This window comes from Pelophylax lessonae (genome assembly GCF_965119305.1).
Source record: "Pelophylax lessonae genome assembly, chromosome: 3".
NCBI classification, from domain to species: domain Eukaryota; kingdom Metazoa; phylum Chordata; class Amphibia; order Anura; family Ranidae; genus Pelophylax; species Pelophylax lessonae.
This window is the reverse complement of record NC_138770.1, coordinates 480,869,102-480,941,190: the sequence shown is the minus strand read 5'-3', so window position 1 is coordinate 480,941,190 and position 72,089 is coordinate 480,869,102.

The following is a 72,089-nucleotide window of genomic DNA, read 5'->3' as shown; positions in this document are numbered from 1 at the left end:
GACCAAAATAGAGTAATTTTGACCGAAAATATCTTTTCAGGCCATTGGAGCCCAAATGGCCAGTTTTAGACAAATCTTGTCTAAACCCAGCTTTTTAAGGCTCTAAAAGACAAAAATACAGTCATTTTGACAAAAAAAATATGTTCAGACCTTTGGTGACCAAATGCCGTTATTTTGACTAAAAAAGGATTTTTAGACACTTGGAGCCCAAAATAGTCATTTTGACCAAAAAAATTTTCAGGCCATTGGAGAGCAAAATGCCGTTATCTTGTCTAAAACTGGCTTTTTAAGACTCTAAAAGACAAAAATACAGTCATTTTGACTAAAAAAGTTTTTCAAACCTTTGGTGACCAAATGCAGTTATTTTGACTAAAAAAGGCTTTTTAGACACTTGGAGACCAAAATAGAGTAATTTTGACCGAAAATTTCTTTTCAGGCCATTGGAGCCCAAATGGCCGGTTTTAGACAAATCTTGTCTTAAACCGGCTTTTTAAAGCTCTAAAAGACAAAAATACATTCATTTTGACTTAATTTTTTTCAGACCTTTGGTGACCAAATGCAGTTATTTTGACTTAAAAAGGCTTTTTAGACACTTGGAGACCAAAATAGAGTCATTTTGACCAAAAACTTTTTTCAGGCCATTGGAGCCCAAATGGCCTGTTTTAGACAAATCAAGTCTAAAAACAGCTTTTTAAGGCTCTAAAAGACAAAAATACAGTCATTTTGACAAAAATAATTTCCAGACCTTTGGTGACCAAATGCCGTTATTTTGACTAACAAAAGGTTTTTAGACACTTGGAGACCAAAATAGAGTCATTTTGACCAAAACATTTTTTGCAGGCCATTGGAGCCAAATGTCTAAAATCTTGTCTAAAACCGGCTTTTTAAGGCTCTAAAAGACAAAAATATAGTCATTTTAACTAAATTTTTTTTCTGACCTTTGGTGACCAAATGCAGTTATTTTGACTAAAAAAGGATTTTAAGACACTTGGAGACCAAAATAGAGTAATTTTGACCGAAAATATCTTTTCAGGCCATTGGAGCCCAAATGGCCAGTTTTAGACAAATCTTGTCTAAACCCAGCTTTTTAAGGCTCTAAAAGACAAAAATACAGTCATTTTGACAAAAAAAATATGTTCAGACCTTTGGTGACCAAATGCCGTTATTTTGACTAAAAAAGGATTTTTAGACACTTGGAGCCCAAAATAGTCATTTTGACCAAAAAAATTTTCAGGCCATTGGAGAGCAAAATGCCGTTATCTTGTCTAAAACTGGCTTTTTAAGACTCTAAAAGACAAAAATACAGTCATTTTGACTAAAAAAGTTTTTCAAACCTTTGGTGACCAAATGCAGTTATTTTGACTAAAAAAGGCTTTTTAGACACTTGGAGACCAAAATAGAGTAATTTTGACCGAAAATTTCTTTTCAGGCCATTGGAGCCCAAATGGCCGGTTTTAGACAAATCTTGTCTTAAACCGGCTTTTTAAAGCTCTAAAAGACAAAAATACATTCATTTTGACTTAATTTTTTTCAGACCTTTGGTGACCAAATGCAGTTATTTTGACTAAAAAAGGCTTTTTAGACACTTGGAGAGCAAAATAGAGCTCCAATAGCCTGAAAAAAAGTTTTTTTGGTCAAAATACTCTATTTTGGTCTCCAAGTGTTTAAAAAGCCTTTTTCTAGTCAAAATGCATTTGGTCACCAAAGGTCTGAAAAAAAATGTATTCAAATTGACTGTATTTTTGTCTTTTAGTGCTTTAAAAAGCCGGTTTTAGACAAGATTTTAGACATTTTGGCTCCAATGGCCTGAAATTTTTTTTGGTCAAAATGACTCTATTTTGGTCTCCAAGTGTCTAAAGTGCCTTTTTTATCATAAATAACTGCATTTGGTCACCAAAGGTCTGAAAAATAGATTTAGTCAAAATGAATGTATTTTTGTCTTTTAGAGCCTTAGAGATTTGTCTAAAACTGGCCATTTGGGCTCCAATCGCCTGAAATTTTTTTTTGGTCAAAATGGTCTGGAAAAAAAATGGCCTGAAAAAAAATGGCCTGAAAAAAAATTTTGGCCTGAAAAATTTTTTGGTCAAAATGACTCTGTTTTGGTCTCCTTTTGTAGTCAAAATAACTGCATTTGGTCACCAATAGTCTGAATTTTTTTTAGTCCAAATGACTATATTTTTGTCTTTTAGAGCATTAAAAAGCTGGTTTTAGACAAGATTTTAGACATTTGGCTCCAATGGCCTGAAAAACATTTTTTGGTCAAAATGACTCTATTCTGGTCTCCAAGTGTCTTAAAAGCCTTTTTTAGTCAAAATAACTGCATTTGGTCACCAAAGGTCTGAAAAAAATTAAGTCAAAATGAATGTATTTTTGTCTTTTAGAGCTTTAAAAAGCCGGTTTAAGACAAGATTTGTCTAAAACCGGCCATTTGGGCTCCAATGGCCTGAAAATAAATTTTCGGTCAAAATGACTCTATTTTGGTCTCCAAGTGTCTAAAAAGCCTTTTATAGTCAAAATAACTGCATTTGGTCACCAAAGGTCTGAAATTGTTTTTTTAGTCTAAATGACTATATTTTTTGTCTTTTAGAGCCTTAAAAGCCGGTTTTAGACAAGATTTTAGACATTTGGCTCCAATGGCATAAAACAAGTTTTTTGGTCAAAATGACTCTATATTGGTCTCCAAGTGTCTAAAAAGCCTTTTTCTAGTCAAAATAACTGCATTTGGTCACCAAAGGTCTGAAAAAAATTAGTCAAAATGAATGTATTTTTGTCTTTTAGTGTCTTAAAAAGCCAGTTTTAGACCAGATTTGTCTAAAACCGGCCATTTGGGCACCAATGGCCTGAAAAAAATGTTTTGGTCAAAATGACTCTATTTTTGTCTCCAAGTGTCTTAAAATCCTTTTTTAGTCAAAATAACTGCATTTGGTCACCAAAGGTCAGAAAAAAAATTTAGTCAAAAAGACTATATATTTGTCTTTTAGAGCCTTAAAAAGCCGGTTTTAGACAAGATTTTAGACATTTGGCTCCAATGGCCTGAAAAAATGTTTTGGTCAAAATGACTCTATTTTGGTCTCCAAGTGTCTAAAAACCTTTTGTTAGTCAAAATAACGGCATTTGGTCACCAAAGGTCTGAAATTTTTTTTGTCAAAATGACTGTATTTTTGACTTTTAGAGCCTTAAAAAGCCGTTTTTAGACTTGATTTGTCTAAAACAGGCCATTTGGACTCCAATGGCCTGAAAAAAGTTTTTGGTCAAAATGACTCTATTTTGGTCTCCAAGTGTCTAAAAAGCCTTTTTAAGTCAGAGTCTGCAGAGTCGGCGAAACATGTTGGACCTGGGGGGTGACCCCACTACTCTAGGATATGGTTCATAATTTTATTTATCACATATTTTCTATATTGACTGTCTTTTGATGCCTTTGCATCTGTGTCTTTTTTAACAATTTTGTACACATGTATTAATAAAATCATTATATATTAAATTGGTCTTCTATTTATCTATTCATGCCAAGTAACTCCTGCCTAGTGCCTACAAAGTCCCAGGTTGGGTGTTTCCTCAGAATACACAGTTCCCTGTGGGGCTCATTTAGGCTCTGGTGTATTGGAACACCAATACCACTTGATACACTTTTTTCTCATATGTCCTTAGGGATGTGGCAGGACCTTTCTTGGCTTACTGGCATTTAGGGTCGGCACCTAACATTTTCTACTTGCTTCTGCATCCTGTGAATGCCTAATGTACCTTTAGCCACAGAATACTACGTTCTTAGCAGTCAGGTAAACCCATGTGAGCTAATTTTTGGGGCCTATACAGGCCGACACTTACTTCTGTATCCTGTGAATGCCTAATGTACTTCCATCCTTTAAATACTACGTTCCTTGCTGTCAGTTAAACCTATGTGAGCTAATTTTTGTGGTCTACAAAGGCCGACACTTACTTCTGTATACTGGAAATGCCTAATGTACCGCCAGCAATCAAATACACTACGTTCTTTGGTGTCAGTTAAACCCATGTGAGCTAATTTTGGGGCCTATACAGGCCGACACTTCTGTATACTGTGAATTCCTAATGTACCTCCAGCCATCAAATACAGTACGTTCTTTGCTGTCAGTTAAACCCATGTGAGCTAATTTTTGGGGCCTATACAGGCTGACACTTACTTCTGTATCCTGTGAATGCCTAATGTACCTTCAGCCACAGAATACTACGTTATTAGCTGTCAGTTAAACCCATGTGGGCTAATATTTGGGGACTATACAGGCCGACACTTACTTCTGTATCCTGTGAATGCCTAATGTACCTCTAAACAAAATGATTCAGGATGCTCATAATTGTCCGTTATGTTCCGCGGAAAGACCTTCTCTTTGCCACAAGTTCTGGTCCTCTCCCTATATCACGACATTCTGGGACCAGGTACTGACCTTCATCGGGGAAGTGACGAAGTGGCACATACCCAAAGACCCTACACTGTGCTAGGGGTTAGGCGGGGCTATCTTATATACTGTGGGGCGTATTCACTTCTGATTGGAACCTGGTCTCCGTAGTCACTCCAATCACGTTCCCAGAAGACTCCTGCCCCCTCATTGGCTTTTGCTGATGTTTCTGGGCCAATCACGGGCTTTTAAAGCCCAGTTCCTGTACCCAGGGGCGTACTGAGCGGTCGGGCACTTCGGGCGTGGTCCGAGGGCCCGGCCGGGAAGGAGGGCCCGGCCGAGAGGGGGACCCGCCGCCCAGGTCAGCATTAATTCACCCGAAGTTTGTCCCAGTAACCGAACAGGAGCAATATATTTGGGTATGTGCCACTTCGTCACTTCCCCGATGAAGGTCAGTACCTGGTCCCAGAATGTCGTGATATAGGGACAGGACCAAAACTTGTGGCAAAGAGAAGGTCTTTCCGCGGAACATAACGGACAATTATGATCATCCTGAATCGTTTTGTTTAGAGGTACATTAGGCATTCACACAGTATACAGAAGTAAGTGTCGGCATGTATAGGCCCCAAAAATTAGCGCACATGGGTTTACCTGACAGCTAAGTATGTAGTATTTGGAGGCTGAAGGTACATTAGGCATTCACAGGATACAGAAGTAAGTGTCAGCCTGTATAGTCCCCAAAAATTAGCCCACATGGGTTTAACTGACAGCTAATAACGTAGTATTCTGTGGCTGAAGGTACATTAGGAATTCACAGGATACAGAAGTAAGTGTCAGCCTGTATAGGCCCCAAAAATTAGCTCACATGGGTTTAACTGACAGCAAAGAACGTACTGTATTTGATGGCTGGATGTACATTAGGCATTCACAGTATACAGAAGTGTCGGCCTGTATAGGCCCCAAAAATTAGCTCACATGGGTTTAACTGACACCAAAGAATGTAGTGTATTTGATGGCTGGAGGTACATCAGGCATTGACAGTATATAGAAGTAAGTGTCGGCCTGTTTAGGCCCCAAAACGTAGCTCACATGGGTTTAACTGACAGCAAAGAACGTATTATTGGATGGCTAGAGGTACATCAGGCATTCACACAGTATACAGAAGTAAGTGTCGGCCTGTATAGGCCCCAAAAATTAGCTCACATGGGTTTACCTGACTGCTAAGAACATAGTTTTCTGTGCCTAAAGGTACATTAGGCATTCACAGGATGCAGAAGCAAGTAGAAAATGATAGGTGCCGACCCTAAATGCCAGTAAGCCAAGAAAGGTCCTGCCACATCCCTAAGGACATATGAGAAAAAAGTGTATCAAGTAGTATTGGTGTTCCAATACACCAGAGCCTAAATGAGCCCCACAGGGAACTGTGTATTCTGAGGAAACACCCAACCTGGGACTTTGTAGGCAGGAGTTACTTGGCATGATAAATAGATAAATAGAAGACCAATTTAATATATAATGATTTTATTAATACATGTGTACAAAATTGTTAAAAAAGACACAGATGCAAAGGCATCAAAAGACAGTCAATATATAAAATATGTGATAAATAAAATAATGAACCATATCCTAGAGTAGTGGGGTCACCCAGGTCCAACATGTTTCGCCGACTCTGCAGACTCTGACCTAAAATCTTGTCTAAAACCGGCTTTTTAAGGCTCTAAAAGACAAAAATATAGTCATTTTGACTAAATTTTTTTTCTGACCTTTGGTGACCAAATGCAGTTATTTTGACTAAAAAAGGATTTTAAGACACTTGGAGACCAAAATAGAGTAATTTTGACCGAAAATATCTTTTCAGGCCATTGGAGCCCAAATGGCCAGTTTTAGACAAATCTTGTCTAAACCCAGCTTTTTAAGGCTCTAAAAGACAAAAATACAGTCATTTTGACAAAAAAAATATGTTCAGACCTTTGGTGACCAAATGCCGTTATTTTGACTAAAAAAGGATTTTTAGACACTTGGAGACCAAAATAGTCATTTTGACCAAAAAAATTTCAGGCCATTGGAGAGCAAAATGCCGTTATCTTGTCTAAAACTGGCTTTTTAAGACTCTAAAAGACAAAAATACAGTCATTTTGACTAAAAAAGTTTTTCAAACCTTTGGTGACCAAATGCAGTTATTTTGACTAGAAAAGGCTTTTTAGACACTTGGAGACCAAAATAGAGTAATTTTGACCGAAAATTTCTTTTCATTGGAGCCCAAATGGCCGGTTGTAGACAAATCTTGTCTTTAACTGGCTTTTTAAAGCTCTAAAAGACAAAAATACATTCATTTTGACTTAATTCTTTTCAGACCTTTGGTGACCAAATGCAGTTATTTTGACTAAAAAAGGCTTTTTAGACACTTGGAGACCAAAATAGAGCTCCAATAGAATGAAAAAAAGTTTTTTTGGTCAAAATTACTCTATTTTGGTCTCCAAGTGTTTAAAAAGCCTTTTTCTAGTCAAAATGCATTTGGTCACCAAAGGTCTGAAAAAAAATGTATTCAAATTGACTGTATTTTTGTCTTTTAGTGCTTTAAAAAGCCGGTTTTAGACAAGATTTTAGACATTTTGGCTCCAATGGCCTGAAATTTTTTTGGTCAAAATGACTCTATTTTGGTCTCCAAGTGTCTAAAGTGACTTTTTTATTATAAATAACTGCATTTGGTCACCAAAGGCCTGAAAAATAGATTTAGTCAAAATGAATGTATTTTTGTCTTTTAGAGCCTTAGAGATTTGTCTAAAACTGGCCATTTGGGCTCCAATCGCCTGAAAAATTTTTTTGGTCAAAATGGTCTGGAAAAAATATGGCCTGAAAAAAAATGGCCTGAAAAAAAATTTTGGCCTGAAAAATTTTTTGGTCAAAATTACTCTGTTTTGGTCTCCTTTTGTAGTCAAAATAACTGCATTTGGTCACCAAAGATCTGAAATATTTTTTAGTCCAAATGACTATATTTTTGTCTTTTAGAGCATTAAAAAGCTGGTTTTAGACAAGATTTTAGACATTTGGCTCCAATGGCCTGAAAACCATTTTTTGGTCAAAATGACTCTATTCTGGTCTCCAAGTGTCTTAAAAGCCTTTTTAGTCAAAATAACTGCATTTGGTCACCAAAGGTCTGAAAAAAATTAAGTCAAAATGAATGTATTTTTGTCTTTTAGAGCTTTAAAAAGCAGGTTTAAGACAAGATTTGTCTAAAACCGGCCATTTGGGCTCCAATGGCCTGAAAATAAATTTTCGGTCAAAATGACTCTATTTTGGTCTCCAAGTGTCTAAAAAGCCTTTTATAGTCAAAATAACTGCATTTGGTCACCAAAGGTCTGAAATTGTTTTTTTAGTCTAAATGACTATATTTTTTGTCTTTTAGAGCCTTAAAAAGCCGGTTTTAGACAAGATTTTAGACATTTGGCTCCAATGGCCTAAAAAAAGTTTTTTGGTCAAAATGACTCTATATTGGTCTCCAAGAGTCTAAAAAGACTTTTTCTAGTCAAAATAACTGCATTTGGTCACCAAAGGTCTGAAAAAAAATTAGTCAAAATGAATGTATTTTTGTCTTTTAGTGTCTTAAAAAGCCAGTTTTAGACCAGATTTGTCTAAAACCGGCCATTTGGGCACCAATGGCCTGAAAAAAATGTTTTGGTCAAAATGACTCTATTTTTGTCTCCAAGTGTCTTAAAATCATTTTTTTGTCAAAATAACTGCATTTGGTCACCAAAGGTCAGAAAAAAAATTTAGTCAAAAAGTCTATATATTTGTCTTTTAGAGCCTTAAAAAGCCGGTTTTAGACAAGATTTTAGACATTTGGCTCCAATGGCCTGAAAAAATGTTTTGGTCAAAATGACTCTATTTTGGTCTCCAAGTGTCTAAAAACCTTTTGTTAGTCAAAATAACGGCATTTGGTCACCAAAGGTCTGAAATTTTTTTGTCAAAATGACTGTATTTTTGTCATTTAGAGCCTTAAAAAGCTGTTTTTAGACTTGATTTGTCTAAAACAGGCCATTTGGACTCCAATGGCCTGAAAAAAGTTTTTGGTCAAAATGACTCTATTTTGGTCTCCAAGTGTCTAAAAAGCCTTTTTAAGTCAGAGTCTGCAGAGTCGGCGAAACATGTTGGACCTGGGTGACCCCACTACTCTAGGATATGGTTCATAATTTTATTTATCACATATTTTCTATATTGACTGTCTTTTGATGCCTTTGCATCTGTGTCTTTTTTAACAATTTTGTACACATGTATTAATAAAATCATTATATATTAAATTGGTCTTCTATTTATCTATTCATGCCAAGTAACTCCTGCCTAGTGCCTACAAAGTCCCAGGTTGGGTGTTTCCTCAGAATACACAGTTCCCTGTGGGGCTCATTTAGGCTCTGGTGTATTGGAACACCAATACCACTTGATACACTTTTTTCTCATATGTCCTTAGGGATGTGGCAGGACCTTTCTTGGCTTACTGGCATTTAGGGTCGGCACCTAACATTTTCTACTTGCTTCTGCATCCTGTGAATGCCTAATGTACCTTTAGCCACAGAATACTACGTTCCTAGCAGTCAGGTAAACCCATGTGAGCTAATTTTTGGGGCCTATACAGGCCGACACTTACTTCTGTATCCTGTGAATGCCTAATGTACTTCCATCCTTTAAATACTACATTCCTTGCTGTCAGTTAAACCTATGTGAGCTAATTTTTGTGGTCTACAAAGGCCGACACTTACTTCTGTATACTGGAAATGCCTAATGTACCTCCAGCCATCAAATACACTACGTTCTTTGCTGTCAGTTAAACCCATGTGAGCTAATTTTGGGGCCTATACAGGCCGACACTTCTGTATACTGTGAATTCCTAATGTACCTCCAGCCATCAAATACAGTACGTTCTTTGCTGTCAGTTAAACCCATGTGAGCTAATTTTTGGGGCTTATACAGGCTGACACTTACTTCTGTATCCTGTGAATGCCTAATGTACCTTCAGCCACAGAATACTATGTTATTAGATGTCAGTTAAACCCATGTGGGCTAATATTTGGGGACTATACAGGCCGACACTTACTTCTGTATCCTGTGAATGCCTAATGTACCTCTAAACAAAACGATTCAGGATGCTCATAATTGTCCGTTATGTTCCGCGGAAAGACCTTCTCTTTGCCACAAGTTCTGGTCCTCTCCCTATATCACGACATTCTGGGACCAGGTACTGACCTTCATCGGGGAAGTGACGAAGTGGCACATACCCAAAGACCCTACACTGTGCTAGGGGTTAGGCGGGGCTATCTTATATACTGTGGGGCGTATTCACTTCTGATTGGAACCTGGTCTCCGTAGTCACTCCAATCACGTTCCCAGAAGACTCCTGCCCCCTCATTGGCTTTTGCTGATGTTTCTGGGCCAATCACGGGCTTTTAAAGCCCAGTTCCTGTACCCAGGGGCGGACTGAGCGGTCGGGCACTTCGGGCGTGGTCCGAGGGCCCGGCCGGGAAGGAGGGGGGACCCGCCGCCCAGGTCAGCATTAATTCACCCGAAGTTTGTCCCAGTAACTGAACAGGAGCAATATATTTGGGTATGTGCCACTTCGTCACTTCCCCGATGAAGGTCAGTACCTGGTCCCAGAATGTCGTGATATAGGGACAGGACCAGAACTTGTGGCAAAGAGAAGGTCTTTCCGCGGAACATAACGGACAATTATGATCATCCTGAATCGTTTTGTTTAGAGGTACATTAGGCATTCACACAGTATACAGAAGTAAGTGTCGGCATGTATAGGCCCCAAAAATTAGCTCACATGGGTTTACCTGACAGCTAAGTATGTAGTATTTGGAGGCTGAAGGTACATTAGGCATTCACAGGATACAGAAGTAAGTGTCAGCCTGTATAGTCCCCAAAAATTAGCCCACATGGGTTTAACTGACAGCTAATAACGTAGTATTCTGTGGCTGAAGGTACATTAGGAATTCACAGGATACAGAAGTAAGTGTCAGCCTGTATAGGCCCCAAAAATTAGCTCACATGGGTTTAACTGACAGCAAAGAATGTACTGTATTTGATGGCTGGATGTACATTAGGCATTCACAGTATACAGAAGTGTCGGCCTGTATAGGCCCAAAAAATTAGCTCACATGGGTTTAACTGACACCAAAGAACGTAGTGTATTTGATGGCTGGAGGTACATCAGGCATTGACAGTATACAGAAGTAAGTGTCGGCCTGTTTAGGCCCCAAAACGTAGCTCACATGGGTTTAACTGACAGCAAAGAACGTATTATTGGATGGCTAGAGGTACATCAGGCATTCACACAGTATACAGAAGTAAGTGTCGGCCTGTATAGGCCCCAAAAATTAGCTCACATGGGTTTACCTGACTGCTAAGAACGTAGTATTCTGTGCCTAAAGGTACATTAGGCATTCACAGGATGCAGAAGCAAGTAGAAAATGATAGGTGCCGACCCTAAATGCCAGTAAGCCAAGAAAGGTCCTGCCACATCCCTAAGGACATATGAGAAAAAAGTGTATCAAGTAGTATTGGTGTTCCAATACACCAGAGCCTAAATGAGCCCCACAGGGAACTGTGTATTCTGAGGAAACACCCAACCTGGGACTTTGTAGGCAGGAGTTACTTGGCATGATAAATAGATAAATAGAAGACCAATTTAATATATAATGATTTTATTAATACATGTGTACAAAATTGTTAAAAAAGACACAGATGCAAAGGCATCAAAAGACAGTCAATATATAAAATATGTGATAAATAAAATAATGAACCATATCCTAGAGTAGTGGGGTCACCCAGGTCCAACATGTTTCGCCGACTCTGCAGACTCTGACTTAAAAAGGCTTTTTAGACACTTGGAGACCAAAATAGAGTCATTTTGACCAAAAACTTTTTTCAGGCCATTGGAGCCCAAATGGCCTGTTTTAGACAAATCAAGTCTAAAAACAGCTTTTTAAGGCTCTAAAAGACAAAAATACAGTCATTTTGACAAAAATAATTTTCAGACCTTTGGTGACCAAATGCCGTTATTTTGACTAACAAAAGGTTTTTAGACACTTGGAGACCAAAATAGAGTCATTTTGACCAAAACATTTTTTGCAGGCCATTGGAGCCAAATGTCTAAAATCTTGTCTAAAACCGGCTTTTTAAGGCTCTAAAAGACAAAAATATAGTCATTTTAACTAAATTTTTTTTCTGACCTTTGGTGACCAAATGCAGTTATTTTGACTAAAAAAGGATTTTAAGACACTTGGAGACCAAAATAGAGTAATTTTGACCGAAAATATCTTTTCAGGCCATTGGAGCCCAAATGGCCAGTTTTAGACAAATCTTGTCTAAACCCAGCTTTTTAAGGCTCTAAAAGACAAAAATACAGTCATTTTGACAAAAAAAATATGTTCAGACCTTTGGTGACCAAATGCCGTTATTTTGACTAAAAAAGGATTTTTAGACACTTGGAGACCAAAATAGTCATTTTGACCAAAAAAATTTTCAGGCCATTGGAGAGCAAAATGCCGTTATCTTGTCTAAAACTGGATTTTTAAGACTCTAATAGACAAAAATACAGTCATTTTGACTAAAAAAGTTTTTCAAACCTTTGGTGACCAAATGCAGTTATTTCGACTAAAAAAGGCTTTTTAGACACTTGGAGACCAAAATAGAGTAATTTTGACCGAAAATTTCTTTTCATTGGAGCCCAAATGGCCGGTTGTAGACAAATCTTGTCTTTAACCGGCTTTGTAAAGCTCTAAAAGACAAAAATACATTCATTTTGACTTAATTTTTTTCAGACCTTTGGTGACCAAATGCAGTTATTTTGACTAAAAAAGGCTTTTTAGACACTTGGAGACCAAAATAGAGCTCCAATAGAATGAAAAAAAGTTTTTTTGGTCAAAATTACTCTATTTTGGTCTCCAAGTGTTTAAAAAGCCTTTTTCTAGTCAAAATGCATTTGGTCACCAAAGGTCTGAAAAAAAAATGTATTCAAATTGACTGTATTTTTGTCTTTTAGTGCTTTAAAAAGCCGGTTTTAGACAAGATTTTAGACATTTTGGCTCCAATGGCCTGAAATTTTTTTGGTCAAAATGACTCTATTTTGGTCTCCAAGTGTCTAAAGTGACTTTTTTATTATAAATAACTGCATTTGGTCACCAAAGGCCTGAAAAATAGATTTAGTCAAAATGAATGTATTTTTGTCTTTTAGAGCCTTAGAGATTTGTCTAAAACTGGCCATTTGGGCTCCAATCGCCTGAAAAATTTTTTTGGTCAAAATGGTCTGGAAAAAATATGGCCTGAAAAAAAATGGCCTGAAAAAAAATTTTGGCCTGAAAAATTTTTTGGTCAAAATTACTCTGTTTTGGTCTCCTTTTGTAGTCAAAATAACTGCATTTGGTCACCAAAGATCTGAAATATTTTTTAGTCCAAATGACTATATTTTTGTCTTTTAGAGCATTAAAAAGCTGGTTTTAGACAAGATTTTAGACATTTGGCTCCAATGGCCTGAAAACCATTTTTTGGTCAAAATGACTCTATTCTGGTCTCCAAGTGTCTTAAAAGCCTTTTTAGTCAAAATAACTGCATTTGGTCACCAAGGGTCTGAAAAAAATTAAGTCAAAATGAATGTATTTTTGTCTTTTAGAGCTTTAAAAAGCAGGTTTAAGACAAGATTTGTCTAAAACCGGCCATTTGGGCTCCAATGGCCTGAAAATAAATTTTCGGTCAAAATGACTCTATTTTGGTCTCCAAGTGTCTAAAAAGCCTTTTATAGTCAAAATAACTGCATTTGGTCACCAAAGGTCTGAAATTGTTTTTTTAGTCTAAATGACTATATTTTTTGTCTTTTAGAGCCTTAAAAGCCGGTTTTAGACAAGATTTTAGACATTTGGCTCCAATGGCCTAAAAAAAGTTTTTTGGTCAAAATGACTCTATATTGGTCTCCAAGAGTCTAAAAAGCCTTTTTCTAGTCAAAATAACTGCATTTGGTCACCAAAGGTCTGAAAAAAAATTAGTCAAAATGAATGTATTTTTGTCTTTTAGTGTCTTAAAAAGCCAGTTTTAGACCAGATTTGTCTAAAACCGGCCATTTGGGCACCAATGGCCTGAAAAAAATGTTTTGGTCAAAATGACTCTATTTTTGTCTCCAAGTGTCTTAAAATCCTTTTTTAGTCAAAATAACTGCATTTGGTCACCAAAGGTCAGAAAAAAAATTTAGTCAAAAAGACTATATATTTGTCTTTTAGAGCCTTAAAAAGCCGGTTTTAGACAAGATTTTAGACATTTGGCTCCAATGGCCTGAAAAAATGTTTTGGTCAAAATGACTCTATTTTGGTCTCCAAGTGTCTAAAAACCTTTTGTTAGTCAAAATAACGGCATTTGGTCACCAAAGGTCTGAAATTTTTTTTGTCAAAATGACTGTATTTTTGTCTTTTAGAGCCTTAAAAAGCCGTTTTTAGACTTGATTTGTCTAAAACAGGCCATTTGGACTCCAATGGCCTGAAAAAAGTTTTTGGTCAAAATGACTCTATTTTGGTCTCCAAGTGTCTAAAAAGCCTTTTTAAGTCAGAGTCTGCAGAGTCGGCGAAACATGTTGGACCTGGGGGGTGACCCCACTACTCTAGGATATGGTTCATAATTTTATTTATCACATATTTTCTATATTGACTGTCTTTTGATGCCTTTGCATCTGTGTCTTTTTTAACAATTTTGTACACATGTATTAATAAAATCATTATATATTAAATTGGTCTTCTATTTATCTATTCATGCCAAGTAACTCCTGCCTAGTGCCTACAAAGTCCCAGGTTGGGTGTTTCCTCAGAATACACAGTTCCCTGTGGGGCTCATTTAGGCTCTGGTGTATTGGAACACCAATACCACTTGATACACTTTTTTCTCATATGTCCTTAGGGATGTGGCAGGACCTTTCTTGGCTTACTGGCATTTAGGGTCGGCACCTAACATTTTCTACTTGCTTCTGCATCCTGTGAATGCCTAATGTACCTTTAGCCACAGAATACTACGTTCTTAGCAGTCAGGTAAACCCATGTGAGCTAATTTTTGGGGCCTATACAGGCCGACACTTACTTCTGTATCCTGTGAATGCCTAATGTACTTCCATCCTTTAAATACTACGTTCCTTGCTGTCAGTTAAACCTATGTGAGCTAATTTTTGTGGTCTACAAAGGCCGACACTTACTTCTGTATACTGGAAATGCCTAATGTACCTCCAGCCATCAAATACACTACGTTCTTTGGTGTCAGTTAAACCCATGTGAGCTAATTTTGGGGCCTATACAGGCCGACACTTCTGTATACTGTGAATTCCTAATGTACCTCCAGCCATCAAATACAGTACGTTCTTTGCTGTCAGTTAAACCCATGTGAGCTAATTTTTGGGGCCTATACAGGCTGACACTTACTTCTGTATCCTGTGAATGCCTAATGTACCTTCAGCCACAGAATACTACGTTATTAGCTGTCAGTTAAACCCATGTGGGCTAATATTTGGGGACTATACAGGCCGACACTTACTTCTGTATCCTGTGAATGCCTAATGTACCTCTAAACAAAACGATTCAGGATGCTCATAATTGTCCGTTATGTTCCGCGGAAAGACCTTCTCTTTGCCACAAGTTCTGGTCCTCTCCCTATATCACGACATTCTGGGACCAGGTACTGACCTTCATCGGGGAAGTGACGAAGTGGCACATACCCAAAGACCCTACACTGTGCTAGGGGTTAGGCGGGGCTATCTTATATACTGTGGGGCGTATTCACTTCTGATTGGAACCTGGTCTCCGTAGTCACTCCAATCATGTTCCCAGAAGACTCCTGCCCCCTCATTGGCTTTTGCTGATGTTTCTGGGCCAATCACGGGCTTTTAAAGCCCAGTTCCTGTACCCAGGGGCGTACTGAGCGGTCGGGCACTTCGGGCGTGGTCCGAGGGCCCGGCCGGGAAGGAGGGCCCGGCCGAGAGGGGGACCCGCCGCCCAGGTCAGCATTAATTCACCCGAAGTTTGTCCCAGTAACCGAACAGGAGCAATATATTTGGGTATGTGCCACTTCGTCACTTCCCCGATGAAGGTCAGTACCTGGTCCCAGAATGTCGTGATATAGGGACAGGACCAGAACTTGTGGCAAAGAGAAGGTCTTTCCGCGGAACATAACGGACAATTATGATCATCCTGAATCGTTTTGTTTAGAGGTACATTAGGCATTCACACAGTATACAGAAGTAAGTGTCGGCATGTATAGGCCCCAAAAATTAGCTCACATGGGTTTACCTGACAGCTAAGTATGTAGTATTTGGAGGCTGAAGGTACATTAGGCATTCACAGGATACAGAAGTAAGTGTCAGCCTGTATAGTCCCCAAAAATTAGCCCACATGGGTTTAACTGACAGCTAATAACGTAGTATTCTGTGGCTGAAGGTACATTAGGAATTCACAGGATACAGAAGTAAGTGTCAGCCTGTATAGGCCCCAAAAATTAGCTCACATGGGTTTAACTGACAGCAAAGAAAGTACTGTATTTGATGGCTGGATGTACATTAGGCATTCACAGTATACAGAAGTGTCGGCCTGTATAGGCCCCAAAAATTAGCTCACATGGGTTTAACTGACACCAAAGAATGTAGTGTATTTGATGGCTGGAGGTACATCAGGCATTGACAGTATACAGAAGTAAGTGTCGGCCTGTTTAGGCCCCAAAACGTAGCTCACATGGGTTTAACTGACAGCAAAGAACGTATTATTGGATGGCTAGAGGTACATCAGGCATTCACACAGTATACAGAAGTAAGTGTCGGCCTGTATAGGCCCCAAAAATTAGCTCACATGGGTTTACCTGACTGCTAAGAACGTAGTATTCTGTGGCTAAAGGTACATTAGGCATTCACAGGATGCAGAAGCAAGTAGAAAATGATAGGTGCCGACCCTAAATGCCAGTAAGCCAAGAAAGGTCCTGCCACATCCCTAAGGACATATGAGAAAAAAAGTGTATCAAGTAGTATTGGTGTTCCAATACACCAGAGCCTAAATGAGCCCCACAGGGAACTGTGTATTCTGAGGAAACACCCAACCTGGGACTTTGTAGGCAGGAGTTACTTGGCATGATAAATAGATAAATAGAAGACCAATTTAATATATAATGATTTTATTAATACATGTGTACAAAATTGTTAAAAAAGACACAGATGCAAAGGCATCAAAAGACAGTCAATATATAAAATATGTGATAAATAAAATAATGAACCATATCCTAGAGTAGTGGGGTCACCCAGGTCCAACATGTTTCGCCGACTCTGCAGACTCTGACTTAAAAAGGCTTTTTAGACACTTGGAGACCAAAATAGAGTCATTTTGACCAAAAACTTTTTTCAGGCCATTGGAGCCCAAATGGCCTGTTTTAGACAAATCAAGTCTAAAAACAGCTTTTTAAGGCTCTAAAAGACAAAAATACAGTCATTTTGACAAAAATAATTTTCAGACCTTTGGTGACCAAATGCCGTTATTTTGACTAACAAAAGGTTTTTAGACACTTGGAGACCAAAATAGAGTCATTTTGACCAAAACATTTTTTGCAGGCCATTGGAGCCAAATGTCTAAAATCTTGTCTAAAACCGGCTTTTTAAGGATCTAAAAGACAAAAATATAGTCATTTTGACTAAATTTTTTTTCTGACCTTTGGTGACCAAATGCAGTTATTTTGACTAAAAAAGGATTTTAAGACACTTGGAGACCAAAATAGAGTAATTTTGACTGAAAATATCTTTTCAGGCCATTGGAGCCCAAATGGCCAGTTTTAGACAAATCTTGTCTAAACCCAGCTTTTTAAGGCTCTAAAAGACAAAAATACAGTCATTTTGACAAAAAAAATATGTTCAGACCTTTGTTACCAAATGCCGTTATCTTGACTAAAAAGGATTTTTAGACACTTGGAGACCAAAATAGTCATTTTGACCCAAAAAATTTTCAGGCCATTGGAGAGCAAAATGCCGTTATCTTGTCTAAAACTGGCTTTTTAAGACTCTAAAAGACAAAAATACAGTCATTTTGACTAAAAAGTTTTTCAAACCTTTGGTGACCAAATGCAGTTATTTTGACTAAAAAAGGCTTTTTAGACACTTGGAGACCAAAATAGAGTAATTTTGACCGAAAATTTCTTTTCAGGCCATTGGAGCCCAAATGGCCGGTTTTAGACAAATCTTGTCTTAAACCGGCTTTTTAAAGCTCTAAAAGACAAAAATACATTCATTTTGACTTGATTTTTTTCAGACCTTTGGTGACCAAATGCAGTTATTTTGACTAAAAAAGGTTTTTAGACACTTGGAGACCAAAATAGAGCTCCAATAGCCTGAAAAAAAGTTTTTTTTGGTCAAAATACTCTATTTTGGTCTCCAAGTGTTTAAAAAGCCTTTTTCTAGTCAAAATGCATTTGGTCACCAAAGGTCTGAAAAAAAATGTATTCAAATTGACTGTATTTTTGTCTTTTAGTGCTTTAAAAAGCCGGTTTTAGACAAGATTTTAGACATTTTGGCTCCAATAGCCTGAAATTTTTTTTGGTCAAAATGACTCTATTTTGGTCTCCAAGTGTCTAAAGTGCCTTTTTTATCATAAATAACTGCATTTGGTCACCAAAGGTCTGAAAAATAGATTTAGTCAAAATTAATGTATTTTTGTCTTTTAGAGCCTTAGAGATTTGTCTAAAACTGGCCATTTGGGCTCCAATCGCCTGAAAATGTTTTTTGGTCAAAATGGTCTGGAAAAAAATGGCCTGAAAAAAATGGCCTGAAAAAAAATTTTGGCCTGAAAATTTTTTTGGTCAAAATGACTCTGTTTTGGTCTCCTTTTGTAGTCAAAATAACTGCATTTGGTCACCAAAGGTCTGAAATTTTTTTTAGTCCAAATGACTATATTTTTGTCTTTTAGAGCATTAAAAAGCTGGTTTTAGACAAGATTTTAGACATTTGGCTCCAATGGCCTGAAAAACATTTTTTGGTCAAAATGACTCTATTCTGGTCTCCAAGTGTCTAAAAAGCCTTTTATAGTCAAAATAACTGCATTTGGTCACCAAAGGTCTGAAATTGTTTTTTTAGTCTAAATGACTATATTTTTTGTCTTTTAGAGCCTTAAAAGCCGTTTTAGACAAGATTTTAGACATTTGGCTCCAATGGCCTAAAAAAAGTTTTTTGGTCAAAATGACTCTATATTGGTCTCCAGGTGTCTAAAAAGCCTTTTTCTAGTCAAAATAACTGCATTTGGTCACCAAAGGTCTGAAAAAAAATTAGTCAAAATGAATGTATTTTTGTCTTTTAGTGTCTTAAAAAGCCAGTTTTAGACCAGATTTGTCTAAAACCGGCCATTTGGGCACCAATGGCCTGAAAAAAATGTTTTGGTCAAAATGACTCTATTTTTGTCTCCAAGTGTCTTAAAATCCTTTCTTAGTCAAAATAACTGCATTTGGTCACCAAAGGTCAGAAAAAAAATTTAGTCAAAAAGACTATATATTTGTCTTTTAGAGCCTTAAAAAGCCGGTTTTAGACAAGATTTTAGACATTTGGCTCCAATGGCCTGAAAAAATGTTTTGGTCAAAATGACTCTATTTTGGTCTCCAAGTGTCTAAAAACCTTTTGTTAGTCAAAATAACGGCATTTGGTCACCAAAGGTCTGAAATTTTTTTTGTCAAAATGACTGTATTTTTGTCTTTTAGAGCCTTAAAAAGCCGTTTTTAGACTTGATTTGTCTAAAACAGGCCATTTGGACTCCAATGGCCTGAAAAAAGTTTTTGGTCAAAATGACTCTATTTTGGTCTCCAAGTGTCTAAAAAGCCTTTTTAAGTCAGAGTCTGCAGAGTCGGCGAAACATGTTGGACCTGGGGGGTGACCCCACTACTCTAGGATATGGTTCATAATTTTATTTATCACATATTTTCTATATTGACTGTCTTTTGATGCCTTTGCATCTGTGTCTTTTTTAACAATTTTGTACACATGTATTAATAAAATCATTATATATTAAATTGGTCTTCTATTTATCTATTCATGCCAAGTAACTCCTGCCTAGTGCCTACAAAGTCCCAGGTTGGGTGTTTCCTCAGAATACACAGTTCCCTGTGGGGCTCATTTAGGCTCTGGTGTATTGGAACACCAATACCACTTGATACACTTTTTTCTCATATGTCCTTAGGGATGTGGCAGGACCTTTCTTGGCTTACTGGCATTTAGGGTCGGCACCTAACATTTTCTACTTGCTTCTGCATCCTGTGAATGCCTAATGTACCTTTAGCCACAGAATACTACGTTCTTAGCAGTCAGGTAAACCCATGTGAGCTAATTTTTGGGGCCTATACAGGCCGACACTTACTTCTGTATCCTGTGAATGCCTAATGTACTTCCATCCTTTAAATACTACGTTCCTTGCTGTCAGTTAAACCTATGTGAGCTAATTTTTGTGGTCTACAAAGGCCGACACTTACTTCTGTATACTGGAAATGCCTAACGTACCTCCAGCCATCAAATACACTACGTTCTTTGGTGTCAGTTAAACCCATGTGAGCTAATTTTGGGGCCTATACAGGCCGACACTTCTGTATACTGTGAATTCCTAATGTACCTCCAGCCATCAAATACAGTACGTTCTTTGCTGTCAGTTAAACCCATGTGAGCTAATTTTTGGGGCCTATACAGGCTGACACTTACTTCTGTATCCTGTGAATGCCTAATGTACCTTCAGCCACAGAATACTACGTTATTAGCTGTCAGTTAAACCCATGTGGGCTAATATTTGGGGACTATACAGGCCGACACTTACTTCTGTATCCTGTGAATGCCTAATGTACCTCTAAACAAAACGATTCAGGATGCTCATAATTGTCCGTTATGTTCCGCGGAAAGACCTTCTCTTTGCCACAAGTTCTGGTCCTCTCCCTATATCACGACATTCTGGGACCAGGTACTGACCTTCATCGGGGAAGTGACGAAGTGGCACATACCCAAAGACCCTACACTGTGCTAGGGGTTAGGCGGGGCTATCTTATATACTGTGGGGCGTATTCACTTCTTATTGGAACCTGGTCTCCGTAGTCACTCCAATCACGTTCCCAGAAGACTCCTGCCCCCTCATTGGCTTTTGCTGATGTTTCTGGGCCAATCACGGGCTTTTAAAGCCCAGTTCCTGTACCCAGGGGCGTACTGAGCGGTCGGGCACTTCGGGCGTGGTCCGAGGGCCCGGCCGGGAAGGAGGGCCCGGCCGAGAGGGGGACCCGCCGCCCAGGTCAGCATTAATTCACCCGAAGTTTGTCCCAGTAACCGAACAGGAGCAATATATTTGGGTATGTGCCACTTCGTCACTTCCCCGATGAAGGTCAGTACCTGGTCCCAGAATGTCGTGATATAGGGACAGGACCAGAACTTGTGGCAAAGAGAAGGTCTTTCCGCGGAACATAACGGACAATTATGATCATCCTGAATCGTTTTGTTTAGAGGTACATTAGGCATTCACACAGTATACAGAAGTAAGTGTCAGCCTGTATAGTCCCCAAAAATTAGCCCACATGGGTTTAACTGACAGCTAATAACGTAGTATTCTGTGGCTGAAGGTACATTAGGAATTCACAGGATACAGAAGTAAGTGTCAGCCTGTATAGGCCCCAAAAATTAGCTCACATGGGTTTAACTGACAGCAAAGAACGTACTGTATTTGATGGCTGGATGTACATTAGGCATTCACAGTATACAGAAGTGTCGGCCTGTATAGGCCCCAAAAATTAGCTCACATGGGTTTAACTGACACCAAAGAATGTAGTGTATTTGATGGCTGGAGGTACATCAGGCATTGACAGTATACATAAGTAAGTGTCGGCCTGTTTAGGCCCCAAAACGTAGCTCACATGGGTTTAACTGACAGCAAAGAACGTATTATTGGATGGCTAGAGGTACATCAGGCATTCACACAGTATACAGAAGTAAGTGTCGGCCTGTATAGGCCCCAAAAATTAGCTCACATGGGTTTACCTGACTGCTAAGAACGTAGTATTCTGTGGCTAAAGGTACATTAGGCATTCACAGGATGCAGAAGCAAGTAGAAAATGATAGGTGCCGACCCTAAATGCCAGTAAGCCAAGAAAGGTCCTGCCACATCCCTAAGGACATATCAGAAAAAAGTGTATCAAGTAGTATTGGTGTTCCAATACACCAGAGCCTAAATGAGCCCCACAGGGAACTGTGTATTCTGAGGAAACACCCAACCTGGGACTTTGTAGGCAGGAGTTACTTGGCATGATAAATAGATAAATAGAAGACCAATTTAATATATAATGATTTTATTAATACATGTGTACAAAATTGTTAAAAAAGACACAGATGCAAAGGCATCAAAAGACAGTCAATATATAAAATATGTGATAAATAAAATAATGAACCATATCCTAGAGTAGTGGGGTCACCCAGGTCCAACATGTTTCGCCGACTCTGCAGACTCTGACTTAAAAAGGCTTTTTAGACACTTGGAGACCAAAATAGAGTCATTTTGACCAAAAACTTTTTTCAGGCCATTGGAGCCCAAATGGCCTGTTTTAGACAAATCAAGTCTAAAAACAGCTTTTTAAGGCTCTAAAAGACAAAAATACAGTCATTTTGACAAAAATAATTTTCAGACCTTTGGTGACCAAATGCCGTTATTTTGACTAACAAAAGGTTTTTAGACACTTGGAGACCAAAATAGAGTCATTTTGACCAAAACATTTTTTGCAGGCCATTGGAGCCAAATGTCTAAAATCTTGTCTAAAACCGGCTTTTTAAGGCTCTAAAAGACAAAAATATAGTCATTTTGACTAAATTTTTTTTCTGACCTTTGGTGACCAAATGCAGTTATTTTGACTAAAAAAGGATTTTAAGACACTTGGAGACCAAAATAGAGTAATTTTGACCGAAAATATCTTTTCAGGCCATTGGAGCCCAAATGGCCAGTTTTAGACAAATCTTGTCTAAACCCAGCTTTTTAAGGCTCTAAAAGACAAAAATACAGTCATTTTGACAAAAAAAATATGTTCAGACCTTTGGTGACCAAATGCCGTTATTTTGACTAAAAAAGGATTTTTAGACACTTGGAGACCAAAATAGTCATTTTGACCAAAAAAAATTTCAGGCCATTGAAAAGCAAAATGCCGTTATCTTGTCTAAAACTGGCTTTTTAAGACTCTAAAAGACAAAAATACAGTCATTTTGACTAAAAAAGTTTTTCAAACCTTTGGTGACCAAATGCAGTTATTTTGACTAGAAAAGGCTTTTTAGACACTTGGAGACCAAAATAGAGTAATTTTGACCGAAAATTTCTTTTCATTGGAGCCCAAATGGCCGGTTGTAGACAAATCTTGTCTTTAACCGGCTTTTTAAAGCTCTAAAAGACAAAAATACATTCATTTTGACTTAATTTTTTTCAGACCTTTGGTGACCAAATGCAGTTATTTTGACTAAAAAAGGCTTTTTAGACACTTGGAGACCAAAATAGAGCTCCAATAGAATGAAAAAAAGTTTTTTTGGTCAAAATTACTCTATTTTGGTCTCCAAGTGTTTAAAAAGCCTTTTTCTAGTCAAAATGCATTTGGTCACCAAAGGTCTGAAAAAAAAATGTATTCAAATTGACTGTATTTTTGTCTTTTAGTGCTTTAAAAAGCCGGTTTTAGACAAGATTTTAGACATTTTGGCTCCAATGGCCTGAAATTTTTTGGGTCAAAATGACTCTATTTTGGTCTCCAAGTGTCTAAAGTGACTTTTTTATTATAAATAACTGCATTTGGTCACCAAAGGCCTGAAAAATAGATTTAGTCAAAATGAATGTATTTTTGTCTTTTAGAGCCTTAGAGATTTGTCTAAAACTGGCCATTTGGGCTCCAATCGCCTGAAAAAATTTTTTGGTCAAAATGGTCTGGAAAAAATATGGCCTGAAAAAAAATGGCCTGAAAAAAAATTTTGGCCTGAAAAATTTTTTGGTCAAAATTACTCTGTTTTGGTCTCCTTTTGTAGTCAAAATAACTGCATTTGGTCACCAAAGATCTGAAATATTTTTTAGTCCAAATGACTATATTTTTGTCTTTTAGAGCATTAAAAAGCTGGTTTTAGACAAGATTTTAGACATTTGGCTCCAATGGCCTGAAAACCATTTTTTGGTCAAAATGACTCTATTCTGGTCTCCAAGTGTCTTAAAAGCCTTTTTAGTCAAAATAACTGCATTTGGTCACCAAAGGTCTGAAAAAAATTAAGTCAAAATGAATGTATTTTTGTCTTTTAGAGCTTTAAAAAGCAGGTTTAAGACAAGATTTGTCTAAAACCGGCCATTTGGGCTCCAATGGCCTGAAAATAAATTTTCGGTCAAAATGACTCTATTTTGGTCTCCAAGTGTCTAAAAAGCCTTTTATAGTCAAAATAACTGCATTTGGTCACCAAAGGTCTGAAATTGTTTTTTTAGTCTAAATGACTATATTTTTTGTCTTTTAGAGCCTTAAAAAGCCGGTTTTAGACAAGATTTTAGACATTTGGCTCCAATGGCCTAAAAAAAGTTTTTTGGTCAAAATGACTCTATATTGGTCTCCAAGAGTCTAAAAAGACTTTTTCTAGTCAAAATAACTGCATTTGGTCACCAAAGGTCTGAAAAAAAATTAGTCAAAATGAATGTATTTTTGTCTTTTAGTGTCTTAAAAAGCCAGTTTAAGACCAGATTTGTCTAAAACCGGCCATTTGGGCACCAATGGCCTGAAAAAAATGTTTTGGTCAAAATGACTCTATTTTTGTCTCCAAGTGTCTTAAAATCATTTTTTTGTCAAAATAACTGCATTTGGTCACCAAAGGTCAGAAAAAAAATTTAGTCAAAAAGTCTATATATTTGTCTTTTAGAGCCTTAAAAAGCCGGTTTTAGACAAGATTTTAGACATTTGGCTCCAATGGCCTGAAAAAATGTTTTGGTCAAAATGACTCTATTTTGGTCTCCAAGTGTCTAAAAACCTTTTGTTAGTCAAAATAACGGCATTTGGTCACCAAAGGTCTGAAATTTTTTTTGTCAAAATGACTGTATTTTTGTCTTTTAGAGCCTTAAAAAGCCGTTTTTAGACTTGATTTGTCTAAAACAGGCCATTTGGACTCCAATGGCCTGAAAAAAGTTTTTGGTCAAAATGACTCTATTTTGGTCTCCAAGTGTCTAAAAAGCCTTTTTAAGTCAGAGTCTGCAGAGTCGGCGAAACATGTTGGACCTGGGTGACCCCACTACTCTAGGATATGGTTCATAATTTTATTTATCACATATTTTCTATATTGACTGTCTTTTGATGCCTTTGCATCTGTGTCTTTTTTAACAATTTTGTACACATGTATTAATAAAATCATTATATATTAAATTGGTCTTCTATTTATCTATTCATGCCAAGTAACTCCTGCCTAGTGCCTACAAAGTCCCAGGTTGGGTGTTTCCTCAGAATACACAGTTCCCTGTGGGGCTCATTTAGGCTCTGGTGTATTGGAACACCAATACCACTTGATACACTTTTTTCTCATATGTCCTTAGGGATGTGGCAGGACCTTTCTTGGCTTACTGGCATTTAGGGTCGGCACCTAACATTTTCTACTTGCTTCTGCATCCTGTGAATGCCTAATGTACCTTTAGCCACAGAATACTACGTTCTTAGCAGTCAGGTAAACCCATGTGAGCTAATTTTTGGGGCCTATACAGGCCGACACTTACTTCTGTATCCTGTGAATGCCTAATGTACTTCCATCCTTTAAATACTACATTCCTTGCTGTCAGTTAAACCTATGTGAGCTAATTTTTGTGGTCTACAAAGGCTGACACTTACTTCTGTATACTGGAAATGCCTAATGTACCTCCAGCCATCAAATACACTACGTTCTTTGGTGTCAGTTAAACCCATGTGAGCTAATTTTGGGGCCTATACAGGCCGACACTTCTGTATACTGTGAATTCCTAATGTACCTCCAGCCATCAAATACAGTACGTTCTTTGCTGTCAGTTAAACCCATGTGAGCTAATTTTTGGGGCTTATACATGCTGACACTTACTTCTGTATCCTGTGAATGCCTAATGTACCTTCAGCCACAGAATACTATGTTATTAGATGTCAGTTAAACCCATGTGGGCTAATATTTGGGGACTATACAGGCCGACACTTACTTCTGTATCCTGTGAATGCCTAATGTACCTCTAAACAAAACGATTCAGGATGCTCATAATTGTCCGTTATGTTCCGCGGAAAGACCTTCTCTTTGCCACAAGTTCTGGTCCTCTCCCTATATCACGACATTCTGGGACCAGGTACTGACCTTCATCGGGGAAGTGACGAAGTGGCACATACCCAAAGACCCTACACTGTGCTAGGGGTTAGGCGGGGCTATCTTATATACTGTGGGGCGTATTCACTTCTGATTGGAACCTGGTCTCCGTAGTCACTCCAATCACGTTCCCAGAAGACTCCTGCCCCCTCATTGGCTTTTGCTGATGTTTCTGGGCCAATCACGGGCTTTTAAAGCCCAGTTCCTGTACCCAGGGGCGGACTGAGCGGTCGGGCACTTCGGGCGTGGTCCGAGGGCCCGGCCGGGAAGGAGGGGGGACCCGCCGCCCAGGTCAGCATTAATTCACCCGAAGTTTGTCCCAGTAACTGAACAGGAGCAATATATTTGGGTATGTGCCACTTCGTCACTTCCCCGATGAAGGTCAGTACCTGGTCCCAGAATGTCGTGATATAGGGACAGGACCAGAACTTGTGGCAAAGAGAAGGTCTTTCCGCGGAACATAACGGACAATTATGATCATCCTGAATCGTTTTGTTTAGAGGTACATTAGGCATTCACACAGTATACAGAAGTAAGTGTCGGCATGTATAGGCCCCAAAAATTAGCTCACATGGGTTTACCTGACAGCTAAGTATGTAGTATTTGGAGGCTGAAGGTACATTAGGCATTCACAGGATACAGAAGTAAGTGTCAGCCTGTATAGTCCCCAAAAATTAGCCCACATGGGTTTAACTGACAGCTAATAACATAGTATTCTGTGGCTGAAGGTACATTAGGAATTCACAGGATACAGAAGTAAGTGTCAGCCTGTATAGGCCCCAAAAATTAGCTCACATGGGTTTAACTGACAGCAAAGAATGTACTGTATTTGATGGCTGGATGTACATTAGGCATTCACAGTATACAGAAGTGTCGGCCTGTATAGGCCCAAAAAATTAGCTCACATGGGTTTAACTGACACCAAAGAACGTAGTGTATTTGATGGCTGGAGGTACATCAGGCATTGACAGTATACAGAAGTAAGTGTCGGCCTGTTTAGGCCCCAAAACGTAGCTCACATGGGTTTAACTGACAGCAAAGAACGTATTATTGGATGGCTAGAGGTACATCAGGCATTCACACAGTATACAGAAGTAAGTGTCGGCCTGTATAGGCCCCAAAAATTAGCTCACATGGGTTTACCTGACTGCTAAGAACGTAGTATTCTGTGCCTAAAGGTACATTAGGCATTCACAGGATGCAGAAGCAAGTAGAAAATGATAGGTGCCGACCCTAAATGCCAGTAAGCCAAGAAAGGTCCTGCCACATCCCTAAGGACATATGAGAAAAAAGTGTATCAAGTAGTATTGGTGTTCCAATACACCAGAGCCTAAATGAGCCCCACAGGGAACTGTGTATTCTGAGGAAACACCCAACCTGGGACTTTGTAGGCAGGAGTTACTTGGCATGATAAATAGATAAATAGAAGACCAATTTAATATATAATGATTTTATTAATACATGTGTACAAAATTGTTAAAAAAGACACAGATGCAAAGGCATCAAAAGACAGTCAATATATAAAATATGTGATAAATAAAATAATGAACCATATCCTAGAGTAGTGGGGTCACCCAGGTCCAACATGTTTCGCCGACTCTGCAGACTCTGACTTAAAAAGGCTTTTTAGACACTTGGAGACCAAAATAGTGTCATTTTGACCAAAAACTTTTTTCAGGCCATTGGAGCCCAAATGGCCTGTTTTAGACAAATCAAGTCTAAAAACAGCTTTTTAAGGCTCTAAAAGACAAAAATACAGTCATTTTGACAAAAATAATTTTCAGACCTTTGGTGACCAAATGCCGTTATTTTGACTAACAAAAGGTTTTTAGACACTTGGAGACCAAAATAGAGTCATTTTGACCAAAACATTTTTTGCAGGCCATTGGAGCCAAATGTCTAAAATCTTGTCTAAAACCGGCTTTTTAAGGCTTTAAAAGACAAAAATATAGTCATTTTGACTAAATTTTTTTTCTGACCTTTGGTGACCAAATGCAGTTATTTTGACTAAAAAAGGATTTTAAGACACTTGGAGACCAAAATAGAGTAATTTTGACCGAAAATATCTTTTCAGGCCATTGGAGCCCAAATGGCCAGTTTTAGACAAATCTTGTCTAAACCCAGCTTTTTAAGGCTCTAAAAGACAAAAATACAGTCATTTTGACAAAACAAATATGTTCAGACCTTTGGTGACCAAATGCCGTTATTTTGACTAAAAAAGGATTTTTAGACACTTGGAGACCAAAATAGTCATTTTGACCAAAAAAATTTTCAGGCCATTGGAGAGCAAAATGCCGTTATCTTGTCTAAAACTGGCTTTTTAAGACTCTAAAAGACAAAAATACAGTCATTTTGACTAAAAAAGTTTTTCAAACCTTTGGTGACCAAATGCAGTTATTTTGACTAAAAAAGGCTTTTTAGACACTTGGAGACCAAAATAGAGTAATTTTGACCGAAAATTTCTTTTCAGGCCATTGGAGCCCAAATGGCCGGTTTTAGACAAATCTTGTCTTAAACCGGCTTTTTAAAGCTCTAAAAGACAAAAATACATTCATTTTGACTTAATTTTTTTCAGACATTTGGTGACCAAATGCAGTTATTTTGACTAAAAAAGGCTTTTTAGACACTTGGAGACCAAAATAGAGCTCCAATAGCCTGAAAAAATGTTTTTTTGGTCAAAATACTCTATTTTGGTCTCCAAGTGTTTAAAAAGCCTTTTTCTAGTCAAAATGCATTTGGTCACCAAAGGTCTGAAAAAAAATGTATTCAAATTGACTGTATTTTTGTCTTTTAGTGCTTTAAAAAGCCGGTTTTAGACAAGATTTTAGACATTTTGGCTCCAATGGCCTGAAATTTTTTTTGGTCAAAATGACTCTATTTTGGTCTCCAAGTGTCTAAAGTGCCTTTTTTTATCATAAATAACATCATTTGGTCACCAAAGGTCTGAAAAATAGATTTAGTCAAAATGAATGTATTTTTGTCTTTTAGAGCCTTAGAGATTTGTCTAAAACTGGCCATTTGGGCTCCAATCGCCTGAAAATTTTTTTTGGTCAAAATGGTCTGGAAAAAAAATGGCCTGAAACAAAATGGCCTGAAAAAAATTTTGGCCTGAAAAATTTTTTGGTCAAAATGACTCTGTTTTGGTCTCCTTTTGTAGTCAAAATAACTGCATTTGGTCACCAAAGGTCTGAAATTTTTTTAGTCCAAATGACTATATTTTTGTCTTTTAGAGCATTAAAAAGCTGGTTTTAGACAAGATTTTAGACATTTGGCTCCAATGGCCTGAAAAACATTTTTTGGTCAAAATGACTCTATTCTGGTCTCCAAGTGTCTTAAAAGCCTTTTTTAGTCAAAATAACTGCATTTGGTCACCAAAGGTCTGAAAAAAATTAAGTCAAAATGAATGTATTTTTGTCTTTTAGAGCTTTAAAAAGCCGGTTTAAGACAAGATTTGTCTAAAACCGGCCATTTGGGCTCCAATGGCCTGAAAAGAAATTTTCTGTCAAAATTACTCTATTTTGGTCTCCAAGTGTCTAAAAAGCCTTTTATAGTCAAAATAACTGCATTTGGTCACCAAAGGTCTGAAATTGTTTTTTTAGTCTAAATGACTATATTTTTTGTCTTTTAGAGCCTTAAAAGCCGTTTTAGACAAGATTTTAGACATTTGGCTCCAATGGCCTAAAAAAAGTTTTTTGGTCAAAATGACTCTATATTGGTCTCCAAGTGTCTAAAAAGCCTTTTTCTAGTCAAAATAACTGCATTTGGTCACCAAAGGTCTGAAAAAAAATTAGTCAAAATGAATGTATTTTTGTCTTTTAGTGTCTTAAAAAGCCAGTTTTAGACCAGATTTGTCTAAAACCGGCCATTTGGGCACCAATGGCCTGAAAAAAATGTTTTGGTCAAAATGACTCTATTTTTGTCTCCAAGTGTCTTAAAATCCTTTCTTAGTCAAAATAACTGCATTTGGTCACCAAAGGTCAGAAAAAAAATTTAGTCAAAAAGACTATATATTTGTCTTTTAGAGCCTTAAAAAGCCGGTTTTAGACAAGATTTTAGACATTTGGCTCCAATGGCCTGAAAAAATGTTTTGGTCAAAATGACTCTATTTTGGTCTCCAAGTGTCTAAAAACCTTTTGTTAGTCAAAATAACGACATTTGGTCACCAAAGGTCTGAAATTTTTTTTGTCAAAATGACTGTATTTTTGTCTTTTAGAGCCTTAAAAAGCCGTTTTTAGACTTGATTTGTCTAAAACAGGCCATTTGGACTCCAATGGCCTGAAAAAAGTTTTTGGTCAAAATGACTCTATTTTGGTCTCCAAGTGTCTAAAAAGCCTTTCTAAGTCAGAGTCTGCAGAGTCGGTGAAACATGTTGGACCTGGGGGGTGACCCCACTACTCTAGGATATGGTTCATAATTTTATTTATCACATATTTTCTATATTGACTGTCTTTTGATGCCTTTGCATCTGTGTCTTTTTTAACAATTTTGTACACATGTATTAATAAAATCATTATATATTAAATTGGTCTTCTATTTATCTATTCATGCCAAGTAACTCCTGCCTAGTGCCTACAAAGTCCCAGGTTGGGTGTTTCCTCAGAATACACAGTTCCCTGTGGGGCTCATTTAGGCTCTGGTGTATTGGAACACCAATACCACTTGATACACTTTTTTCTCATATGTCCTTAGGGATGTGGCAGGACCTTTCTTGGCTTACTGGCATTTAGGGTCGGCACCTAACATTTTCTACTTGCTTCTGCATCCTGTGAATGCCTAATGTACCTTTAGCCACAGAATACTACGTTCTTAGCAGTCAGGTAAACCCATGTGAGCTAATTTTTGGGGCCTATACAGGCCGACACTTACTTCTGTATCCTGTGAATGCCTAATGTACTTCCATCCTTTAAATACTACGTTCCTTGCTGTCAGTTAAACCTATGTGAGCTAATTTTTGTGGTCTACAAAGGCCGACACTTACTTCTGTATACTGGAAATGCCTAATGTACCTCCAGCCATCAAATACACTACGTTCTTTGGTGTCAGTTAAACCCATGTGAGCTAATTTTGGGGCCTATACAGGCCGACACTTCTGTATACTGTGAATTCCTAATGTACCTCCAGCCATCAAATACAGTACGTTCTTTGCTGTCAGTTAAACCCATGTGAGCTAATTTTTGGGGCCTATACAGGCTGACACTTACTTCTGTATCCTGTGAATGCCTAATGTACCTTCAGCCACAGAATACTACGTTATTAGCTGTCAGTTAAACCCATGTGGGCTAATATTTGGGGACTATACAGGCCGACACTTACTTCTGTATCCTGTGAATGCCTAATGTACCTCTAAACAAAACGATTCAGGATGCTCATAATTGTCCGTTATGTTCCGCGGAAAGACCTTCTCTTTGCCACAAGTTCTGGTCCTCTCCCTATATCACGACATTCTGGGACCAGGTACTGACCTTCATCGGGGAAGTGACGAAGTGGCACATACCCAAAGACCCTACACTGTGCTAGGGGTTAGGCGGGGCTATCTTATATACTGTGGGGCGTATTTACTTCTGATTGGAACCTGGTCTCCGTAGTCACTCCAATCACGTTCCCAGAAGACTCCTGCCCCCTCATTGGCTTTTGCTGATGTTTCTGGGCCAATCACGGGCTTTTAAAGCCCAGTTCCTGTACCCAGGGGCGTACTGAGCGGTCGGGCACTTCGGGCGTGGTCCGAGGGCCCGGCCGGGAAGGAGGGCCCGGCCGAGAGGGGGACCCGCCGCCCAGGTCAGCATTAATTCACCCGAAGTTTGTCCCAGTAACCGAACAGGAGCAATATATTTGGGTATGTGCCACTTCGTCACTTCCCCGATGAAGGTCAGTACCTGGTCCCAGAATGTCGTGATATAGGGACAGGACCAGAACTTGTGGCAAAGAGAAGGTCTTTCCGCGGAACATAACGGACAATTATGATCATCCTGAATCGTTTTGTTTAGAGGTACATTAGGCATTCACACAGTATACAGAAGTAAGTGTCAGCCTGTATAGTGCCCAAAAATTAGCCCACATGGGTTTAACTGACAGCTAATAACGTAGTATTCTGTGGCTGAAGGTACATTAGGAATTCACAGGATACAGAAGTAAGTGTCAGCCTGTATAGGCCCCAAAAATTAGCTCACATGGGTTTAACTGACAGCAAAGAACGTACTGTATTTGATGGCTGGATGTACATTAGGCATTCACAGTATACAGAAGTGTCGGCCTGTATAGGCCCCAAAAATTAGCTCACATGGGTTTAACTGACACCAAAGAATGTAGTGTATTTGATGGCTGGAGGTACATCAGGCATTGACAGTATACAGAAGTAAGTGTCGGCCTGTTTAGGCCCCAAAACGTAGCTCACATGGGTTTAACTGACAGCAAAGAACGTATTATTGGATGGCTAGAGGTACATCAGGCATTCACACAGTATACAGAAGTAAGTGTCGGCCTGTATAGGCCCCAAAAATTAGCTCACATGGGTTTACCTGACTGCTAAGAACGTAGTATTCTGTGGCTAAAGGTACATTAGGCATTCACAGGATGCAGAAGCAAGTAGAAAATGATAGGTGCCGACCCTAAATGCCAGTAAGCCAAGAAAGGTCCTGCCACATCCCTAAGGACATATGAGAAAAAAGTGTATCAAGTAGTATTGGTGTTCCAATACACCAGAGCCTAAATGAGCCCCACAGGGAACTGTGTATTCTGAGGAAACACCCAACCTGGGACTTTGTAGGCAGGAGTTACTTGGCATGATAAATAGATAAATAGAAGACCAATTTAATATATAATGATTTTATTAATACATGTGTACAAAATTGTTAAAAAAGACACAGATGCAAAGGCATCAAAAGACAGTCAATATATAAAATATGTGATAAATAAAATAATGAACCATATCCTAGAGTAGTGGGGTCACCCAGGTCCAACATGTTCCGCCGACTCTGCAGACTCTGACTTAAAAAGGCTTTTTAGACACTTGGAGACCAAAATAGAGTCATTTTGACCAAAAACTTTTTTCAGGCCATTGGAGCCCAAATGGCCTGTTTTAGACAAATCAAGTCTAAAAACAGCTTTTTAAGGCTCTAAAAGACAAAAATACAGTAATTTTGACAAAAATAATTTTCAGACCTTTGGTGACCAAATGCCGTTATTTTGACTAACAAAAGGTTTTTAGACACTTGGAGACCAAAATAGAGTCATTTTGACCAAAACATTTTTTGCAGGCCATTGGAGCCAAATGTCTAAAATCTTGTCTAAAACCGGCTTTTTAAGGCTCTAAAAGACAAAAATATAGTCATTTTGACTAAATTTTTTTTCTGACCTTTGGTGACCAAATGCAGTTATTTTGACTAAAAAAGGATTTTAAGACACTTGGAGACCAAAATAGAGTAATTTTGACTGAAAATATCTTTTCAGGCCATTTGAGCCCAAATGGCCAGTTTTAGACAAATCTTGTCTAAACCCAGCTTTTTAAGGCTCTAAAAGACAAAAATACAGTCATTTTGACAAAAAAAATATGTTCAGACCTTTGGTGACCAAATGCCGTTATTTTGATTAAAAAAGGATTTTTAGACACTTGGAGACCAAAATAGTCATTTTGACCAAAAAAATTTTCAGGCCATTGGAGAGCAAAATGCCGTTATCTTGTCTAAAACTGGCTTTTTAAGACTCTAAAAGACAAAAATACAGTCATTTTGACTAAAAAAGTTTTTCAAACCTTTGGTGACCAAATGCAGTTATTTTGACTAAAAAAGGCTTTTTAGACACTTGGAGACCAAAATAGAGTAATTTTGACCGAAAATTTCTTTTCAGGCCATTGGAGCCCAAATGGCCGGTTTTAGACAAATCTTGTCTTAAACCGGCTTTTTAAAGCTCTAAAAGACAAAAATACATTCATTTTGACTTAATTTTTTTCAGACCTTTGGTGACCAAATGCAGTTATTTTGACTAAAAAAGGCTTTTTAGACACTTGGAGACCAAAATAGAGCTCCAATAGCCTGAAAAAAAGTTTTTTTGGTCAAAATACTCTATTTTGGTCTCCAAGTGTCTAAAAAGCCTTTTTAAGTCAGAGTCTGCAGAGTCGGTGAAACATGTTGGACCTGGGGGGTGACCCCACTACTCTAGGATATGGTTCATAATTTTATTTATCACATATTTTCTATATTGACTGTCTTTTGATGCCTTTGCATCTGTGTCTTTTTTAACAATTTTGTACACATGTATTAATAAAATCATTATATATTAAATTGGTCTTCTATTTATCTATTCATGCCAAGTAACTCCTGCCTAGTGCCTACAAAGTCCCAGGTTGGGTGTTTCCTCAGAATACACAGTTCCCTGTGGGGCTCATTTAGGCTCTGGTGTATTGGAACACCAATACCACTTGATACACTTTTTTCTCATATGTCCTTAGGGATGTGGCAGGACCTTTCTTGGCTTACTGGCATTTAGGGTCGGCACCTAACATTTTCTACTTGCTTCTGCATCCTGTGAATGCCTAATGTACCTTTAGCCACAGAATACTACGTTCTTAGCAGTCAGGTAAACCCATGTGAGCTAATTTTTGGGGCCTATACAGGCCGACACTTACTTCTGTATCCTGTGAATGCCTAATGTACTTCCATCCTTTAAATACTAAGTTCCTTGCTGTCAGTTAAACCTATGTGAGCTAATTTTTGTGGTCTACAAAGGCCGACACTTACTTCTGTATACTGGAAATGCCTAATGTACCTCCAGCCATCAAATACACTACGTTCTTCGGTGTCAGTTAAACCCATGTGAGCTAATTTTGGGGCCTATACAGGCCGACACTTCTGTATACTGTGAATTCCTAATGTACCTCCAGCCATCAAATACAGTACGTTCTTTGCTGTCAGTTAAACCCATGTGAGCTAATTTTTGGGGCCTATACAGGCTGACACTTACTTCTGTATCCTGTGAATGCCTAATGTACCTTCAGCCACAGAATACTACGTTATTAGCTGTCAGTTAAACCCATGTGGGCTAATATTTGGGGACTATACAGGCCGACACTTACTTCTGTATCCTGTGAATGCCTAATGTACCTCTAAACAAAACGATTCAGGATGCTCATAATTGTCCGTTATGTTCCGCAGAAAGACCTTCTCTTTGCCACAAGTTCTGGTCCTCTCCCTATATCACGACATTCTGGGACCAGGTACTGACCTTCATCGGGGAAGTGACGAAGTGGCACATACCCAAAGACCCTACACTGTGCTAGGGGTTAGGCGGGGCTATCTTATATACTGTGGGGCGTATTTACTTCTGATTGGAACCTGGTCTCCGTAGTCACTCCAATCATGTTCCCAGAAGACTCCTGCCCCCTCATTGGCTTTTGCTGATGTTTCTGGGCCAATCACGGGCTTTTAAAGCCCAGTTCCTGTACCCAGGGGCGTACTGAGCGGTCGGGCACTTCGGGCGTGGTCCGAGGGCCCGGCCGGGAAGGAGGGCCCGGCCGAGAGGGGGACCCGCCGCCCAGGTCAGCATTAATTCACCCGAAGTTTGTCCCAGTAACCGAACAGGAGCAATATATTTGGGTATGTGCCACTTCGTCACTTCCCCGATGAAGGTCAGTACCTGGTCCCAGAATGTCGTGATATAGGGACAGGACCAGAACTTGTGGCAAAGAGAAGGTCTTTCCGCGGAACATAACGGACAATTATGATCATCCTGAATCGTTTTGTTTAGAGGTACATTAGGCATTCACACAGTATACAGAAGTAAGTGTCAGCCTGTATAGTGCCCAAAAATTAGCCCACATGGGTTTAACTGACAGCTAATAACGTAGTATTCTGTGGCTGAAGGTACATTAGGAATTCACAGGATACAGAAGTAAGTGTCAGCCTGTATAGGCCCCAAAAATTAGCTCACATGGGTTTAACTGACAGCAAAGAACGTACTGTATTTGATGGCTGGATGTACATTAGGCATTCACAGTATACAGAAGTGTCGGCCTGTATAGGCCCCAAAAATTAGCTCACATGGGTTTAACTGACACCAAAGAATGTAGTGTATTTGATGGCTGGAGGTACATCAGGCATTGACAGTATACAGAAGTAAGTGTCGGCCTGTTTAGGCCCCAAAACGTAGCTCACATGGGTTTAACTGACAGCAAAGAACGTATTATTGGATGGCTAGAGGTACATCAGGCATTCACACAGTATACAGAAGTAAGTGTCGGCCTGTATAGGCCCCAAAAATTAGCTCACATGGGTTTACCTGACTGCTAAGAACGTAGTATTCTGTGGCTAAAGGTACATTAGGCATTCACAGGATGCAGAAGCAAGTAGAAAATGATAGGTGCCGACCCTAAATGCCAGTAAGCCAAGAAAGGTCCTGCCACATCCCTAAGGACATATGAGAAAAAAGTGTATCAAGTAGTATTGGTGTTCCAATACACCAGAGCCTAAATGAGCCCCACAGGGAACTGTGTATTCTGAGGAAACACCCAACCTGGGACTTTGTAGGCAGGAGTTACTTGGCATGATAAATAGATAAATAGAAGACCAATTTAATATATAATGATTTTATTAATACATGTGTACAAAATTGTTAAAAAAGACACAGATGCAAAGGCATCAAAAGACAGTCAATATATAAAATATGTGATAAATAAAATAATGAACCATATCCTAGAGTAGTGGGGTCACCCAGGTCCAACATGTTCCGCCGACTCTGCAGACTCTGACTTAAAAAGGCTTTTTAGACACTTGGAGACCAAAATAGAGTCATTTTGACCAAAAACTTTTTTCAGGCCATTGGAGCCCAAATGGCCTGTTTTAGACAAATCAAGTCTAAAAACAGCTTTTTAAGGCTCTAAAAGACAAAAATACAGTCATTTTGACAAAAATAATTTTCAGACCTTTGGTGACCAAATGCCGTTATTTTGACTAACAAAAGGTTTTTAGACACTTGGAGACCAAAATAGAGTCATTTTGACCAAAACATTTTTTGCAGGCCATTGGAGCCAAATGTCTAAAATCTTGTCTAAAACCGGCTTTTTAAGGCTCTAAAAGACAAAAATATAGTCATTTTGACTAAATTTTTTTTCTGACCTTTGGTGACCAAATGCAGTTATTTTGACTAAAAAAGCATTTTAAGACACTTGGAGACCAAAATAGAGTAATTTTGACTGAAAATATCTTTTCAGGCCATTTGAGCCCAAATGGCCAGTTTTAGACAAATCTTGTCTAAACCCAGCTTTTTAAGGCTCTAAAAGACAAAAATACAGTCATTTTGACAAAAAAAATATGTTCAGACCTTTGGTGACCAAATGCCGTTATTTTGATTAAAAAAGGATTTTTAGACACTTGGAGACCAAAATAGTCATTTTGACCAAAAAAATTTTCAGGCCATTGGAGAGCAAAATGCCGTTATCTTGTCTAAAACTGGCTTTTTAAGACTCTAAAAGACAAAAATACAGTCATTTTGACTAAAAAAGTTTTTCAAACCTTTGGTGACCAAATGCAGTTATTTTGACTAAAAAAGGCTTTTTAGACACATGGAGACCAAAATAGAGTAATTTTGACCGAAAATTTCTTTTCAGGCCATTGGAGCCCAAATGGCCGGTTTTAGACAAATCTTGTCTTAAACCGGCTTTTTAAAGCTCTAAAAGACAAAAATACATTCATTTTGACTTAATTTTTTTCAGACCTTTGGTGACCAAATGCAGTTATTTTGACTAAAAAAGGCTTTTTAGACACTTGGAGACCAAAATAGAGCTCCAATAGCCTGAAAAAAAGTTTTTTTGGTCAAAATACTCTATTTTGGTCTCCAAGTGTCTAAAAAGCCTTTTTAAGTCAGAGTCTGCAGAGTCGGTGAAACATGTTGGACCTGGGGGGTGACCCCACTACTCTAGGATATGGTTCATAATTTTATTTATCACATATTTTCTATATTGACTGTCTTTTGATGCCTTTGCATCTGTGTCTTTTTTAACAATTTTGTACACATGTATTAATAAAATCATTATATATTAAATTGGTCTTCTATTTATCTATTCATGCCAAGTAACTCCTGCCTAGTGCCTACAAAGTCCCAGGTTGGGTGTTTCCTCAGAATACACAGTTCCCTGTGGGGCTCATTTAGGCTCTGGTGTATTGGAACACCAATACCACTTGATACACTTTTTTCTCATATGTCCTTAGGGATGTGGCAGGACCTTTCTTGGCTTACTGGCATTTAGGGTCGGCACCTAACATTTTCTACTTGCTTCTGCATCCTGTGAATGCCTAATGTACCTTTAGCCACAGAATACTACGTTCTTAGCAGTCAGGTAAACCCATGTGAGCTAATTTTTGGGGCCTATACAGGCCGACACTTACTTCTGTATCCTGTGAATGCCTAATGTACTTCCATCCTTTAAATACTACGTTCCTTGCTGTCAGTTAAACCTATGTGAGCTAATTTTTGTGGTCTACAAAGGCCGACACTTACTTCTGTATACTGGAAATGCCTAATGTACCTCCAGCCATCAAATACACTACGTTCTTTGGTGTCAGTTAAACCCATGTGAGCTAATTTTGGGGCCTATACAGGCCGACACTTCTGTATACTGTGAATTCCTAATGTACCTCCAGCCATCAAATACAGTACGTTCTTTGCTGTCAGTTAAACCCATGTGAGCTAATTTTTGGGGCCTATACAGGCTGACACTTACTTCTGTATCCTGTGAATGCCTAATGTACCTTCAGCCACAGAATACTACGTTATTAGCTGTCAGTTAAACCCATGTGGGCTAATATTTGGGGACTATACAGGCCGACACTTACTTCTGTATCCTGTGAATGCCTAATGTACCTCTAAACAAAACGATTCAGGATGCTCATAATTGTCCGTTATGTTCCGCGGAAAGACCTTCTCTTTGCCACAAGTTATGGTCCTCTCCCTATATCACGACATTCTGGGACCAGGTACTGACCTTCATCGGGGAAGTGACGAAGTGGCACATACCCAAAGACCCTACACTGTGCTAGGGGTTAGGCGGGGCTATCTTATATACTGTGGGGCGTATTTACTTCTGATTGGAACCTGGTCTCCGTAGTCACTCCAATCACGTTCCCAGAAGACTCCTGCCCCCTCATTGGCTTTTGCTGATGTTTCTGGGCCAATCACGGGCTTTTAAAGCCCAGTTCCTGTACCCAGGGGCGTACTGAGCGGTCGGGCACTTCGGGCGTGGTCCGAGGGCCCGGCCGGGAAGGAGGGCCCGGCCGAGAGGGGGACCCGCCGCCCAGGTCAGCATTAATTCACCCGAAGTTTGTCCCAGTAACCGAACAGGAGCAATATATTTGGGTATGTGCCACTTCGTCACTTCCCCGATGAAGGTCAGTACCTGGTCCCAGAATGTCGTGATATAGGGACAGGACCAGAACTTGTGGCAAAGAGAAGGTCTTTCCGCGGAACATAACGGACAATTATGATCATCCTGAATCGTTTTGTTTAGAGGTACATTAGGCATTCACACAGTATACAGAAGTAAGTGTCAGCCTGTATAGTGCCCAAAAATTAGCCCACATGGGTTTAACTGACAGCTAATAACGTAGTATTCTGTGGCTGAAGGTACATTAGGAATTCACAGGATACAGAAGTAAGTGTCAGCCTGTATAGGCCCCAAAAATTAGCTCACATGGGTTTAACTGACAGCAAAGAACGTACTGTATTTGATGGCTGGATGTACATTAGGCATTCACAGTATACAGAAGTGTCGGCCTGTATAGGCCCCAAAAATTAGCTCACATGGGTTTAACTGACACCAAAGAATGTAGTGTATTTGATGGCTGGAGGTACATCAGGCATTGACAGTATACAGAAGTAAGTGTTGGCCTGTTTAGGCCCCAAAACGTAGCTCACATGGGTTTAACTGACAGCAAAGAACGTATTATTGGATGGCTAGAGGTACATCAGGCATTCACACAGTATACAGAAGTAAGTGTCGGCCTGTATAGGCCCCAAAAATTAGCTCACATGGGTTTACCTGACTGCTAAGAACGTAGTATTCTGTGGCTAAAGGTACATTAGGCATTCACAGGATGCAGAAGCAAGTAGAAAATGATAGGTGCCGACCCTAAATGCCAGTAAGCCAAGAAAGGTCCTGCCACATCCCTAAGGACATATGAGAAAAAAGTGTATCAAGTAGTATTGGTGTTCCAATACACCAGAGCCTAAATGAGCCCCACAGGGAACTGTGTATTCTGAGGAAACACCCAACCTGGGACTTTGTAGGCAGGAGTTACTTGGCATGATAAATAGATAAATAGAAGACCAATTTAATATATAATGATTTTATTAATACATGTGTACAAAATTGTTAAAAAAGACACAGATGCAAAGGCATCAAAAGACAGTCAATATATAAAATATGTGATAAATAAAATAATGAACCATATCCTAGAGTAGTGGGGTCACCCAGGTCCAACATGTTCCGCCGACTCTGCAGACTCTGACTTAAAAAGGCTTTTTAGACACTTGGAGACCAAAATAGAGTCATTTTGACCAAAAACTTTTTTCAGGCCATTGGAGCCCAAATGGCCTGTTTTAGACAAATCAAGTCTAAAAACAGCTTTTTAAGGCTCTAAAAGACAAAAATACAGTAATTTTGACAAAAATAATTTTCAGACCTTTGGTGACCAAATGCCGTTATTTTGACTAACAAAAGGTTTTTAGACACTTGGAGACCAAAATAGAGTCATTTTGACCAAAACATTTTTTGCAGGCCATTGGAGCCAAATGTCTAAAATCTTGTCTAAAACCGGCTTTTTAAGGCTCTAAAAGACAAAAATATAGTCATTTTGACTAAATTTTTTTTCTGACCTTTGGTGACCAAATGCAGTTATTTTGACTAAAAAAGGATTTTAAGACACTTGGAGACCAAAATAGAGTAATTTTGACTGAAAATATCTTTTCAGGCCATTTGAGCCCAAATGGCCAGTTTTAGACAAATCTTGTCTAAACCCAGCTTTTTAAGGCTCTAAAAGACAAAAATACAGTCATTTTGACAAAAAAAATATGTTCAGACCTTTGGTGACCAAATGCCGTTATTTTGATTAAAAAAGGATTTTTAGACACTTGGAGACCAAAATAGTCATTTTGACCAAAAAAATTTTCAGGCCATTGGAGAGCAAAATGCCGTTATCTTGTCTAAAACTGGCTTTTTAAGACTCTAAAAGACAAAAATACAGTCATTTTGACTAAAAAAGTTTTTCAAACCTTTGGTGACCAAATGCAGTTATTTTGACTAAAAAAGGCTTTTTAGACACTTGGAGACCAAAATAGAGTAATTTTGACCGAAAATTTCTTTTCAGGCCATTGGAGCCCAAATGGCCGGTTTTAGACAAATCTTGTCTTAAACCGGCTTTTTAAAGCTCTAAAAGACAAAAATACATTCATTTTGACTTAATTTTTTTCAGACCTTTGGTGACCAAATGCAGTTATTTTGACTAAAAAAGGCTTTTTAGACACTTGGAGACCAAAATAGAGCTCCAATAGCCTGAAAAAATGTTTTTTTGGTCAAAATACTCTATTTTGGTCTCCAAGTGTTTAAAAAGCCTTTTTCTAGTCAAAATGCATTTGGTCACCAAAGGTCTGAAAAAAAATGTATTCAAATTGACTGTATTTTTGTCTTTTAGTGCTTTAAAAAGCCGGTTTTAGACAAGATTTTAGACATTTTGGCTCCAATGGCCTGAAATTTTTTTTGGTCAAAATGACTCTATTTTGGTCTCCAAGTGTCTAAAGTACCTTTTTTATCATAAATAACTGCATTTGGTCACCAAAGGTCTGAAAAATAGATTTAGTCAAAATGAATGTATTTTTGTCTTTTAGAGCCTTAGAGATTTGTCTAAAACTGGCCATTTGGGCTCCAATCGCCTGAAAATGTTTTTTGGTCAAAATGGTCTGGAAAAAAAATGGCCTGAAAAAAAATGGCCTGAAAAAAAATTTTGGCCTGAAATTTTTTTTGGTCAAAATGACTCTGTTTTGGTCTCCTTTTGTAGTCAAAATAACTGCATTTGGTCACCAAAGGTCTGAAATTTTTTTAGTCCATATGACTATATTTTTGTCTTTTAGAGCATTAAAAAGCTGGTTTTTGACAAGATTTTAGACATTTGGCTCCAATGGCCTGAAAAACATTTTTTGGTCAAAATGACTCTATTCTGGTCTCCAAGTGTCTTAAAAGCCTTTTTTAGTCAAAATAACTGCATTTGGTCACCAAAGGTCTGAAAAAAATTAAGTCAAAATGAATGTATTTTTGTCTTTTAGAGCTTTAAAAAGCCGGTTTAAGACAAGATTTGTCTAAAATCGGCCATTTGGGCTCCAATGGCCTGAAAATAAATTTTCGGTCAAAATAACTCTATTTTGGTCTCCAAGTGTCTAAAAAGCCTTTTATAGTCAAAATAACTGCATTTGGTCACCAAAGGTCTGAAATTGTTTTTTTAGTCTAAATGACTATATTTTTTGTCTTTTAGAGCCTTAAAAGCCGGTTTTAGACAAGATTTTAGACATTTGGCTCCAATGGCCTAAAAAAAGTTTTTTGGTCAAAATGACTCTATATTGGTCTCCAAGTGTCTAAAAAGCCTTTTTCTAGTCAAAATAACTGCATTTGGTCACCAAAGGTCTGAAAAAAAATTAGTCAAAATGAATGTATTTTTGTCTTTTAGTGTCTTAAAAAGCCAGTTTTAGACCAGATTTGTCTAAAACCGGCCATTTGGGCACCAATGGCCTGAAAAAAATGTTTTGGTCAAAATGACTCTATTTTTGTCTCCAAGTGTCTTAAAATCCTTTTTTAGTCAAAATAACTGCATTTGGTCACCAAAGGTCAGAAAAAAAATTTAGTCAAAAAGACTATATATTTGTCTTTTAGAGCCTTAAAAAGCCGGTTTTAGACAAGATTTTAGACATTTGGCTCCAATGGCCTGAAAAAATGTTTTGGTCAAAATGACTCTATTTTGGTCTCCAAGTGTCTAAAAACCTTTTGTTAGTCAAAATAACGGCATTTGGTCACCAAAGGTCTGAATTTTTTTTGTCAAAATGACTGTATTTTTGTCTTTTAGAGCCTTAAAAAGCCGTTTTTAGACTTGATTTGTCTAAAACAGGCCATTTGGACTCCAATGGCCTGAAAAAAGTTTTTGGTCAAAATGACTCTATTTTGGTCTCCAAGTGTCTAAAAAGCCTTTTTAAGTCAGAGTCTGCAGAGTCGGCGAAACATGTTGGACCTGGGGGGTGACCCCACTACTCTAGGATATGGTTCATAATTTTATTTATCACATATTTTCTATATTGACTGTCTTTTGATGCCTTTGCATCTGTGTCTTTTTTAACAATTTTGTACACATGTATTAATAAAATCATTATATATTAAATTGGTCTTCTATTTATCTATTCATGCCAAGAAACTCCTGCCTAGTGCCTACAAAGTCCCAGGTTGGGTGTTTCCTCAGAATACACAGTTCCCTGTGGGGCTCATTTAGGCTCTGGTGTATTGGAACACCAATACCACTTGATACACTTTTTTCTCATATGTCCTTAGGGATGTGGCAGGACCTTTCTTGGCTTACTGGCATTTAGGGTCGGCACCTAACATTTTCTACTTGCTTCTGCATCCTGTGAATGCCTAATGTACCTTTAGCCACAGAATACTACGTTCTTAGCAGTCAGGTAAACCCATGTGAGCTAATTTTTGGGGCCTATACAGGCCGACACTTACTTCTGTATCCTGTGAATGCCTAATGTACTTCCATCCTTTAAATACTACGTTCCTTGCTGTCAGTTAAACCTATGTGAGCTAATTTTTGTGGTCTACAAAGGCCGACACTTACTTCTGTATACTGGAAATGCCTAATGTACCTCCAGCCATCAAATACACTACGTACTTTGGTGTCAGTTAAACCCATGTGAGCTAATTTTGGGGCCTATACAGGCCGACACTTCTGTATACTGTGAATTCCTAATGTACCTCCAGCCATCAAATACAGTACGTTCTTTGCTGTCAGTTAAACCCATGTGAGCTAATTTTTGGGGCCTATACAGGCTGACACTTACTTCTGTATCCTGTGAATGCCTAATGTACCTTCAGCCACAGAATACTACGTTATTAGCTGTCAGTTAAACCCATGTGGGCTAATATTTGGGGACTATACAGGCCGACACTTACTTCTGTATCCTGTGAATGCCTAATGTACCTCTAAACAAAATGATTCAGGATGCTCATAATTGTCCGTTATGTTCCGCGGAAAGACCTTCTCTTTGCCACAAGTTCTGGTCCTCTCCCTATATCACGACATTCTGGGACCAGGTACTGACCTTCATCGGGGAAGTGACGAAGTGGCACATACCCAAAGACCCTACACTGTGCTAGGGGTTAGGCGGGGCTATCTTATATACTGTGGGGCGTATTCACTTCTGATTGGAACCTGGTCTCCGTAGTCACTCCAATCACGTTCCCAGAAGACTCCTGCCCCCTCATTGGCTTTTGCTGATGTTTCTGGGCCAATCACGGGCTTTTAAAGCCCAGTTCCTGTACCCAGGGGCGGACTGAGCGGTCGGGCACTTCGGCCGTGGTCCGAGGGCCCGGCCGGGAAGGAGGGCCCGGCCGAGAGGGGGACCCGCCGCCCAGGTCAGCATTAATTCACCCGAAGTTTGTCCCAGTAACCGAACAGGAGCAATATATTTGGGTATGTGCCACTTCGTCACTTCCCCGATGAAGGTCAGTACCTGGTCCCAGAATGTCGTGATATAGGGACAGGACCAGAACTTGTGGCAAAGAGAAGGTCTTTCTGCGGAACATAACGGACAATTATGATCATCCTGAATCGTTTTGTTTAGAGGTACATTAGGCATTCACACAGTATACAGAAGTAAGTGTCGGCATGTATAGGCCCCAAAAATTAGCTCACATGGGTTTACCTGACAGCTAAGTATGTAGTATTTGGAGGCTGAAGGTACATTAGGCATTCACAGGATACAGAAGTAAGTGTCAGCCTGTATAGTCCCCAAAAATTAGCCCACATGGGTTTAACTGACAGCTAATAACGTAGTATTCTGTGGCTGAAGGTACATTAGGAATTCACAGGATACAGAAGTAAGTGTCAGCCTGTATAGGCCCCAAAAATTAGCTCACATGGGTTTAACTGACAGCAAAGAACGTACTGTATTTGATGGCTGGATGTACATTAGGCATTCACAGTATACAGAAGTGTCGGCCTGTATAGGCCCCAAAAATTAGCTCACATGGGTTTAACTGACACCAAAGAATGTAGTGTATTTGATGGCTGGAGGTACATCAGGCATTGACAGTATATAGAAGTAAGTGTCGGCCTGTTTAGGCCCCAAAACGTAGCTCACATGGGTTTAACTGACAGCAAAGAACGTATTATTGGATGGCTAGAGGTACATCAGGCATTCACACAGTATACAGAAGTAAGTGTCGGCCTGTATAGGCCCCAAAAATTAGCTCACATGGGTTTACCTGACTGCTAAGAACGTAGTATTCTGTGGCTAAAGGTACATTAGGCATTCACAGGATGCAGAAGCAAGTAGAAAATGATAGGTGCTGACCCTAAATGCCAGTAAGCCAAGAAAGGTCCTGCCACATCCCTAAGGACATATGAGAAAAAAGTGTATCAAGTAGTATTGGTGTTCCAATACACCAGAGCCTAAATGAGCCCCACAGGGAACTGTGTATTCTGAGGAAACACCCAACCTGGGACTTTGTAGGCAGGAGTTACTTGGCATGATAAATAGATAAATAGAAGACCAATTTAATATATAATGATTTTATTAATACATGTGTACAAAATTGTTAAAAAAGACACAGATGCAAAGGCATCAAAAGACAGTCAATATATAAAATATGTGATAAATAAAATAATGAACCATATCCTAGAGTAGTGGGGTCACCCAGGTCCAACATGTTTTGCCGACTCTGCAGACTCTGACTTAAAAAGGCTTTTTAGGCACTTGGAGACCAAAATAGAGTCATTTTGACCAAAAACTTTTTTCAGGCCATTGGAGCCCAAATGGCCTGTTTTAGACAAATCAAGTCTAAAAACAGCTTTTTAAGGCTCTAAAAGACAAAAATACAGCCATTTTGACAAAAATAATTTTCAGACCTTTGGTGACCAAATGCCGTTATTTTGACTAACAAAAGGTTTTTAGACACTTGGAGACCAAAATAGAGTCATTTTGACCAAAACATTTTTTTGCAGGCCATTGGAGCCAAATGTCTAAAATCTTGTCTAAAACCGGCTTTTTAAGGCTCTAAAAGACAAAAATATAGTCATTTTGACTAAATTTTTTTTCTGACCTTTGGTGACCAAATGCAGTTATTTTGACTAAAAAAGGATTTTAAGACACTTGGAGACCAAAATAGAGTAATTTTGACCGAAAATATCTTTTCAGGCCATTGGAGCCCAAATGGCCAGTTTTAGACAAATCTTGTCTAAACCCAGCTTTTTAAGGCTCTAAAAGACAAAAATACAGTCATTTTGACGAAAAAAATATGTTCAGACCTTTGGTGACCAAATGCCGTTATTTTGACTAAAAAAGGATTTTTAGACACTTGGAGACCAAAATAGTCATTTTGACCAAAAAAATTTTCAGGCCATTGGAGAGCAAAATGCCGTTATCTTGTCTAAAACTGGCTTTTTAAGACTCTAAAAGACAAAAATACAGTCATTTTGACTAAAAAAGTTTTTCAAACCTTTGGTGACCAAATGCAGTTATTTTGACTAAAAAGGCTTTTTAGACACTTGGAGACCAAAATAGAGTAATTTTGACCGAAAATTTCTTTTCAGGCCATTGGAGCCCAAATGGCCAGTTTTAGACAAATCTTGTCTTAACCCAGCTTTTTAAGGCTCTAAAAGACAAAAATACAGTCATTTTGACAAAAAAAATATGTTCAGACCTTTGGTGACCAAATGCCGTTATTTTGACTAAAAAAGGATTTTTAGACACTTGGAGACCAAAATAGTCATTTTGACCAAAAAAATTTTCAGGCCATTGGAGAGCAAAATGCCGTTATCTTGTCTAAAACTGGCTTTTTAAGACTCTAAAAGACAAAAATACAGTCATTTTGACTAAAAAAGTTTTTCAAACCTTTGGTGACCAAATGCAGTTATTTTGACTAAAAAAGGCTTTTTAGACACTTGGAGACCAAAATAGAGTAATTTTGACCGAAAATTTCTTTTCAGGCCATTGGAGCCCAAATGGCCAGTTTTAGACAAATCTTGTCTTAACCCAGCTTTTTAAGGCTCTAAAAGACAAAAATACAGTCATTTTGACAAAAAAATATGTTCAGACCTTTGGTGACCAAATGCCGTTATTTTGACTAAAAAAGGATTTTTAGACACTTGGAGACCAAAATAGTCATTTTGACCAAAAAAAATTTTCAGGCCATTGGAGAGCAAAATGCCGTTATCTTGTCTAAAACTGGCTTTTTAAGACTCTAAAAGACAAAAATACAGTCATTTTGACTAAAAAAGTTTTTCAAACCTTTGGTGACCAAATGCAGTTATTTTGACTAAAAAAGGCTTTTTAGACACTTGGAGACCAAAATAGAGTAATTTTGACCGAAAATTTATTTTCAGGCCATTGGAGCCCAAATGGCCGGTTTTAGACAAATCTTGTCTTAAACCGGCTTTTTAAAGCTCTAAAAGACAAAAATACATTCATTTTGACTTAATTTTTTTCAGACCTTTGGTGACCAAATGCAGTTATTTTGACTAAAAAAGGCTTTTTAGACACTTGGAGACCAAAATAGAGCTCCAATAGCCTGAAAAAAAGTTTTTTTGGTCAAAATACTCTATTTTGGTCTCCAAGTGTTTAAAAAGCCTTTTTCTAGTCAAAATGCATTTGGTCACCAAAGGTCTGAAAAAAAATGTATTCAAATTGACTGTATTTTTGTCTTTTAGTGCTTTAAAAAGCCGGTTTTAGACAAGATTTTAGACATTTTGGCTCCAATGGCCTAAAAATTTTTTTGGTCAAAATGACTCTATTTTGGTCTCCAAGTGTCTAAAGTGCCTTTTTTTATTATAAATAACTGCATTTGGTCACCAAAGGTCTGAAAAATAGATTTAGTCAAAATGAATGTATTTTTGTCTTTTAGAGCCTTAGAGATTTGTCTAAAACTGGCCATTTGGGCTCCAATCGCCTGAAAAAATTTTTTGGTCAAAATGGTCTGGAAAAAAAATGGCCTGAAAAAAAATGGCCTGAAAAAAATTTTATCCTGAAAATTTTTTTGGTCAAAATGACTCTGTTTTGGTCTCCTTTTGTAGTCAAAATAATTGCATTTGGTCACCAAAGGTCTGAAATTTTTTTTAGTCCAAATGACTATATTTTTGTCTTTTAGAGCATTAAAAAGCTGGTTTTAGACAAGATTTTAGACATTTGGCTCCAATGGCCTGAAAAACATTTTTTGGTCAAAATGACTCTATTCTGGTCTCCAAGTGTCTTAAAAGCCTTTTTTAGTCAAAATAACTGCATTTGGTCACCAAAGGTCTGAAAAAAATTAAGTCAAAATGAATGTATTTTTGTCTTTTAGAGCTTTAAAAAGCCGGTTTAAGACAAGATTTGTCTAAAACCGGCCATTTGGGCTCCAATGGCCTGAAAATAAATTTTCGGTCAAAATGACTCTATTTTGGTCTCCAAGTGTCTAAAAAGCCTTTTATAGTCAAAATAACTGCATTTGGTCACCAAAGGTCTGAAATTGTTTTTTTAGTCTAAATGACTATATTTTTTGTCTTTTAGAGCCTTAAAAGCCGGTTTTAGACAAGATTTTAGACATTTGGCTCCAATGGCCTAAAAAAGTTTTTGGGTCAAAATGACTATATTGGTCTCCAAGTGTCTAAAAAGCCTTTTTCTAGTCAAAATAACTGCATTTGGTCACCAAAGGTCTGAAAAAAAATTAGTCAAAATGAATGTATTTTTGTCTTTTAGTGTCTTAAAAAGCCAGTTTTAGACAAGATTTGTCTAAAACCGGCCATTTGGGCACCAATGGCCTGAAAAAAATGTTTTGGTCAAAATGACTCTATTTTTGTCTCCAAGTGTCTTAAAATCCTTTTTTAGTCAAAATAACTGCATTTGGTCACCAAAGGTCAGAAAAAAAATGTAGTCAAAAAGACTATATATTTGTCTTTTAGAGCCTTAAAAAGCCGGTTTTAGACAAGATTTTAGACATTTGGCTCCAATGGCCTGAAAAAATGTTTTGGTCAAAGTGACTCTATTTTGGTCTCCAAGTGTCTAAAAACCTTTTGTTAGTCAAAATAACGGCATTTGGTCACCAAAGGTCTGAAATTTTTTTTGTCAAAATGACTGTATTTTTGTCTTTTAGAGCCTTAAAAAGCCGTTTTTAAACTTGATTTATCTAAAACAGGCCATTTGGACTCCAATGGCCTGAAAAAAGTTTTTGGTCAAAATGACTCTATTTTGGTCTCCAAGTGTCTAAAAAGCATTTTTAAGTCAGAGTCTGCAGAGTCGGCGAAACATGTTGGACCTGGGTGACCCCACTACTCTAGGATATGGTTCAATATTTTATTTATCACATATTTTCTATATTGACTGTCTTTTGATGCCTTTGCATCTGTGTCTTTTTTAACAATTTTGTACACATGTATTAATAAAATCATTATATATTAAATTGGTCTTCTATTTATCTATTCATGCCAAGTAACTCCTGCCTACAAAGTCCCAGGTTGGGTGTTTCCTCAGAATACACAGTTCCCTGTGGGGCTCATTTAGGCTCTGGTGTATTGGAACACCAATACTACTTGATACACTTTTTTCTCATATGTCCTTAGGGATGTGGCAGGACCTTTCTTGGCTTACTGGCATTTAGGGTCGGCACCTATCATTTTCTACTTGCTTCTGCATCCTGTGAATGCCTAATGTACCTTTAGCCACAGAATACTACGTTCTTAGCAGTCAGGTAAACCCATGTGAGCTAATTTTTGGGGCCTATACAGGCCGACACTTACTTCTGTATACTGTGTGAATGCCTGATGTACCTCTAGCCATCCAATAATACGTTCTTTGCTGTCAGTTAAACCCATGTGAGCTACGTTTTGGGGCCTAAACAGGCCGACACTTACTTCTGTATACTGTCAATGCCTGATGTACCTCCAGCCATCAAATACACTACGTTCTTTGGTGTCAGTTAAACCCATGTGAGCTAATTTTTTGGGCCTATACAGGCCGACACTTCTGTATACTGTGAATGCCTAATGTACATCCAGCCATCAAATACAGTACGTTCTTTGCTGTCAGTTAAACCCATGTGAGCTAATTTTTGGGGCCTATACAGGCTGACACTTTCTTCTGTATCCTGTGAATTCCTAATGTACCTTCAGCCACAGAATACTACGTTATTAGCTCAGTTAAACCCATGTGGGCTAATTTTTGGGGACTATACAGGCTGACACTTACTTCTGTATCCTGTGAATGCCTAATGTACCTTCAGCCTCCAAATACTACATACTTAGCTGTCAGGTAAACCCATGTGAGCTAATTTTTGGGGCCTATACATGCCGACACTTACTTCTGTATACTGTGTGAATGCCTAATGTACCTCTAAACAAAACGATTCAGGATGATCATAATTGTCCGTTATGTTCTGCGGAAAGACCTTCTCTTTGCCACAAGTTCTGGTCCTGTCCCTATATCACGACATTCTGGGACCAGGTACTGACCTTCATCGGGGGAAGTGACGAAGTGGCACATACCCAAATATATTGCTCCTGTTCGGTTACTGGGACAAACTTCGGGTGAATTAATGCTGACCTGGGCAGCGGGTCCCCCTCTCGGCCGGGCCCTCCTTCCCGGCTGGGCCCTCGGACCACGCCCGAAGTGCCCGACCGCTCAGTCCGCCCCTGGGTACAGGAACTGGGCTTTAAAAGCCCGTGATTGGCCCAGAAACATCAGCAAAAACCAATGAGGGGGCAGGAGTCTTCTGGGAACGTGATTGGAGTGACTACGGAGACCAGGTTCCAATCAGAAGTGAATACGCCCCACAGTATATAAGATAGCCCCGCCTAACCCCTAGCACAGTGTAGGGTCTTTGGGTATGTGCCACTTCGTCACTTCCCCGATGAAGGTCAGTACCTGGTCCCAGAATGTCGTGATATAGGGAGAGGACCAGAACTTGTGGCAAAGAGAAGGTCTTTCCGCGGAACATAACGGACAATTATGAGCATCCTGAATCGTTTTGTTTAGAGGTACATTAGGCATTCACAGGATACAGAAGTAAGTGTCGGCCTGTATAGTCCCCAAATATTAGCCCACATGGGTTTAACTGACAGCTAATAACGTAGTATTCTGTGGCTGAAGGTACATTAGGCATTCACAGGATACAGAAGTAAGTGTCAGCCTGTATAGGCCCCAAAAATTAGCTCACATGGGTTTAACTGACAGCAAAGAACGTACTGTATTTGATGGCTGGAGGTACATTAGGAATTCACAGTATACAGAAGTGTCGGCCTGTATAGGCCCCAAAATTAGCTCACATGGGTTTAACTGACACCAAAGAACGTAGTGTATTTGATGGCTGGAGGTACATTAGGCATTTCCAGTATACAGAAGTAAGTGTCGGCCTTTATAGACCCCTAAAATTAGCTCACATAGGTTTAACTGACAGCAAGGAACGTAGTATTTAAAGGATGGAAGTACATTAGGCATTCAGAGGATACAGAAGTAAGTGTCGGCCTGTATAGGCCCCAAAAATTAGCTCACATGGGTTTACCTGACTGCTAAGAACTTAGTATTCTGTGGCTAAAGGTACATTAGGCATTCACAGGATGCAGAAGCAAGTAGAAAATGTTAGGTGCCGACCCTAAATGCCAGTAAGCCAAGAAAGGTCCTGCCACATCCCGAAGGACATATGAGAAAAAAGTGTATCAAGTGGTATTGGTGTTCCAATACACCAGAGCCTAAATGAGCCCCACAGGGAACTATGTATTCTGAGGAAACACCCAACCTGGGACTTTGTAGGCACTAGGCAGGAGTTACTTGGCATGAATAGATAAATAGAAGACCAATTTAATATATAATGATTTTATTAATACATGTGTACAAAATTGTTAAAAAAGACACAGATGCAAAGGCATCAAAAGACAGTCAATATAGAAAATATGTGATAAATAAAATTATGAACCATATCCTAGAGTAGTGGGGTCACCCAGGTCCAACATGTTTCGCCGACTCTGCAGACTCTGACTTAAAAAGGCTTTTTAGACACTTGGAGACCAAAATAGAGTCATTTTGACCAAAAACTTTTTTCAGGCCATTGGAGTCCAAATGGCCTGTTTTAGACAAATCAAGTCTAAAAACGGCTTTTTAAGGCTCTAAAAGACAAAAATACAGTCATTTTGACAAAAAAATTTCAGACCTTTGGTGACCAAATGCCGTTATTTTGACTAACAAAAGGTTTTTAGACACTTGGAGACCAAAATAGAGTCATTTTGACCAAAACATTTTTTCAGGCCATTGGAGCCAAATGTCTAAAATCTTGTCTAAAACTGGCTTTTTAAGGCTCTAAAAGACAAATATATAGTCTTTTTGACTAAATTTTTTTTCTGACCTTTGGTGACCAAATGCAGTTATTTTGACTAAAAAAGGATTTTAAGACACTTGGAGACAAAAATAGAGTCATTTTGACCAAAACATTTTTTTCAGGCCATTGGTGCCCAAATGGCCGGTTTTAGACAAATCTGGTCTAAAACTGGCTTTTTAAGACACTAAAAGACAAAAATACATTCATTTTGACTAATTTTTTTCAGACCTTTGGTGACCAAATGCAGTTATTTTGACTAGAAAAAGGCTTTTTAGACACTTGGAGACCAATGTAGAGTCATTTTGACCAAAAAACTTTTTTTAGGCCATTGGAGCCAAATGTCTAAAATCTTGTCTAAAACCGGCTTTTAAGGCTCTAAAAGACAAAAAATATAGTCATTTAGACTAAAAAAACAATTTCAGACCTTTGGTGACCAAATGCAGTTATTTTGACTATAAAAGGCTTTTTAGACACTTGGAGACCAAAATAGAGTCATTTTGACCGAAAATTTATTTTCAGGCCATTGGAGCCCAAATGGCCGGTTTTAGACAAATCTTGTCTTAAACCGGCTTTTTAAAGCTCTAAAAGACAAAAATACATTCATTTTGACTTAATTTTTTTCAGACCTTTGGTGACCAAATGCAGTTATTTTGACTAAAAAAGGCTTTTAAGACACTTGGAGACCAGAATAGAGTCATTTTGACCAAAAAATGTTTTTCAGGCCATTGGAGCCAAATGTCTAAAATCTTGTCTAAAACCAGCTTTTTAATGCTCTAAAAGACAAAAATATAGTCATTTGGACTAAAAAAAATTTCAGACCTTTGGTGACCAAATGCAATTATTTTGACTACAAAAGGAGACCAAAACAGAGTCATTTTGACCAAAAAATTTTTCAGGCCAAAATTTTTTTTAGGCCATTTTTTTTCAGGCCATTTTTTTTCCAGACCATTTTGACCAAAAAAATTTTTAAGGCGATTGGAGCCCAAATGGCCAGTTTTAGACAAATCTCTAAGGCTCTAAAAGACAAAAATACATTCATTTTGACTAAATCTATTTTTCAGACCTTTGGTGACCAAATGCAGTTATTTATGATAAAAAAGGCACTTTAGACACTTGGAGACCAAAATAGAGTCATTTTGACCAAAAAAAATTTCAGGCCATTGGAGCCAAAATGTCTAAAATCTTGTCTAAAACCGGCTTTTTAAAGCACTAAAAGACAAAAATACAGTCAATTTGAATACATTTTTTTTCAGACCTTTGGTGACCAAATGCATTTTGACTAGAAAAAGGCTTTTTAAACACTTGGAGACCAAAATAGAGTATTTTGACCAAAAAAACTTTTTTTCAGGCTATTGGAGCTCTATTTTGGTCTCCAAGTGTCTAAAAAGCCTTTTTTAGTCAAAATAACTGCATTTGGTCACCAAAGGTCTGAACAAAATTAAGTCAAAATGAATGTATTTTTGTCTTTTAGAGCTTTAAAAAGCCGGTTTAAGACAAGATTTGTCTAAAACCGGCCATTTGGGCTCCAATGGCCTGAAAAGAAATTTTCGGTCAAAATTACTCTATTTTGGTCTCCAAGTGTCTAAAAAGCCTTTTTTAGTCAAAATAACTGCATTTGGTCACCAAAGGTTTGAAAAACTTTTTTAGTCAAAATGACTGTATTTTTGTCTTTTAGAGTCTTAAAAAGCCAGTTTTAGACAAGATAACGGCATTTTGCTCTCCAATGGCCTGAAATTTTTTTTGGTCAAAATGACTATTTTGGTCTCCAAGTGTCTAAAAATCCTTTTTTAGTCAAAATAACGGCATTTGGTCACCAAAGGTCTGAACATATTTTTTTTGTCAAAATGACTGTATTTTTGTCTTTTAGAGCCTTAAAAAGCTGGGTTTAGACAAGATTTGTCTAAAACTGGCCATTTGGGCTCCAATGGCCTGAAAAGATATTTTCGGTCAAAATTACTCTATTTTGGTCTCCAAGTGTCTTAAAATCCTTTTTTAGTCAAAATAACTGCATTTGGTCACCAAAGGTCAGAAAAAATTTTTAGTCAAAATGACTATATTTTTGTCTTTTAGAGCCTTAAAATGCCGGTTTTAGACAAGATTTTAGACATTTGGCTCCAATGGCCTGCAAAAAATGTTTTGGTCAAAATGACTCTATTTTGGTCTCCAAGTGTCTAAAAACCTTTTGTTAGTCAAAATAACGGCATTTGGTCACCAAAGGTCTGAAAATTATTTTTGTCAAAATGACTGTATTTTTGTCTTTTAGAGCCTTAAAAAGCTGTTTTTAGACTTGAATTGTCTAAAACAGGCCATTTGGGCTCCAATGGCCTGAAAAAAGTTTTTGGTCAAAATGACTCTATTTTGGTCTCCAAGTGTCTAAAAAGCCTTTTTAAGTCAGAGTCTGCAGAGTCGGCGAAACATGTTGGACCTGGGTGACCCCACTACTCTAGGATATGGTTCATTATTTTATTTATCACATATTTTATATATTGACTGTCTTTTGATGCCTTTGCATCTGTGTCTTTTTTAACAATTTTGTACACATGTATTAATAAAATCATTATATATTAAATTGGTCTTCGATTTATCTATTTATCATGCCAAGTAACTCCTGCCTACAAAGTCCCAGGTTGGGTGTTTCCTCAGAATACACAGTTCCCTGTGGGGCTCATTTAGGCTCTGGTGTATTGGAACACCAATACTACTTGATACACTTTTTTCTTATATGTCCTTAGGGATGTGGCAGGACCTTTCTTGGCTTACTGGCATTTAGGGTCGGCACCTATCATTTTCTACTTGCTTCTGCATCCTGTGAATGCCTAATGTACCTTTAGCTACAGAATACTACGTTCTTAGCAGTCAGGTAAACCCATGTGAGCTAATTTTTGGGGCCTATACAGGCCGACACTTACTTCTGTATACTGTGTGAATGCCTGATGTACCTCTAGCCATCCAATAATACGTTCTTTGCTGTCAGTTAAACCCATGTGAGCTACGTTTTGGGGCCTAAACAGGCCGACACTTACTTCTGTATACTGTCAATGCCTGATGTACCTCCAGCCATCAAATACACTACATTCTTTGGTGTCAGTTAAACCCATGTGAGCTAATTTTTTGGGCCTATACAGGCCGACACTTACTTCTGTATCCTCTGAATGCCTAATGTACTTCCATCCTTTAAATACTACGTTCCTTGCTGTCAGTTAAACCTATGTGAGCTAATTTTTGGGGTCTATAAAGGCCGACACTTACTTCTGTATACTGGAAATGCGTAATGTACCTCCAGCCATCAAATACACCACGTTCTTTGCTGTCAGTTAAACCCATGTGAGCTAATTTTTGGGGCCTATACAGGCCGACACTTCTGTATACTGTGAATGCCTAATGTACATCCAGCCATCAAATACAGTACGTTCTTTGCTGTCAGTTAAACCCATGTGAGCTAATTTTTGGGGCCTATACAGGCTGACACTTTCTTCTGTATCCTGTGAATTCCTAATGTACCTTCAGCCACAGAATACTACGTTATTAGCTCAGTTAAACCCATGTGGGCTAATTTTTGGGGACTATACAGGCTGACACTTACTTCTGTATCCTGTGAATGCCTAATGTACCTTCAGCCTCCAAATACTACATACTTAGCTGTCAGGTAAACCCATGTGAGCTAATTTTTGGGGCCTATACATGCCGACACTTACTTCTGTATACTGTGTGAATGCCTAATGTACCTCTAAACAAAACGATTCAGGATGATCATAATTGTCCGTTATGTTCCGCGGAAAGACCTTCTCTTTGCCACAAGTTCTGGTCCTGTCCCTATATCATGACATTCTGGGACCAGGTACTGACCTTCATCGGGGAAGTGACGAAGTGGCACATACCCAAATATATTGCTCCTGTTCGGTTACTGGGACAAACTTCGGGTGAATTAATGCTGACCTGGGCGGCGGGTCCCCCTCTCGGCCGGGCCCTCCTTCTCGGCCGGGCCCTCGGACCACGCCCGAAGTGCCCGACCGCTCAGTCCGCCCCTGGGTACAGGAACTGGGCTTTAAAAGCCCGTGATTGGCCCAGAAACATCAGCAAAAGCCAATGAGGGGGCAGGAGTCTTCTGGGAACGTGATTGGAGTGACTACGGAGACCAGGTTCCAATCAGAAGTGAATACGCCCCACAGTATATAAGATAGCCCCGCCTAACAGTGTAGGGTCTTTGGGTATGTGCCACTTCGTCACTTCCCCGATGAAGGTCAGTACCTGGTCCCAGAATGTCGTGATATAGGGAGAGGACCAGAACTTGTGGCAAAGAGAAGGTCTTTCCGCGGAACATAACGGACAATTATGAGCATCCTGAATCATTTTGTTTAGAGGTACATTAGGCATTCACAGGATACAGAAGTAAGTGTCGGCCTGTATAGTCCCCAAATATTAGCCCACATGGGTTTAACTGACAGCTAATAACGTAGTATTCTGTGGCTGAAGGTACATTAGGCATTCACAGGATACAGAAGTAAGTGTCAGCCTGTATAGGCCCCAAAAATTAGCTCACATGGGTTTAACTGACAGCAAAGAACGTACTGTATTTGATGGCTGGAGGTACATTAGGAATTCACAGTATACAGAAGTGTCGGCCTGTATAGGCCCCAAAATTAGCTCACATGGGTTTAACTGACACCAAAGAACGTAGTGTATTTGATGGCTGGAGGTACATTAGGCATTTCCAGTATACAGAAGTAAGTGTCGGCCTTTGTAGACCACAAAAATTAGCTCACATAGGTTTAACTGACAGCAAGGAACGTAGTATTTAAAGGATGGAAGTACATTAGGCATTCACAGGATACAGAAGTAAGTGTCGGCCTGTATAGGCCCCAAAAATTAGCTCACATGGGTTTACCTGACTGCTAAGAACGTAGTATTCTGTGGCTAAAGGTACATTAGGCATTCACAGGATGCAGAAGCAAGTAGAAAATGTTAGGTGCCGACCCTAAATGCCAGTAAGCCAAGAAAGGTCCTGCCACATCCCTAAGGACATATGAGAAAAAAGTGTATCAAGTGGTATTGGTGTTCCAATACACCAGAGCCTAAATGAGCCCCACAGGGAACTGTGTATTCTGAGGAAACACCCAACCTGGGACTTTGTAGGCACTAGGCAGGAGTTACTTGGCATGAATAGATAAATAGAATACCAATTTAATATATAATGATTTTATTAATACATGTGTACAAAATTGTTAAAAAAGACACAGATGCAAAGGCATCAAAAGACAGTCAATATAGAAAATATGTGATAAATAAAATTATGAACCATATCCTAGAGTAGTGGGGTCACCCAGGTCCAACATGTTTCGCCGACTCTGCAGACTCTGACTTAAAAAGGCTTTTTAGACACTTGGAGACCAAAATAGAGTCATTTTGACCAAAAACTTTTTTCAGGCCATTGGAGTCCAAATGGCCTGTTTTAGACAAATCAAGTCTAAAAACGGCTTTTTAAGGCTCTAAAAGACAAAAATACAGTCATTTTGACAAAAAAAATTTCAGACCTTTGGTGACCAAATGCCGTTATTTTGACTAACAAAAGGTTTTTAGACACTTGGAGACCAAAATAGAGTCATTTTAACCAAAACATTTTTTCAGGCCATTGGAGCCAAATGTCTAAAATCTTGTCTAAAACCGGCTTTTTAAGGCTCTAAAAGACAAATATATAGTCTTTTTGACTAAATTTTTTTTCTGACCTTTGGTGACCAAATGCAGTTATTTTGACTAAAAAAGGATTTTAGACACTTGGAGACAAAAATAGAGTCATTTTGACCAAAACATTTTTTTCAGGCCATTGGTGCCCAAATGGCCGGTTTTAGACAAATCTGGTCTAAAACTGGCTTTTTAAGTCACTAAAAGACAAAAATACATTCATTTTGACTAATTTTTTTTCAGACCTTTGGTGACCAAATGCAGTTATTTTGACTAGAAAAAGGCTTTTTAGACACTTGGAGACCAATATAGAGTCATTTTGACCAAAAAACTTTTTTAGGCCATTGGAGCCAAATGTCTAAAATCTTGTCTAAAACTGGCTTTTAAGGCTCTAAAAGACAAAAAATATAGTCATTTAGACTAAAAAAACAATTTCAGACCTTTGGTGACCAAATGCAGTTATTTTGACTATAAAAGGCTTTTTAGACACTTGGAGACCAAAATAGAGTCATTTTGACCGAAAATTTATTTTCAGGCCATTGGAGCCCAAATGGCCGGTTTTAGACAAATCTTGTCTTAAACAGGCTTTTTAAAGCTCTAAAAGACAAAAATACATTCATTTTGACTTAATTTTTTTCAGACCTTTGGTGACCAAATGCAGTTATTTTGACTAAAAAAGGCTTTTAAGACACTTGGAGACCAGAATAGAGTCATTTTGACCAAAAAATGTTTTTCAGGCCATTGGAGCCAAATGTCTAAAATCTTGTCTAAAACCAGCTTTTTAATGCTCTAAAAGACAAAAATATAGTCATTTGGACTAAAAAAAATTTCAGACCTTTGATGACCAAATGCAGTTATTTTGACTACAAAAGGAGATTTTGATAAATAGATAAATAGAAGACCAATTTAATATATAATGATTTTATTAATACATGTGTACAAAATTGTTAAAAAAGACACAGATGCAAAGGCATCAAAAGACATTCAATATATAAAATATGTGATAAATAAAATAATGAACCATATCCTAGAGTAGTGGGGTCACCCAGGTCCAACATGTTTCGCCGACTCTGCAGACTCTGACTTTTTAGACACTTGGAGACCAAAACAAAGTCATTTTGACCAAAAAATTTTTCAGGCCAAAATTTTTTTTCAGGCCATTTTTTTTCAGGCCATTTTTTTTCCAGACCATTTTGACCAAAAAAAATTTTCAGGCGATTGGAGCCCAAATGGCCAGTTTTAGACAAATCTCTAAGGCTCTAAAAGACAAAAATACATTCATTTTGACTAAATCTATTTTTCAGACCTTTGGTGACCAAATGCAGTTATTTATGATAAAAAAGGCACTTTAGACACTTGGAGACCAAAATAGAGTCATTTTGACCAAAAAAAATTTCAGGCCATTGGAGCCAAAATGTCTAAAATCTTGTCTAAAACTGGCTTTTTAAAGCACTAAAAGACAAAAATACAGTCAATTTGAATACATTTTTTTTCAGACCTTTGGTGACCAAATGCATTTTGACTAGAAAAAGGCTTTTTAAACACTTGGAGACCAAAATACAGTATTTTGACCAAAAAAACTTTTTTTTCAGGCTATTGGAGCTCTATTTTGGTCTCCAAGTGTCTAAAAAGCCTTTTTTAGTCAACATAACTGCATTTGGTCACCAAAGGTCTGAAAAAAATTAAGTCAAAATGAATGTATTTTTGTCTTTTAGAGCTTTAAAAAGCCGGTTTAAGACAAGATTTGTCTAAAACCGGCCATTTGGGCTCCAATGGCCTGAAAAGAAATTTTCGGTCAAAATTACTCTATTTTGGTCTCCAAGTGTCTAAAAAGCCTTTTTTAGTCAAAATAACTGCATTTGGTCACCAAAGGTTTGAAAAACTTTTTTAGTCAAAATGACTGTATTTTTGTCTTTTAGAGTCTTAAAAAGCCAGTTTTAGACAAGATAACGGCATTTTGCTCTCCAATGGCCTGAAATTTTTTTTGGTCAAAATGACTATTTTGGTCTCCAAGTGTCTAAAAATCCTTTTTTAGTCAAAATAACGGCATTTGGTCACCAAAGGTCTGAACATATTTTTTTTGTCAAAATGACTGTATTTTTGTCTTTTAGAGCCTTAAAAAGCTGGGTTTAGACAAGATTTGTCTAAAACTGGCCATTTGGGCTCCAATGGCCTGAAAAGATATTTTCAGTCAAAATTACTCTATTTTGGTCTCCAAGTGTCTTAAAATCCTTTTTTAGTCAAAATAACTGCATTTGGTCACCAAAGGTCAGAAAAAAAATTTAGTCAAAATGACTATATTTTTGTCTTTTAGAGCCTTAAAAAGCCGGTTTTAGACAAGATTTTAGACATTTGGCTCCAATGGCCTGCAAAAAATGTTTTGGTCAAAATGACTCTATTTTGGTCTCCAAGTGTCTAAAAACCTTTTGTTAGTCAAAATAACGGCATTTGGTCACCAAAGGTCTGAAAATTATTTTTGTCAAAATGACTGTATTTTTGTCTTTTAGAGCCTTAAAAAGCTGTTTTTAGACTTGATTTGTCTAAAACAGGCCATTTGAGCTCCAATGGCCTGAAAAAAGTTTTTGGTCAAAATGACTCTATTTTGGTCTCCAAGTGTCTAAAAAGCCTTTTTAAGTCAGAGTCTGCAGAGTCGGCGAAACATGTTGGACCTGGGTGACCCCACTACTCTAGGATATGGTTCATTATTTTATTTATCACATATTTTATATATTGACTGTCTTTTGATGCCTTTGCATCTGTGTCTTTTTTAACAATTTTGTACACATGTATTAATAAAATCATTATATATTAAATTGGTCTTCTATTTATCTATTTATCATGCCAAGTAACTCCTGCCTACAAAGTCCCAGGTTGGGTGTTTCCTCAGAATACACAGTTCCCTGTGGGGCTCATTTAGGCTCTGGTGTATTGGAACACCAATACTACTTGATACACTTTTTTCTCATATGTCCTTAGGGATGTGGCAGGACCTTTCTTGGCTTACTGGCATTTAGGGTCGGCACCTATCATTTTCTACTTGCTTCTGCATCCTTTGAATGCCTAATGTACCTTTAGCCACAGAATACTACGTTCTTAGCAGTCAGGTAAACCCATGTGAGCTAATTTTTGGGGCCTATACAGGCCGACACTTACTTCTGTATACTGTGTGAATGCCTGATGTACCTCTAGCCATCCAATAATACGTTCTTTGCTGTCAGTTAAACCCATGTGAGCTACGTTTTGGGGCCTAAACAGGCCGACACTTACTTCTGTATACTGTCAATGCCTGATGTACCTCCAGCCATCAAATACACTACATTCTTTGGTGTCAGTTAAACCCATGTGAGCTAATTTTTGGGGCCTATACAGGCCGACACTTCTGTATACTGTGAATGCCTAATGTACATCCAGCCATCAAATACAGTACGTTCTTTGCTGTCAGTTAAACCCATGTGAGCTAATTTTTGGGGCCTATACAGGCTGACACTTACTTCTGTATCCTGTGAATTCCTAATGTACCTTCAGCCACAGAATACTACGTTATTAGCTGTCAGTTAAACCCATGTGGGCTAATTTTTGGGGACTATACAGGCTGACACTTACTTCTGTATCCTGTGAATGCCTAATGTACCTTCAGCCTCCAAATACTACATACTTAGCTGTCAGGTAAACCCATGTGAGCTAATTTTTGGGGCCTATACATGCCGACACTTACTTCTGTATACTGTGTGAATGCCTAATGTACCTCTAAACAAAACGATTCAGGATGATCATAATTGTCCGTTATGTTCCGCGGAAAGACCTTCTCTTTTCCACAAGTTCTGGTCCTGTCCCTATATCACGACATTCTGGGACCAGGTACTGACCTTCATCGGGGAAGTGACGAAGTGGCACATACCCAAATATATTGCTCCTGTTCGGTTACTGGGACAAACTTCGGGTGAATTAATGCTGACCTGGGCGGCGGGTCCCCCTCTCGGCCGGGCCCTCCTTCCCGGCCGGGCCCTCGGACCACGCCCGAAGTGCCCGACCGCTCAGTCCGCCCCTGGGTACAGGAACTGGGCTTTAAAAGCCCGTGATTGGCCCAGAAACATCAGCAAAAGCCAATGAGGGGGCAGGAGTCTTCTGGGAACGTGATTGGAGTGACTACGGAGACCAGGTTCCAATCAGAAGTGAATACGCCCCACAGTATATAAGATAGCCCCGCCTAACCCCTAGCACAGTGTAGGGTCTTTGGGTATGTGCCACTTCGTCACTTCCCCGATGAAGGTCAGTACCTGGTCCCAGAATGTCGTGATATAGGGAGAGGACCAGAACTTGTGGCAAAGAGAAGGTCTTTCCGTGGAACATAACGGACAATTATGAGCATCCTGAATCGTTATGTTTAGAGGTACATTAGGCATTCACAGGATACAGAAGTAAGTGTCGGCCTGTATAGTCCCCAAATATTAGCCCACATGGGTTTAACTGACATCTAATAACATAGTATTCTGTGGCTGAAGGTACATTAGGCATTCACAGGATACAGAAGTAAGTGTCAGCCTGTATAAGCCCCAAAAATTAGCTCACATTGGTTTAACTGACAGCAAAGAACGTACTGTATTTGATGGCTGGAGGTACATTAGGAATTCACAGTATACAGAAGTGTCGGCCTGTATAGGCCCCAAAATTAGCTCACATGGGTTTAACTGACAGCAAAGAACGTAGTGTATTTGATGGCTGGAGGTACATTAGGCATTTCCAGTATACAGAAGTAAGTGTCGGCCTTTGTAGACCACAAAAATTAGCTCACATAGGTTTAACTGACAGCAAGGAACGTAGTATTTAAAGGATGGAAGTACATTAGGCATTCACAGGATACAGAAGTAAGTGTCGGCCTGTATAGGCCCCAAAAATTAGCTCACATGGGTTTACCTGACTGCTAAGAACGTAGTATTCTGTGGCTAAAGGTACATTAGGCATTCACAGGATGCAGAAGTAAGTAGAAAATGTTAGGTGCCGACCCTAAATGCCAGTAAGCCAAGAAAGGTCCTGCCACATCCCTAAGGACATATGAGAAAAAAGTGTATCAAGTGGTATTGGTGTTCCAATACACCAGAGCCTAAATGAGCCCCACAGGGAACTGTGTATTCTGAGGAAACACCCAACCTGGGACTTTGTAGGCACTAGGCAGGAGTTACTTGGAATAAATAGATAAATAGAAGACCAATTTAATATATAATGATTTTATTAATACATGTGTACAAAATTGTTAAAAAAGACACAGATGCAAAGGCATCAAAAGACAGTCAATATAGAAAATATGTGATAAATAAAATTATGAACCATATCCTAGAGTAGTGGGGTCACCCAGGTCCAACATGTTTCGCCGACTCTGCAGACTCTGACTTAAAAAGGCTTTTTAGACACTTGGAGACCAAAATAGAGTCATTTTGACCAAAAACTTTTTTCAGGCCATTGGAGTCCAAATGGCCTGTTTTAGACAAATCAAGTCTAAAAACGGCTTTTTAAGGCTCTAAAAGACAAAAATACAGTCATTTTGACAAAAAAAATTTCAGACCTTTGGTGACCAAATGCCGTTATTTTGACTAACAAAAGGTTTTTAGACACTTGGAGACCAAAATAGAGTCATTTTGACCAAAACATTTTTTCAGGCCATTGGAGCCAAATGTCTAAAATCTTGTCTAAAACCGGCTTTTTAAGGCTCTAAAAGACAAATATATAGTCTTTTTGACTAAATTTTTTTTCTGACCTTTGGTGACCAAATGCAGTTATTTTGACTAAAAAAGGATTTTAAGACACTTGGAGACAAAAATAGAGTCATTTTGACCAAAACATTTTTTTCAGGCCATTGGTGCCCAAATGGCCGGTTTTAGACAAATCTGGTCTAAAACTGGCTTTTTAAGTCACTAAAAGACAAAAATACATTCATTTTGACTAATTTTTTTTCAGACCTTTGGTGACCAAATGCCGTTATTTTGACTAGAAAAAGGCTTTTTAGACACTTGGAGACCAATATAGAGTCATTTTGACCAAAAAACTTTTTTAGGCCATTGGAGCCAAATGTCTAAAATCTTGTCTAAGACCGGCTTTTAAGGCTCTAAAAGACAAAAAATATAGTCATTTAGACTAAAAAAACAATTTCAGACCTTTGGTGACCAAATGCAGTTATTTTGACTATAAAAGGCTTTTTAGACACTTGGAGACCAAAATAGAGTCATTTTGACCGAAAATTTATTTTCAGGCCATTGGAGCCCAAATGGCCGGTTTTAGACAAATCTTGTCTTAAACCGGCTTTTTAAAGCTCTAAAAGACAAAAATACATTCATTTTGACTTAATTTTTTTCAGACCTTTGGTGACCAAATGCAGTTATTTTGACTAAAAAAGGCTTTTAAGACACTTGGAGACCAGAATAGAGTCATTTTGACCAAAAAATGTTTTTCAGGCCATTGGAGCCAAATGTCTAAAATCTTGTCTAAAACCAGCTTTTTAATGCTCAAAAAGACAAAAATATAGTCATTTGGACTAAAAAAAATTTCAGACCTTTGATGACCAAATGCAGTTATTTTGACTACAAAAGGAGATTTTGATAAATAGATAAATAGAAGACCAATTTAATATATAATGATTTTATTAATACATGTGTACAAAATTGTTAAAAAAGACACAGATGCAAAGGCATCAAAAGACATTCAATATATAAAATATGTGATAAATAAAATAATGAACCATATCCTAGAGTAGTGGGGTCACCCAGGTCCAACATGTTTCGCCGACTCTGCAGACTCTGACTTTTTAGACACTTGGAGACCAAAACAAAGTCATTTTGACCAAAAAATTTTTCAGGCCAAAATTTTTTTTCAGGCCATTTTTTTTCAGGCCATTTTTTTTCCAGACCATTTTGACCAAAAAAATTTTTCAGGCGATTGGAGCCCAAATGGCCAGTTTTAGACAAATCTCTAAGGCTCTAAAAGACAAAAATACATTCATTTTGACTAAATCTATTTTTCAGACCTTTGGTGACCAAATGCAGTTATTTATGATAAAAAAGGCACTTTAGACACTTGGAGACCAAAATAGAGTCATTTTGACCAAAAAAAATTTCAGGCCATTGGAGCCAAAATGTCTAAAATCTTGTCTAAAACCGGCTTTTTAAAGCACTAAAAGACAAAAATACAGTCAATTTGAATACATTTTTTTTCAGACCTTTGGTGACCAAATGCATTTTGACTAGAAAAAGGCTTTTTAAACACTTGGAGACCAAAATACAGTATTTTGACCAAAAAAACTTTTTTTTCAGGCTATTGGAGCTCTATTTTGGTCTCCAAGTGTCTAAAAAGCCTTTTTTAGTCAACATAACTGCATTTGGTCACCAAAGGTCTGAAAAAAATTAAGTCAAAATGAATGTATTTTTGTCTTTTAGAGCTTTAAAAAGCCGGTTTAAGACAAGATTTGTCTAAAACCGGCCATTTGGGCTCCAATGGCCTGAAAAGAAATTTTCGGTCAAAATTACTCTATTTTGGTCTCCAAGTGTCTAAAAAGCCTTTTTTAGTCAAAATAACTGCATTTGGTCACCAAAGGTTTGAAAAACTTTTTTAGTCAAAATGACTGTATTTTTGTCTTTTAGAGTCTTAAAAAGCCAGTTTTAGACAAGATAACGGCATTTTGCTCTCCAATGGCCTGAAATTTTTTTTGGTCAAAATGACTATTTTGGTCTCCAAGTGTCTAAAAATCCTTTTTTAGTCAAAATAACGGCATTTGGTCACCAAAGGTCTGAACATATTTTTTTTGTCAAAATGACTGTATTTTTGTCTTTTAGAGCCTTAAAAAGCTGGGTTTAGACAAGATTTGTCTAAAACTGGCCATTTGGGCTCCAATGGCCTGAAAAGATATTTTCAGTCAAAATTACTCTATTTTGGTCTCCAAGTGTCTTAAAATCCTTTTTTAGTCAAAATAACTGCATTTGGTCACCAAAGGTCAGAAAAAAAATTTAGTCAAAATGACTATATTTTTGTCTTTTAGAGCCTTAAAAAGCCGGTTTTAGACAAGATTTTAGACATTTGGCTCCAATGGCCTGCAAAAAATGTTTTGGTCAAAATGACTCTATTTTGGTCTCCAAGTGTCTAAAAACCTTTTGTTAGTCAAAATAACGGCATTTGGTCACCAAAGGTCTGAAAATTATTTTTGTCAAAATGACTGTATTTTTGTCTTTTAGAGCCTTAAAAAGCTGTTTTTAGACTTGATTTGTCTAAAACAGGCCATTTGGGCTCCAATGGCCTGAAAAAAGTTTTTGGTCAAAATGACTCTATTTTGGTCTCCAAGTGTCTAAAAAGCCTTTTTAAGTCAGAGTCTGCAGAGTCGGCGAAACATGTTGGACCTGGGTGACCCCACTACTCTAGGATATGGTTCATTATTTTATTTATCACATATTTTATATATTGACTGTCTTTTGATGCCTTTGCATCTGTGTCTTTTTTAACAATTTTGTACACATGTATTAATAAAATCATTATATATTAAATTGGTCTTCTATTTATCTATTTATCATGCCAAGTAACTCCTGCCTACAAAGTCCCAGGTTGGGTGTTTCCTCAGAATACACAGTTCCCTGTGGGGCTCATTTAGGCTCTGGTGTATTGGAACACCAATACTACTTGATACACTTTTTTCTCATATGTCCTTAGGGATGTGGCAGGACCTTTCTTGGCTTACTGGCATTTAGGGTCGGCACCTATCATTTTCTACTTGCTTCTGCATCCTTTGAATGCCTAATGTACCTTTAGCCACAGAATACTACGTTCTTAGCAGTCAGGTAAACCCATGTGAGCTAATTTTTGGGGCCTATACAGGCCGACACTTACTTCTGTATACTGTGTGAATGCCTGATGTACCTCTAGCCATCCAATAATACGTTCTTTGCTGTCAGTTAAACCCATGTGAGCTACGTTTTGGGGCCTAAACAGGCCGACACTTACTTCTGTATACTGTCAATGCCTGATGTACCTCCAGCCATCAAATACACTACATTCTTTGGTGTCAGTTAAACCCATGTGAGCTAATTTTTGGGGCCTATACAGGCCGACACTTCTGTATACTGTGAATGCCTAATGTACATCCAGCCATCAAATACAGTACGTTCTTTGCTGTCAGTTAAACCCATGTGAGCTAATTTTTGGGGCCTATACAGGCTGACACTTACTTCTGTATCCTGTGAATTCCTAATGTACCTTCAGCCACAGAATACTACGTTATTAGCTGTCAGTTAAACCCATGTGGGCTAATTTTTGGGGACTATACAGGCTGACACTTACTTCTGTATCCTGTGAATGCCTAATGTACCTTCAGCCTCCAAATACTACATACTTAGCTGTCAGGTAAACCCATGTGAGCTAATTTTTGGGGCCTATACATGCCGACACTTACTTCTGTATACTGTGTGAATGCCTAATGTACCTCTAAACAAAACGATTCAGGATGATCATAATTGTCCGTTATGTTCCACGGAAAGACCTTCTCTTTGCCACAAGTTCTGGTCCTGTCCCTATATCACGACATTCTGGGACCAGGTACTGACCTTCATCGGGGAAGTGACGAAGTGGCACATACCCAAATATATTGCTCCTGTTCGGTTACTGGGACAAACTTCGGGTGAATTAATGCTGACCTGGGCGGCGGGTCCCCCTCTCGGCCGGGCCCTCCTTCCCGGCCGGGCCCTCGGACCACGCCCGAAGTGCCCGACCGCTCAGTCCGCCCCTGGGTACAGGAACTGGGCTTTAAAAGCCCGTGATTGGCCCAGAAACATCAGCAAAAGCCAATGAGGGGGCAGGAGTCTTCTGGGAACGTGATTGGAGTGACTACGGAGACCAGGTTCCAATCAGAAGTGAATACGCCCCACAGTATATAAGATAGCCCCGCCTAACCCCTAGCACAGTGTAGGGTCTTTGGGTATGTGCCACTTCGTCACTTCCCCGATGAAGGTCAGTACCTGGTCCCAGAATGTCGTGATATAGGGAGAGGACCAGAACTTGTGGCAAAGAGAAGGTCTTTCCGTGGAACATAACGGACAATTATGAGCATCCTGAATCGTTATGTTTAGAGGTACATTAGGCATTCACAGGATACAGAAGTAAGTGTCGGCCTGTATAGTCCCCAAATATTAGCCCACATGGGTTTAACTGACATCTAATAACATAGTATTCTGTGGCTGAAGGTACATTAGGCATTCACAGGATACAGAAGTAAGTGTCAGCCTGTATAAGCCCCAAAAATTAGCTCACATTGGTTTAACTGACAGCAAAGAACGTACTGTATTTGATGGCTGGAGGTACATTAGGAATTCACAGTATACAGAAGTGTCGGCCTGTATAGGCCCCAAAATTAGCTCACATGGGTTTAACTGACACCAAAGAACGTAGTGTATTTGATGGCTGGAGGTACATTAGGCATTTCCAGTATACAGAAGTAAGTGTCGGCCTTTGTAGACCACAAAAATTAGCTCACATAGGTTTAACTGACAGCAAGGAACGTAGTATTTAAAGGATGGAAGTACATTAGGCATTCACATGATACAGAAGTAAGTGTCGGCCTGTATAGGCCCCAAAAATTAGCTCACATGGGTTTACCTGACTGCTAAGAACGTAGTATTCTGTGGCTAAAGGTACATTAGGCATTCACAGGATGCAGAAGCAAGTAGAAAATGTTAGGTGCCGACCCTAAATGCCAGTAAGCCAAGAAAGGTCCTGCCACATCCCTAAGGACATATGAGAAAAAAGTGTATCAAGTGGTATTGGTGTTCCAATACACCAGAGCCTAAATGAGCCCCACAGGGAACTGTGTATTCTGAGGAAACACCCAACCTGGGACGTTGTAGGCACTAGGCAGGAGTTACTTGGCATGAATAGATAAATAGAAGACCAATTTAATATATAATGATTTTATTAATACATGTGTACAAAATTGTTAAAAAAGACACAGATGCAAAGGCATCAAAAGACAGTCAATATAGAAAATATGTGATAAATAAAATTATGAACCATATCCTAGAGTAGTGGGGTCACCCAGGTCCAACATGTTTCGCCGACTCTGCAGACTCTGACTTAAAAAGGCTTTTTAGACACTTGGAGACCAAAATAGAGTCATTTTGACCAAAAACTTTTTTCAGGCCATTGGAGTCCAAATGGCCTGTTTTAGACAAATCAAGTCTAAAAACGGCTTTTTAAGGCTCTAAAAGACAAAAATACAGCCATTTTGACAAAAAAAATTTCAGACCTTTGGTGACCAAATGCCGTTATTTTGACTAACAAAAGGTTTTTAGACACTTGGAGACCAAAATAGAGTCATTTTGACCAAAACATTTTTTCAGGCCATTGGAGCCAAATGTCTAAAATCTTGTCTAAAACCGGCTTTTTAAGGCTCTAAAAGACAAATATATAGTCTTTTTGACTAAATTTTTTTTCTGACCTTTGGTGACCAAATGCAGTTATTTTGACTAAAAAATGATTTTAAGACACTTGGAGACAAAAATAGAGTCATTTTGACCAAAACATTTTTTTCAGGCCATTGGTGCCCAAATGGCCGGTTTTAGACTAATCTGGTCTAAAACTGGCTTTTTAAGACACTAAAAGACAAAAATACATTCATTTTGACTAATTTTTTTTCAGACCTTTGGTGACCAAATGCAGTTATTTTGACTAGAAAAAGGCTTTTTAGACACTTGGAGACCAATATAGAGTCATTTTGACCAAAAAACTTTTTTTAGGCCATTGGAGCCAAATGTCTAAAATCTTGTCTAAAACCGGCTTTTAAGGCTCTAAAAGATAAAAAATATAGTCATTTAGACTAAAAAAACAATTTCAGACCTTTGGTGACCAAATGCAGTTATTTTGACTATAAAAGGCTTTTTAGACACTTGGAGACCAAAATAGAGTCATTTTGACCGAAAATTTATTTTCAGGCCATTGGAGCCCAAATGGCCGGTTTTAGACAAATCTTGTCTTAAACCTGCTTTTTAAAGCTCTAAAAGACAAAAATACATTCATTTTGACTTAATTTTTTTCAGACCTTTGGTGACCAAATGCAGTTATTTTGACTAAAAAGGCTTTTAAGACACTTGGAGACCAGAATAGAGTCATTTTGACCAAAAAATGTTTTTCAGGCCATTGGAGCCAAATGTCTAAAATCTTGTCTAAAACCAGCTTTTTAATGCTCTAAAAGACAAAAATATAGTCATTTGGACTAAAAAATATTTCAGATCTTTGGTGACCAAATGCAGTTATTTTGACTACAAAAGGAGACCAAAACAGAGTAATTTTGACCAAAAAATTTTTCAGGCCAAAATTTTTTTTCAGGCCATTTTTTTTCAGGCCATTTTTTTTCCAGACCATTTTGACCAAAAAATTTTTTCAGGCGATTGGAGCCCAAATGGCCAGTTTTAGACAAATCTCTAAGGCTCTAAAAGACAAAAATACATTCATTTTGACTAAATCTATTTTTCAGGCCTTTGGTGACCAAATGCAGTTATTTATAATAAAAAAGTCACTTTAGACACTTGGAGACCAAAATAGAGTCATTTTGACCAAAAAAATTTCAGGCCATTGGAGCCAAAATGTCTAAAATCTTGTCTAAAACCGGCTTTTTAAAGCACTAAAAGACAAAAATACAGTCAATTTGAATACATTTTTTTTCAGACCTTTGGTGACAAAATGCATTTTGACTAGAAAAAGGCTTTTTAAACACTTGGAGACCAAAATAGAGTAATTTTGACCCAAAAAACTTTTTTTCATTCTATTGGAGCTCTATTTTGGTCTCCAAGTGTCTAAAAAGCCTTTTTTAGTCAAAATAACTGCATTTGGTCACCAAAGGTCTGAAAAAAATTAAGTCAAAATGAATGTATTTTTGTCTTTTAGAGCTTTAAAAAGCCGGTTTAAGACAAGATTTGTCTAAAACCGGCCATTTGGGCTCCAATGGCCTGAAAAGAAATTTTCGGTCAAAATTACTCTATTTTGGTCTCCAAGTGTCTAAAAAGCCTTTTCTAGTCAAAATAACTGCATTTGGTCACCAAAGGTTTGAAAAACTTTTTTAGTCAAAATGACTGTATTTTTGTCTTTTAGAGTCTTAAAAAGCCAGTTTTAGACAAGATAACGGCATTTTGCTCTCCAATGGCCTGAAAATTTTTTTAGTCAAAATAACGGCATTTGGTCACCAAAGGTCTGAACATATTTTTTTTGTCAAAATGACTGTATTTTTGTCTTTTAGAGCCTTAAAAAGCTGGGTTTAGACAAGATTTGTCTAAAACTGGCCATTTGGGCTCCAATGGCCTGAAAAGATATTTTCGGTCAAAATTACTCTATTTTGGTCTCCAAGTGTCTTAAAATCCTTTTTTAGTCAAAATAACTGCATTTGGTCACCAAAGGTCAGAAAAAAAATTTAGTCAAAATGACTATATTTTTGTCTTTTAGAGCCTTAAAAAGCCGGTTTTAGACAAGATTTTAGACATTTGGCTCCAATGGCCTGCAAAAAATGTTTTGGTCAAAATGACTCTATTTTGGTCTCCAAGTGTCTAACAACCTTTTGTTAGTCAAAATAACGGCATTTGGTCACCAAAGGTCTGAAAATTATTTTTGTCAAAATGACTGTATTTTTGTCTTTTAGAGCCTTAAAAAGCTGTTTTTAGACTTGATTTGTCTAAAACAGGCCATTTGGGCTCCAATGGCCTGAAAAAAGTTTTTGGTCAAAATGACTCTATTTTGGTCTCCAAGTGTCTAAAAAGCCTTTTTAAGTCAGAGTCTGCAGAGTCGGCGAAACATGTTGGACCTGGGTGACCCCACTACTCTAGGATATGGTTCATTATTTTATTTATCACATATTTTATATATTGACTGTCTTTTGATGCCTTTGCATCTGTGTCTTTTTTAACAATTTTGTACACATGTATTAATAAAATCATTATATATTAAATTGGTCTTCTATTTATCTATTTATCATGCCAAGTAACTCCTGCCTACAAAGTCCCAGGTTGGGTGTTTCCTCAGAATACACAGTTCCCTGTGGGGCTCATTTAGGCTCTGGTGTATTGGAACACCAATACTACTTGAT